Genomic DNA, 72,089 nt, shown 5'->3' with positions numbered 1-72,089 from the left:
TCACAACATTTCAAATGTTTTCATTATCATATTTTTATAGTTATCTGTGATCAGTGATCTTTGATGTTATTATTATTACTCACTGACGGCTCAAATGATGGTTAACAATTTTTAGCAATAAAGAAATCTTAAAGTAAGTTACGCACATTGTTTTTTAGATATAATGCTACTGTACACTTAATAGTCTACAGTATAGTGTAAACATAACTTTTACATGCACTGGGAAACCAAAAAATTCATATTACTTTCTTTATCTTGATATTTGCTTTATTGCAGTGGTATGGAACCAAATTCACAATATCTCCAAAGTATTGCTGTACCTTCTTCTGAAATTTAGTCTAATATTGTTGTAAGAATTACAGTTCTCATATGCTTAGAGTTTGCATGCATTATTTTTTCTATCCTTTCATTTCAATCTCTCTGTGTCCTTACATTTAAAATGGATTTCTCATAGGCAGCATATAGTCAGGTTTTGCATTTTTAGTTCTTATGACAGTCTTTGTATTTTAACTGAGAATGCAGGACATCTATATGTAATAGAATTATTGATATGTTTGTATTTACATTTGTCATGTTGCTAGTTCTTTTCTATTTGTCCCATCCATTTTTTAAATTCCTTTTTCCATTTTCCTGTCTTTTGGATTAGTTAAATATATTTTGCAATTCAGTGTAATTTCCACCATTTACTTCTTAGCTATACCTCTATTTTCTCATTGTTGGTCTCAGGTTTGTAATATTATAATTTAAACTATGCAGTCTATTGTGTCATAATTTCATATAACAATACATCTCAAGCAGAATACTTCCAACATCCCCTCTCATTCTTTCTCCTATCATTGTCATATTATACTTCTATGTATATGTGATAACCTCTAAAGTATATTATTGTTGTTATTTTTGCTTTAAACAACAAATTATCTTTGAGAAAAATTTTAAAATGAGAAAAAATCTTTTCAGTTCTTCCAATACTTACCGTTCTACTGTTCTTCATCCCATTTTGTGTACAAATTTCCACCTTGTGACACTTATCATTCACCCAAAGAACATCTTTATTTTTCATACTGTCAATCTGTTGGTGATTCATTCTCTCAGCTCTTGTTTGTCTGAAAAAGTATCTAATTTGTCTTTGATTGTGAATATTTTCACTTGGTAAATAATCCCAGTTTCATAGTGTTTGTGTTTCATCACTTTGAATATGTCCTAATATTTATTCTAGTTTGCATTGTTTCTGATGAGAAGTTATTTTTATTATTCTTATCTTTTTCTATATGTAGTTACTCATTTCTCCTCATTGTCTTTATGAATTTTTTTCATTATATATTTTGTGTAATTTGATTTTGATGTACTTTAGAGTGTATGTATCTGTATCTCTATGTATCCTGCTTTGGGTTCTTTGAGCTTTGACTTGTGTGTGTGTGTGTGTGTGTGTGTGTGTGTGTGTGTGTGTTTTGAAAATTTTAAAAATGTTTTTTTATTTTTTCAGCTGTATTGGGGTGTTTTGCTATTGTTTATTATTGCCACTATTGTGTTTGGTTTTGCCCTTTTCTTCTTTGTCTCTTCTTTTTTTGTGGAAAGACAAATACATGTATTTTTAGACTACTTGATATTTTTCCATTGGCCTTTTAGGGTTTGTTAATTTTCTTTGTTTATTTGCCTTCCTGTGCTTCATTATTAATCAATTCTATTGCTATGTTTTAATATCAATGAAACCTGCAGTATCTAATCTGCAGGTAATCTCATTCAGTGAAATTTTCAACTCAGATTGTTTACTTCTCACAGCTAGAAGTTCTGTCTGATTCATTTTTATATTTTCCACTTCTATCTTAACTATGTTCATATTTTCCTTTGAATTCTTGAATACAGTTAAAGTAGCTGTTTTAACATTCTTGTTGGCTAATTCCACCACCTCTCTCATTTCTATGATACCACAGTCAGTTACTACCAATTTCTGTGGTGGTAATCTAGAGGTGAAGTAGGCAAATGAAATAAATACCTCTGCTGTGGTTGTTTTAGGGAAAGAAATTCTAAAAAAATAATTGTAACTAAAAGCAAACTTCATTGTTGAATATGGCTATCAGCTTTATTCTACACTTTGATTTTTAACATTAATCAGTCAAATTCTACATTAATAAAAGTTGACTATAGTTATTCCAAACAAAAAGAAACTAACTTTAATAAACCCTGATTGATATTTTTCCTCATCATGGGTAACATTTTCCTTTCCCTTTGAATGTCTACTAATTTTTGGATACTTCTTAGACATTTTGACATTATGTTATTGAGTGTCTGGATTTTGTTTTCTTTCTTTAAAGACCATTGAGGTTTGTTTTGGCACACAGCTGTGTTACTAACAGATGAGTTTAATCTCTTTAAGTGTGTTTGGAATCTTTGCTAAGGCCTAGCTAGAATAGTTTTTTATCCAGAGATAGACCCTTTTAGTTTTTCTGCTCTGGCTTTGAAGACCTCAAATATTTTCCCTTCTGATGTGAATTCAGGGAATTTCTCAGCTTGTGACTTTCTGCTCCTTCTTTGCTTGCCTTTTGAAGTTTTACTTTTCACATGTGTGATCACTTTGTGATGTGCCAAGTTTTCTAGACTAAACAAGACTCCTCTCTAGTGTGTTTCAAGTTAGAATGGGCTACAAGGGAGACAGCAGCCATTTTGTAGTGTGTACACACATCTCCCAGTTTATCAATTAAATATTCATCTGGGTTTTGCTGTGAAGGAAATTTTCAAGTGGACTTAAAATCATAATAATTTAACTTTGAATTAATCAAAAAAGTTATCCTGAGTGGGCTTGATTTAATCAGGTAGAAGCCCTTAAAAGAGAGCATAGGTATTCCTTGAGAAGAGACACTCCAAGCAGCAGTAAGGCCTGATACCTCTTTTCCTTTCCTTTGGGTTTTCCTTTCTAATTGCCTGCCTGTGGATTCAAGCTTCAACTCAAGCTCATAGAGTTTCAGCCTACCCATGATCTTCTTTTCCTAACCAGTTGCCTTGCTTCAGAGATAACTTTATCAGCCCCTACATTTCATAAGCCAATTTCTTGTAATAATTATATATATATATAGTGTTATATATATTTATAGTCTCTACTGATTCTACTTCTTTAGTTTAACCCTGACCTAAATAAGATCTGTGGTGTAAGACTTATCAAATACTAAATGGGATCTCTCTACAAATTTCTTGAGCTCATTTCCTGTGTCGCTTCCTCTTTTTATGGAAATCTGCCACATGATTTTCACCTGCTTTAGCATCCTCAAACTCTAACCTTGGTCTCCTGAACTCAACAGGACTACAGGATTCTGTTTGGATTCCTCCTTTCTGCTAATAATTGCTTCCAGTCAAAACACCAGGACTATTATAGGTTCACCTCATTTTTTCCCTTTTTTGAAGCATCATATTCAATGACGCTTTATTCAATGTACGAAAAACACTCTTGTGTTTTATTCAATGTCTGAAAAGCACTTCTAGCTGTTTAAAGTTGGGAGATAGAGTTATAGATGATTACTCCAACATGGCTGAAAAAAGAAATCTTTGGTCTAGACTTTCAAATTTTTAAAAAAATTTTGGGGAATTCCTTGACAGTCGAGTGGCTAGGACTTGACACTTTCACTGCTGTGGCCTGGTTTCAATCACTGCTTGGGGAACTAAGACCCCACAAGGCACATAGCATGGCCAAAAAAAATTTTTTTTTATTTAAGAACTTTATTTTTAGGGAAATTTTAAGTTTTCAGCAAAACTGAGAGAGATGTACAGAGATTTCCCATATACCCACTGACCTGACACATGCATAGCCTCCTCCATTATCAACTTTCTCTACGAGAGTGGTACGTTTATTAAAGATGATGAATGAATCTCTACATATCATAATCCACCCAAGTTCAAATGTATTTTAGAATGTTTTCTTAGTGTTTTATGTTCTATGGATTTAGATGGTCTAGACTTTCTAACACCTGAAGTTATACTATTCTTAGACCTGAAATTTACCATAATTTTCCCTAGTATAATCCAGTGACAGAGTATGGAAATATTTCAGACTGCACTTGAAGGCACTAATGAGGAAATAAATATATCCTGATTGTGCCCTAACAAGTCCATTTGACTAAACTCTCTAATTGTATATATTACCTGGTACATAATATACTCTGAACAAAATATCATCGGACTATACTGAATTGTGATTCCAGCACCCATCTAACACAGAGCCTGATAACATAATTAATTTAAAGCAGCAGAGTATAATGGTTGAGAAATTTTTGAAAGCTAGATAAAATCATGTTTGAATTCCACTTCCTATCTTACTAATTATATAACAAACAGAAAGGTATTAATTTCTAGTAGTCTAAATTTCTTCATCTGAAATAGGGGATAGTTATAATTCCAACCTCATGGGGTTGCTATGAAATAAAATAAAATAATATTTGTAAAGTTCTTAACACTGTTATCAACACATTGTAAGCACTCGATTTATTTTTGAAATTCTTGGTATTTTTAAAAAAATGATAAATATTTAAATAAAACTAACATGTTAAAACCTTTTTTCTCTACTTTTGAAGGCAGAGAAAAGGGTTCCTAAGTTGTTTGGAAGTTTAGACAAAATATGGTAAGTCATCTAGGTGAGCCCTTTGTCAGATACTTAAAATTAATTCAGCAGATGATTGAACTCAAACTGACTTATGCAATGCAGACAACTTAAAGATTCACGTAACTTAGATGTCCAGAGGTAAGCGGGTCTCAAGTGAGTGATCAGCTCCATTTCTCAAGGATTCTCTAAAACCTACCCTCCTTGTTTAGGTTTCATCCTCAGGCTTACTTCATTCAAGGTAACTAAATAGCTGCAGCCAATCCTAATCTTACAACTATCTAAAGTATGAGAACTTCTTGCCACTCAAATATAAAATAAATGCTTCCTCCTTTCTTCAGATGGTACCACCGGAGATCACATGTCCACCTCTTGTCTTGTGGACAAAGTAATGACATACCCTGATAGACTCAGGATGGGATTAAATGCCCATGATTGAATCAACCAATGGCACAATGGTTAGCACATGGTATATATATTTATTCACTTGTGTTCCTCAGGTCCTACCTTTGAGTTGGGGTTTGAGTTAATGAACATTGTTGCTGTTCAATGGGGAAAGATACAATGTCTTCTGCAAAGACCATGTGTAACATCCATATTCTTTGTGAATATTCAGAGTGCCTTTGAATATTGTTCATCATGGGAAACTTACCACAACCTGCCCAAGTCACATGTTTTCACTGTTGATGAATTTTGATCTCTATGTCTTAGATTTTATGTTTGAGGATTAACTGGAAGAAAAAGATGAACTACCCCCTGGATTGGCCAAGGTAATTCACTTATTTAATAGTCCTTACATATAAATCAGAATTCTAAGTGCATTACATATTTGTAATAATTTAATCTTCACACACTTATGAAGCAGGATCTAGTACCATCTGTGTTTTACAAGTAACTGAGACACTTAATGGTTGAATAACTTGTACAAGGTAATAGTCACAAAGAGGTTGACAGATCTAGGATTTGAATCCAGCTAATCTAGCTCCCAAATCCATGTTCTTAACTGTGATACAATAATACAATATTACTTTATTAATTGAGAACACTTAGTATAGCGGGAGGTGAAATGGATTCTAAAACCTGTTTGACTGATTGGGAAAACTTTCTCTAATTTGCTCTGTCTATCTATCTATCTACCCATTCATCTACCCATCTACCAACTCTACCTATTTTGCTAGGGATGCAATATAGGCAGAAGTATAATAAACACTTCCAAAAGTTTTGGCCTTTTATTTTTAATATGATACATATATACAATATTTATTTATTTATTTAATCATTCACTTCTTTCTATTCACTAAAAGTTTACTACCCCATATTCACCCCTAGACACTGGACTAATTCCTTGAAATACAGAGATTTAAGACAGTGTTTCTGCTCTTAAGGAAGTCACAGAGCTGCCTCTTAGACCAATGTTCTTGAAATTGTGGATCATGACTCATCAATTAAATTTTTAAAAAAGGAATAAAAATGTCGAGTTCTTTATATGTGATACATGTAAGTGTTATGCGTTTTATGTGTTTATGTATGAGTGTGTTCTGTGTGTACTGGTTTATGGTATAAACTGTGTTTCTTATGTTTCTTATTTTGATCGTGTAGGGCATGTTCCAAAATATTCTAGAATGACTATATTAGAATCTAGTCAAACAATCTTAGACTTTTCCCAAACATTTTACTTCCTATTATTATGTTGGGCCTACTTGAGGAAAAGGACTGTATGTTATATTCTATTTTATTTTTCCTGGCACTCATTCTAGTAATTTGCTCAGGGTAGCCGCTTGATGCAACTCATTGTCTTCCTGATTTAATGAAGTGTTTTATTTGGAATTCTTGGTGTCTGTTATTGATTTATATCTTCTTTCCTTAGATTTAGTTTAGAAGTCATTTAAACAATATTTCTGACTTTGTAATAAAACAAAGTTTGGTTGGTTGACCAAAGCTTTGAGTTTTTCAACCAATTTACTTTCTTCTTGAAGACAGAGCCTGAACCTTATGATCAGCTATCACAAGGCATTAACTCTTGTTGTCTAACCTTATTAAAGTAGAATTGTCTTGTCAGTATTGAGGTAAAATGGCTTTAAATAGTATTATTAAACCCTAAGCTAAGCAATAGCTTTACCATTGAACTTTATGCTTTGTGGTTGCTGCACTTTATGGATTTATTCTCCTTGCTCTCAGCATAAAAAGACCAGCTGTAAAAGACTACATGACCTGAAGATCACAAGATTTTGGCCATGCAGATGACCCAATATTAGAGAATCTGGGTTGGAAATTTCATGTGTGGAACAATTTCATTAAATATCTCATGCTTCTTACCACCTTTTTCTCTTCTTGAACTTCTGTAGGCACATAAAGATATGGGATGGTTTCTACCATTTTCTCTGAAGTGAAAGCATTCTCTGGCATCAAACTCCTATGGAAAACATTGGAAGAAGTAACCAAAGCAAACAATTTGTTCTCTATAAGTTTAAGAAAATGGAGTAGAATAGCCTTTATAGGAGGTTCAGGGCTTTTCCACAAAGGATGCCGGTGTAGTTAATGTTCACATACTCATTTTTAATCTAATTTCTTTCTTTCTTAAACTTATTGACAATCATCTGGAAAAGCAATTCTTTAAAGGAGTTATTCATGCTACAGAACACTCCTTAACTTTCACTGTTTTTAAAATGGGACTTTAAAATTTATCTATCTATCTATCTATCCATCCATCTATTTATCATTTATCTCTCTATAATCAATTCATTCATTCATTCATTCATTCATTCACTATTTCAAACACAGCTAAAGGAAAAAGAAAACTCCAGGAGGTTAAAAGATAGTAATAGTGCTCCTATATGTTTAATTAAATATTTCACAAACATTTTCTGAGGAAACGCTTGTTTTCTGAGTAAGCACATTATTTTTTGGTAACATTGCATAAATATAAATTGGTGCAAAAGACACATCCACACAAACATCTTTCAAAAGCAGACTATTGGAAAGCACCTGAAAACATTAAAAGGTAGCTCATAGTGTTGTAATGTCTTATTGCTATATTTTGAAATCACTTTTAATAAAATTAATTAAGTTTTAATATAGGAAGAAGAACTGGAAATTCATTTACTATATCTGAAGAACTGTTTCTAGGGGCTTGGGGAATTAATTTTGGTCATTTTCATTTGTTTTTGAGATATGTGTATTTATAATGAGGCATGTAAATGCAACTGTAAATATTGCTTTAAGTCAGAAGGAATTTTCCTACTGGCTTTGTAGTATTAGGCTTTTGGAGAATGTGTTCCACTTATATTGACATGTTATTCATTGGCAGCCAAGTTAGACTAATGGTGTTTAAAGGTAAGAGCCTTTTTGAGCCGTACCTAGACAAACAGTGGAACAATTAAATATGTTTCAGCTTTTGAAATCTTAAATGTGTTTCAGTCTGTGTCTATATGTAACCCAGACTCTGGGTCAATGCAACATACTTGTGAGTACTTCTCTCACATACAAATTGGGGTGGGGTAGTGATATCAGTTTTGGGGTGTTGAACTGAATCCGTACACTAGTGTTTTAACTCTCAGGGATGCCACCTCTTTTTAAAATGACCCTTTATCTAAATACTATCTTTCTTAACCACAAGATTTTCAGTCTTTTATCAGATTCTCCTCCCCAGGGATTTCTGGGTGATTTGGAATGTTTACGTGTTTCATAAATCCAACCTGGTTGATAATTGTCCCAGTTTCTATGTCTAAAGGCCATGTAATCCCCAAAGTAATTCCAACTGACTATCTGTCTTCTATGTCCTGGCCTTCAGCCAAGATGTTGTGGCGACCACCTTATCTTCCATTAGTGGAAGTGCCTATGATCTTGTCTTTACTACCCTAAATCTATCTATGCCTTCTTAGTCTTCTCTGAAACACAGCAAGAGGAAGGAAAACCAAACCAACCCATTTCTCTCTTGCTCCCAATTATCAGCCCATTTTTCAATCAACATAACAATAATTAGCAGAGATACAGCATGACTCTTCATGAAGATATTTTACATTTTTATTTTTTAAGTTCAGCTCACTATAGTTAGAGTTGTGAGATTCAGCAAATAAAAGTGCTTAAACTTATAGGAAAATAAATTCTTCTTGCCCTGAAATTCAAATTTAACCGGGAATCCTATACTTTATCTGGCAACTCTAACTAATAAGAGAGTCTTTCTGCTAGTACAGGTTAGTAAAAAAACAAAGCACAACAAAACAAAAGAAAAAGCAAACAAAACAAAACCATTTTGCATAAGCAAAAATAACCAAACTGAGAATAAACCTAGCCTAAGGAATCTAATCCTTCACCTAAAGAAATAGAGAAATTGTTTGATCCTTAAAAATAGGTTTCCCATCCTCATTTAGGTATTAATGGTTCAAGGATATTGGAGTTAAGTTTCAGGTCATCCTGCAAATGGCTATTTCCCCTTCCTAACTGGTTGCTGCTGTGCTTGGTGAGAAACTTTCCTTCAAGGTAGTGCTCTTTCAGGATACTTTCTTAGTTTCAAGGTTGGTTAATAGGATGACTTCCTCAGATTCTTCTTTCCAGAAAATATAAAGGAGAAAAGGATAATCCCCTCCCCACACTCCAGTGTTTGTGTTCTCCAATCCAGTGACTGGGAGTATATAAAGCATATAAAAAATTGTGTCTGCAATATCTTCAACACTGTCCAAATGGGAGGAGAATGGTATGGGAAAAGTCAGGTTTGCCCCAGTGTAAAAATGATTTCAGGTCTAATCTAAATGAAGGGACTTTCCAAATACTGAAGCTCTGAGTTATTTTAGAATTCTTTGCATTAATTTCCTGGGGAGGGGAGCGAGGCCACCTTCTGAGGTTTAGCTGTGGTTGCACTTGGCGTATTTGGATTAATTCTGCATTGACACAACAGGGATTCCGCTCTGACACGGACACAAAAATCTGCAAACTCAGTTTGTGTAACTTATTTAGTGTCAGATTTATATCAGTGTTGAAATGCTTTAGCAATCAAATTAATTCAAATCTGCCTTAGCATCTCTTCACCCCAAGATTAAAAATATTCACAATATTGTGTTACAGAATGTTTTTACATGTTTTCCTTACACTTAGCTTACCTAGTTTAGATTTTGCTAATACAACCTTTTGATCAACTAACTACCGAAGCATTAGCTCCATTATCTGTTGCCTCAAAAATTGGTAACAGAATCTGAACCTTTGACCCCATCCTAGCAAAGTAGTAATTAATGTCAGATACATTTTGATAACACTATTAAAATTGTTTTCAACACTTGAGCAGCTAATTAGAGAGAGTAGATTCCTGTATTACTTTACCAAACCTTGTCCCAGGGTGAATATTATCTTTCTGATTAATCACAATGAAATACCTAACACTTTGGGAAAATAATCAAAGAAAGCATATTTTGGTATAGAATGTGTTTATATAGGGAACACACCTAACAAAATGGCAATTCCTTCTTCTCTGTCATTGAGAGAGCAAAATGGTACTTTGACCCAACACATTCTTTACATGATGATGGCACTGTTTGTGTTTTGAAACATTATGAAACTCAGCTAAGGTCATTGTTTGGTCTTGAAATCTAGTACAAGATTAATTTTTCCAATATATTTTGTGGGTGTAGAAAGGATCAGAGGAAGAATGGAGGTCATGTTAGAGTCTGATGAAATTTTCCTTTGACACCTGCTGCCCAGCTCACGTTTTTTATGAGGAAATGTGACTTCAGCTTGATGAGCTAGAAATGTTTTGTCTCTTATTTACTTATGAATAAATAAATCCCAGAAACGTCAGTATTTCCAAGCTTGGTAAATACTAAAGTAAGGCTGGGAAATTAAGACATATTTTGCTCTCAAACATTTTTTCAACATTTCACATTAATTAAAGCCTAAGGTACATTTGGCAAAGCTACCAAAGTATTTTAAATCCAAGACTTTAGACTGTCAACACTTGGTCAAAGTAATCTCTAGTCTTTAATATATCTCATGATGACTTCACACAGTATTATTGGATTTTTTCTCTTTAAAGTGGATGTGGTATGCAGGGTGGTTTTTTTTTTTTTTTTTTTCCTCTTCTAACTGTAAACAATAAATTAATAAATGGATAAGAAAAAACAGATTAATTTCAGTTTGAATACTTCAAATTACCATTTTGAATACTTTGAAAAAATTATCAAAACATCAATGAATAAGTATATTTTTAAATTTTAAATATTACTAAGGAAAAATTTGTAATTTTATGTTAGAAAGAGAATTGGTGATAATTGGCCTCTACTTAAACACCTTGTTGGCTTATCCACATTTCCAAGGTGTATTTACTTCTGTTAGAGTGAATAGATGCTGGCACATACTCTGGTCATTTCCATTTTGTCTTTGAATATGTGATTCACCTCACCTAACGGTTTCTCACATTTCTTATCTAACTCTCCAAAGCCTACCACTTTCAAATAAAAGTCTCTACTATGATCACATTTCTGACCATTCAAACACATATCAATCTCTCATTTATTTTCCACCATTTTCTTCCTAGTCAGTAAAACACTTAGTCATTCATTTTTTCTGATTACTTAATTATATTCCTTGCAAGTGAATGCTACACTTCAGTATGTATGTATATATCACCAGGAACTTACTAGACATGGTTAATACGAACTGATCACTTACAGTGTACCTGGAATGCATTAATTCATTTAATCCTAATAACAATCCAAGAAGATAAGGACTGCCATTTTCTCTCTTTCTTAGCAGGGGAATCTTAGCCTTAGAGATGTTTAAAATTTTCCTAAAGATACCTAGTTGTTCTACACTGAAACCAAGCTCTTTATATTATATCATTTGGCTTCACAGTAAGGGTCCAGTCAATACTCTAAAGTCAATTGTGAGTGTAGATTGAGGTGAAGAAAGAAATGGTCCCAGAAGCCTTCTGATTTACCTAGGGGAAATGGGCTTCAGAAATTAGTATACCCTCACCTTCTGAAACCCACTCACACAGGCTGGTCAGGGTGAAAACTAATGGTATACACATACACACACATACACACATGCATACAGAGGTGCAGAGACCTGTATGTCGGGTGGAGTAGGAAAAGAAGCACATTTAACCAATGACTCATCTGTAATCTGGGTGTAAAGGCAGGAAAGGATCAGTGTATATCTAATGGGGCTTTCTGCTTCAATCTGTAGGCAGATAGGTTCCCTTCTCTTCTCTCTCCTACAGAAGCTTAGCTTCCTATTCACCAATTCATTTCTCTTAAGTTTGTTGTTGGATTTACTTATCATTAACTTATTTATCCTAAAATCTGCTAAAAGTCGAGTTTTTTTTTTTTTTTTTTAATGGGCTGTTGAAAGAGCTTTTTTAAAAAAAAATATGAGATCATATCTTGGTGAGAAATGCAAGAGTTCTCTTCTGCTTTTACTACGTTAGTACTTTCCATTTAAAAAGAGTCATATGTGGTCTCTTCCCACATATATTAAGGAGAGATCGCTACCAAGAAATCTTCACAGCATTCTTCTATTGAGTTATAAATGCAAGGTTTATGATGGCTGCCCGGTGATAAAGGCGATACTATTACTTAAAGTTTTTACCCTGTTCTTAGACTTCATAGTGCACTGGAGAGGATGATGACAAGAAGTCTGAGAAACTGAGTGGCTACAAAATTGTAAGGACCCCAAATCAATTCTGAAAACGGCCCTTAGGATTACCAAACTCTAAGTCTCTTACGAAGACCTCAGTGGCGGTGGATACTAAATCAGCTCAATCTTTTCTCTTCCAATTTTGAAAACTGATGAGAATAGCCACGTTTCTAGAATAGTTAGGATTTCTTTCCTACATTGAATCAGTGAAAGAGTTTAGAAAACATTACTGTTCCCTGCTGGTGTCATGCATTCCTGATTCAAGATGCTATGGATTACACATGGTTCCCTCCTGTGACATTGCTGTAAGGAGACACAAGCTGTTGTCTGCAGAGTTTTAGCTCTGAGATAGTCTTTAGGAAGTCTACCCATGGTTAATATTACTGAGCTATTTGGTACTCAACATGCTGTATTTGTCAAGATTCTCCTGAGAAACATAACCAAGAGGACATATGTATATTTAGAAAGATCTATTTTATGGAATTGGCTTCCACAACGGTGGGAGCTGGCAAGTTCAAAATCTACAGAGAAGGCTGGCAGTCATATATGAGTTGATGTTGCAGTTTTGAGTTTGAAATCTACAGGCTGAAAACTCAAGTAGGTTCCTATGTTGTAATCTTAAGGCAGAATTGCTTTTTACTCAGGAAACCTTGTCTTTGTTCTTAAAGCCTTCAGCTGATTAGATGAGCCTCCCCCCACCCTCTGGGAAGGTAATTTTCTTTACTCAAAGTCTGCTGATTTATCATGTCTAAAAAATATCTTTACAGCAATATTGAGACTGGTGTTTGAGCAAACAAATGGGCAACATAGCCTAAACAAGTTGACAAATAAAATCAACCATCATGTACGATTTGCATGTAGATTTGAATGATACAGAAAGATAAGCGTGAAGGTAGGAAATATAAACTGTTTAGAAACGGGTTTGGATTTTTTTTCCTGAATTTTTAAGATTATCTTTAATCAAGGATACATAAGAAATAAGAAGCTTCCCTCACACCCACACAGTAACAGATAAAATAAAAATGAAAGGATTCGTGACTACTATGCTGCTTCATTTGAGTTATAAGAGCTGGAAATAAAATATAAACTAGAGAGAGTTGTTCTCGATGTTCCTTTGTTTTAAAATCAACTTAAATCAAAATATTTTAGTCTTGCAAACTTATTTTTCAACAATATTTACCAAACATCCTCTATATGCCAGGCACTTTTTAAAACTCTGGTGACATGGCAAAGATCAAAAAAAACTTTAAATGAACTTCACGTTTCAGTAGGGATTGCCTGATAATAAAGAAATAAAGATGGCACATGTTAGAAATTGATAGGATGGTTTTAAAGAAGTTTATTATGTGAGGTGTCTCTGAGGAGGTAATATCTGAGCTGAGATCTGAATGAATAAAGTGAGTTCTATTGGTATCTGAGGAAAGAGGAAACAGCATCTGGAATATTCAAGAAGCAGCTAGAGATGAGTATGACTAGAGTCAGGAGGAGAGCAATAGAAGGATAGAAGATGATCTCAGGAGGAAGAGAGAGAGAGAGAGAGAGAGAGAGATAGGTGGTTAGGCAGTGGTATTTGAAAAGAGTTGATGAAGTAGGGTAGTAGCTGTGGAGACAGTGAGAAGTGGTTGGATTCTGCATATATGAATAATATCTATCCAAATAGTTTGAGTGGTACGATTTGTGTAAGGATAGCTCCTAAAGGGCAAAAGTAAGCATAGAGGCACTCACTGGGAAAGTGCATTTTCTTCAGATAAATGTGTGAAACATCTCGCGGTGTTAGGAGGATATACAGGAGAGGGCTTGAGGTCTGGAGGTGAGGTGAAAGTGTAGTTGTGTCTCTTACCAGACAGATACAATAAGTGAATCTTCTTCCTGCCTCGGCCTCCTTCTTAAGAGAAGAAAGAGAGAGAGATTGAAGGTGAGAGAGAAAGAGAGAGGGAGCAGGAGACCTGGTTCATCTGGCTGTGACTCCATGTCGGTTCACAGGGCAAAACCCTCTCAACTTTTCCAGATGATTTGCTGTTTACAGGTGGGGTTCACATCCTCTCTCCAACACTTTTGCTTGCATGGCTCCTTCTCTGCATCCACTTCCATTATTTTCCAGGAAAGGACAGGAACCACAAAACTACACAGTCTGATTTGCAAGAGGGATGGAAAACCCAAGAGCAACTTATTCTACACAAGGGTGTGCTGGGCAGAGGGGGTAGGACTCTTCAGAGTAAGTCAGGACTGTGGCATCATATCCTGCAGCCCCTTGCATGGTGACCTGGGAGAGGATTTGTAACAATAGGTGGGGAAGAACATTTTGAGTGAGTGAGTGCCTTGTGGAGAAAGTGTTAGGTCCATCACAGGGTTGGTTTGTAGGAACAAGTAATGGAAGATAAGGGCTTTAATAAAAGTTTTTATAAATCAAATTCAAACTACGAACTCTACTACACATCTTGGTGTAAATGTATGAGGCAGATGAGAGTACTATTTAAATGTCCTGTCTGGACTGTAACTTTTTAAAAGACATAGAGTTGATTCTCATTATTCTCAGTACTTATGTTCTATACATTTGCTGTGAACACCAAATCAGCAAATACTGAACCATCCCTTCTAGATGCCTGTAAACCTCTGGTTACAGGATTTTCATAAAACAATCAATGAATGATCTTGTTGTATGTGTGTCTATATTTAAAGATACTTTATTTAATGTACATTGTTGATTCATTAACCATTGAAATAATGGTCAACAGTACTATATTTCAAGTCAGATGGAAGTTTTCTAACACCTGTATTTTTCTATGAGGCTCATCACAGCGTTCTTGCTCTAAGGAACACAAGATAGCTCTTAGGACTATGCTTGGGGATCATTTTAAACAGCAAAATCACCCCCCACACTGAAGCACAGAAATTAAAAAAAAAAAAAACAACATGGCACTAAATAGACCATAAAAAGGATACTTGTTTACAATATGAAAAGTGAAACAAGAAGTCAGAGCATCTGACTTACTTCACTCAGTATGACAATCTTTAGGTCTACCCATGTTGCTGCAAATGACATTATTTTGTTCTTTTTTATGGCTGAACAATATTCCATTGTATATATGTACCACATCTTCTTTATCCATTCCTCTGTCAATGGATATTTAGGTTGCTTCCATGTCCTGGCTATTGTAAATAGAGCTGCAATGAACATTTTGGTACATGACACTTTTTGAATTATGGTTTTCTCTAGATATATGCCCAGGAGTGGGATTGCTATATCATATGGTAGCTCTATTTTTAGTTTTTTAAGGAACCTATCATATGCTATTGCTTATATGTGGAATCTAAGAAAATGGTACAAATGAACTTATTTACAAAACAGAAATAGAGTCACAGATGTAACAACAACAACAACAAAAACTTGTGGTTACCGGGGGGAAAGAGGGGGAGGAATAAATTGGGAGACTGAGATTGACATATACACACTACTATATTATAAAATAGCTAACTAATAAGGACCTACTGTATAGCACAATGAACTCTACTCAATACTCTATAATGACCTATATGGGAAAAGAAATCTATAAAAGAGTGGATATGTGTATATGTATAATTGATTCACTTTGTTGTACAGCAGAAACTAACACACCATTGTAAATCAACTATACTCCAATAAAAATTTTAAAAAAAAAGAAGTCAGAACATCAGCATATTAGAGCTTGTACAGGAAAGTGCATGTCAGGCAATGGTGACTCAATTTTTCATCACTCTGCATGTGTTTGCTAAAAACCATGAAAACACTGAAGAGTATGGACTTTGGGATTACAAGTAGATTTTAACAAGCAGGGAAATTTGCAAATATGAATTTGCAAATAATTAGGATCAAATTTACTCCTCTGGTAATGGACTACAGTGAGTTAAAAAATTATGAGCAACACACATTCTAATTAAATTTCCTCCCTTCTGTAATTTGCACTTGAACAGAAAATCCAGGGTCTATGTAATTGCACTGGAATTATTTTGCAACTAACTAAGCAATGAATTTAAGCAGTTTGGAGTGTGAATCTTTTATCTGTCATTCAGTCTCTGTGTAGCTATTACCACCAATTATATATTTCTAAAATGGGCACAATAACATCTGCTTTATAAAGTTGTTGTGAGAATTGAATGAAGTATGATATATCAATATCTAGCTAAGTTTGGAGCACCTGGTACATTTTTATAATTGCCATTTCTTTTAACTAAGCCTATTTCACACTCAACTCTGTTGTAGCTTCATGGTCCCTCTTGGTTGTTCTTTCCCTCCATTTCTAGGAGACTCCAAGTGAAATAAAGGACTGTTTTTCAGTAATCATTACCCTAAGATTAGGATATGCTAATGGTCTTCTTCTTTTTTTTTTTTTTTTTTGTGGTACGCGGGCCTCTCACCGTTGTGGCCTCTCCCGTTGCGGAGCACAGACTCCGGATGTGCAGGCTCAGTGGCCATGGCTCACGGGCCCAGCCGCTCCGCGGCACGTGGGATCCTCCCAGACCCGGGCACGAACCCTGAATCGGCAGGCGGACTCCCAACCACAGCGCCACCAGGGAAGCCCGGTCTTGTTCTTTTTAATGCGTGTTTTTTCATCTGTTTATCAAATATGTTCTTTTGGAGCATAGTGGAGAATAAATTATAAATTAAAAAACAAGCAAATGGATGTACTAATAATGAAGTCATGTTTACTTCTTTAGGTTTGGGTAGAACTGGCTTTCTCTGGAAGATGTATAAAGTCTAGGATTTCTTTTGTAAATAATTATATATTCCAAGTAAGAGAGAACCTGTGATAGGCCGTGTGCATTTAGGATGGTAGAAGTTAATTATAAATTAAAAAACAAGCAAATGGATGTACTAATAATGAAGTCATGTTTACTTCTTTAGGTTTTGGTAGAACTGGCTTTCTCTGGAAGATGTATAAAGTCTAGGATTTCTTTTGTAAATAATTATATATTCCAAGTAAGAGAGAACCTGTGATAGGCCGTGTGCATTTAGGATGGTAGAAGTTATGGTGATGAACAGAACCACAATTAAGGATCAGAATTCTAAAATAGATGTTTGCCTGTTCTTGTGAAAGTACAGTATATGAAGAAGCATTTAGAGTTTATGAAGAACAGTGGACTTAGTACTGTGGCATGGCAGAAGCCAAGTATTTTTCTGCATTTAAAGTTTCAGTGACATGAGGGAACTAACACTGATCGACAATTTGAATAGTGCAATCATAATAATAACTGAATCATGAGTTTATTTTGAGCATTCATTATTTATTGAACATTCTGCTGCAAGTGTACATTGTGTTACTGATTTCTCATTACTATCTTGTGATGTGGAAGAAATTTCTGTCTCTACTTTAGGTAAGGAAGTAAACCTAGAAAAGTTATGGAAATAATCTATGGTCACAATGCTCATAAATGATGGGGCTGTAATTAGTACTCAGGTCCATCTCCAGGCTTTGATTTATCTACTCTAAACTTTCATTTCTCTTCAATGACTATTTGGATTAGTAATGAATGCTTTGAAATATTCTAATCAAGTTGCTAGGTTTGTATATAGCTTACAAATGATCAGCATCCCAAATCTTCTTCTAAAAAAGAGCTTCAAAGCCTTATTTAAAAATCTTTACTTGACAAATAGATCTACTTCAAATATGTGGCTCTTTCATCTGGGAAAAGCAAAGTAAAAAGGGGTAACCCAAACCATGCAGAGAATAATTGCTATTGCTGGAATGGTCATCAACATAGAGATTTTGTTAGAAAGAACAACATGAAATTTAGAAGATATAACTAGATTCAGATAGGAAAGAATTAAAATTATTAAAACCAGAAAACATGTTTCATTTAAATAGAATAAAGCACTTTTTCTTTCTTCCAGGTTTTCCATCCTGACCTACAAAGTACGGTTTATGTTGGAAAATGTTTTCATCTCAGTTATTTTGGTTTCGGGGATAGGTGTAATATTAAAACTCATCTCTATCCTGAATGATTTCTTTTTCAATCAACCCCAGCTTTCAGTGAGTAAAAGGTAACAGAGTGCCTGTGTGAGAACGCAGAAAACAAGGAGATAAAGCTCTAAGATTTTTTTTTTTTTCCTCTATAAAGGGGCTTATACAATGATTGGAGCAGACATCAGGAAATTAGACCAAATGGTAGTGTTAAATCCATTCGCCAACCTACATTCTCCAGTGAAAAATGACATAACTTTTAACAGTTTGGATGAAAAACTTAAATATGTGGCTAGGTTCCTTAATTCCTTTGTGGGTTACTCCCCTAGTAAGTATTTGCTAAAGTTTCACCATATGTACGTTCCTTGGCTTGCACATCAGATCACGTGTAAAATTTATTTAACAGGCGTATTCTCAAAACAGTTTAAGCCATGAGAGGTCCTTTTCCATTTCCTCGGTAAGTTTCTATTCCTAGTTATTTGTTTAGGGTTTAGAGGAATATGGGAGCGCGCGCGCGTGTGTGTGTGTGTGTGTGTGTGTGTGTAAATGAGTTTTAGGAGATTTTTGGCTTATTTAGAAAACAAAAAACATTCAATGATCTGGTCTTTCATTCCTTGGACTGAAATACTTTCTTAAAGTCAAAATAATACCAAGTAACAAAATCAAAGGAAAACATGTAGAAGAGAAATATTTCCTGTTGTTAACCAAATGGATTCGGACTTTCAGTTTTACTTCTAGTTAAGTAATATTTTGCATATCACCAATAAAAAAGTCATACAAGACCAAACATTAAATATCTTTTTTTTTTTTTTTCAGAAAGTAAAACACTTCAGCAGATTAGATGCTAAGAAGGTGCTTATAACACAAATTGGGAAAACTCTATGCTTTTACTCATACAATGGGTCCTGTTTCTAAGGAGAATACTCATTTCTCTTAACACGGCAGAGGAAGGAGGGCAGGATATGTGGCTCCCCGGGGGATGCAATACAAAGAATATTCAACGACCACACCTGTCCAGATTCTTGCTTGCACAGCCTTCCGTGGTACCTGACCATCATTATAAAAGAGATTCTTCAACATCTAATATAGGTTGGTTTGCTAGCCAGCTGAGAACAAGTCCCTTCCAGAACATGACTTGGTGGGGGAGGGGAAGTCATCCAAAGTGCTCTCTGAGGTAAAGACTGAGGCTGGAAGGAAAATACAAAAGATATTTTGGGCTACCTGGCAATGTGACTCAGGGCAAGCCTTGATTATGATGGTTAGTCATTCCGATGTGGATTCTCAGTGGAATCCGTAACTGACACAGAGAGACAAACGTTGCTCTATCACATCCTAGGCAGAAAGCACACACCTAACTTTGAAGAAAAAGTCTGGCAGGAACAATTCTTTGAAGCCATTCTGTTCAAAGTTTTTGTAATTTCAACACCATATTTCTATGGCATGTCTATCAGCATCTGGAAGAGGGCCAGTGGGCCAGCAGACAGGGATGAGTCAAGTCCAACTCATGAGTGTACAATCGCTCTGCTTTATCTGAGAATGTCTTGTGATAGAAAACCAATTCACATAAATTTCAACTATAGAAGTAAATTGATTCGCTCATGAAATTAGGAAGTCGAAGGAGGTGCAGCTGATTTTAGGCATGTCTAAATCTAAATGTTCAGATAAGGTCATCAGGTTTGATCTGTTGGTTTCTCTCTTTCCTTTTCTTTGATCTAGTTCCTTTTGGTTGGTTGCAGAAATGGCCATCTGAAGCTGGAGTTTGTAGCATCCCTGTGTGTGTGATTCCAGAGAACAAAGAGAAATTGTTTTCTGTTTCAGCGTCCACATCATTCTCCTCCAAAAGGACTTAATATTGACCCTTCTTGTTTGATCTTAATCTCACTTTAAGCTTTTGTCCACACAGTTATGTTGTGCAGGTGTGGAAAAAGCCTCAGTTTACTTCCATACTCAGAAAAAACATGTGGTGAGGAGACATGGCTGAAAATGATTTTTGGCAAATGTTCGGGGCTTTACTTCAATCACAATGAAAAAATGGTTGCATGCTGATAACTGCCATTTTATCAGAGTTTCGCCTGATCTGACAAGTTCTTACTGATAGACACATGCTCTGGAGAATTTCATACCTGTTACTAGGCATAAATTCCTTCTCTGTCAATCTCAGTGGCTAACTGCTATTAAAACAATAATTGTCATTTAAAATTAAGAAGGTTTTTTTTTTTTTTTTTGCGGTACGCGGGCCTCTCACTGTTGTGGCCTCTCCCATTGCGGAGCACAGGCTCCGCAGGCTCAGCGGCCATGGCTCACGGGCCCAGCCGCTTCGCGGCATGTGGGATCTTCGCGGACCGGGGCACGAACCCGTGTCCCTTGCATCGGCAGGCCGACTCTCAACCACTGCGCCACCAGAGAAGCCCCAAAATTAAGAAGGTTTTGAAACTAAAACATGATAAACAGCACAACAGCTGTTTTTTGTTTTTTTTTTTTTCCTGCTAGTCATAAAAGGGGATCTAAACTTTATAAATTCTTGAAGGACTTGAGCTAATTTACTGTTTTTTTTTTTTTGTTTTGACTTTCTGAACTTTTTAGACAAACAAGAAGTCATTGAGAGAGGGAAAGAGATGGTGAAAATTGAATAAAAAAAAAAGTCTGACTAAAGTTTTTGTCAGTACATCTTCACTTTAAGAAAATGCAGGTAAATCAACAGCAAGCATATAAATCAGTAAAGCAGCTATTGTGAAATACTTACTACCAGACTTTTAAAAATAAAATTTTTGGAAAGCAGTTAATCATTTGAACATGAATTAAAAAATAATCTTGATGGCAGGGCAGAAAAAATTTTAATTTGGAATTAGAGTTTACTGAGAAAAAAATAGAATAAAAAAATCTGAAATACAAACCTAGTGTAAGCCAATAGGGGAAATGTAGGATTTCATCCACAAAAAAGCTTACAAACATACTGATACCCACAACTTTCCAGGAGTAAGCCCATCACATAAAGGCAATATCGTGTCTGTGATATGTTTGCTCTAAAATATGGAGACAGAGCAGTAGTTTCCTTAGGCTTCCAATAAAATGCACCTCCTGTGTATGGTGCTATTTTACCATTCATCCTTCAGCTCCATAGAACAGCACTAATTCTGCATGAACGATGCTTCAGAGCTTGTGTGTCACTGGAATTATGTTTTATTTATAATAATTGACTCTATTTGGCTTGTGTTCCAGTTTTTAAGAGACCACAGTAGAGGAATCTTGATACATGTGAACACTGTAGCCCATAATGCATCTAATTATGCTGTATTTTGCCATGGTGAGTCACTTTTAATCTGAAACTATGAACTTTTAAAATGTATAATGTTAGTTAATAGTATAACGAGGCTTTCAAACAACTGAACACACACACACCAGGTGACTTATTCACAGTTGTACAAGGATATAATACACAGTGATTTCTTAAATGTATTTTCTCTATCTCTACAGAGGTGCCAGAGGGAAATTAGCTATGGAAGCATCAATCAATCAATATTTATAAAGGACTTACTGTGCTTACAGAACTGTGATAACTTCTTTTAACAAAACAAGAGAAACATAAACTATGCTACCTTTAAGCATGCTAAATTTTATCACACCATCAGCAAATGCAATGTCTATTCACCACCATTACTGTCCATTAAGGGGTGGAAGAAAGGGAATTTAAGCTGGGCCTTGAGGACCTGTCACATTTAGAGAATCAGAAAGCATGGGTTTCATAGAAGTAAAGGCAAATTATACAAAGATAAAGTGGGAGAAGTGAGAATGCATGTTCGGAGAAGAGGCATGCGATGAGGAGGAACAGACAGAAATGTATTATTTGGATATAGCAAGCTCAACTGGGTAGGAAAGGCATAGGTTATGGGAGGCTTTCAAATTCACTCACCAAATTTGGAATTTAGATTTAATTTAGTAAGTAAAATAAAAGCATTCATCTTTCTGGGTAGGAGAATGATATTTGAACAATCATAATGGACAATGATATTTTTCCAACTTATGCAAAGCATAAAGTATGTATTAGCAGGAAAGTAAAGAGTCTAAAAATAGAAGGAAGTTTAAAGATTACTGTATGAACTATTGGGGATTCGGGTCAGATGGCAGTCAAATTTCAACTGAACACCAATTGAAACCTCCACTCTTAAGCAGTTTAACTTAGTACGATCACCTATCACAGAGACATTTAAAAATGTTTGTTATGAAGGAAATACCTATGGAAAATTATATTTTTGATTAAATTTAATGCAAATATCAGAGATGTTATTTAAAAGAAAAAATATCTTCCCTTGAATTTGTCTGAAATATTGGAGAGAAAGGTGAAGCTGTTTCTTCAAGTTCATCAATGTGAAGTGTTGATTCGACTCATACCGAGTTTAGTCACGTGCTAAATCAAGTCAAGAACTGAGATTTAAATCAGGCATTCACGTCAGATTTTGTTTCTAGGCTCAAACAACTAATTTGTGGGATCTGCTGTATTTTACTCTTTGGGCCACTAACTACTGCTCTTTTGGGGGACTTTCAATTTACAGTTCTAGAAAACAGAAAGATCTATTGTAGTTTTTCCAACCTTATTTATTTTCAACTAATTTTTTTCGTACTAGAATCCCCTGCCTTCAACATTGGAGACAACTTGTTATTTCAATACCTCGACTTTCCTGGTGATTAAATTTAAGCTGTACCCCACAGGTGAACAGAGGACTAACCAGGAATTGTAAAGGACTTTATAAATGTAACACTTGTGAAAGTAAAGATGATAATCAATTTCATGGTGAATCCAAGGACAAACTTCATTTCCCTAATTCCGAGCACATTGCATTAAAACAACAACAACAAAGCCTGAATGAGATTTGCAGGATTTTAAGACTTTAGTAGATCTGGTCTCCTTGGCACCTGCAGATAATTCAGTATTATCTGATTGCATTTGTACAGCCAAACAGAAACAGAAAACAAAATCTTTTGGGCTGTTTTGGGGAGATATACGCAGTTATTATCCCAAATGGTTATTGCCTTGAATCTTCTTGATAAGCTGTGGGAATAACATCAGGTAATTATGTAATAATAAGTGTTTATGAAAGAAATAGTCTCAAGCACTCTACATCTATTTGCATAGAATGCCAATATAAATTTTTAATACTGATGTTCCTTTGGGGTATTTGCTTCTTGAGTAATTAGGAGTCACTAAAGGTATCCAAATTAAATTCATAAATAGAATATTTTCTTGGAGATTTCCAGTACTAGCAAGTGTTGTCATAATGATTTGTAACATTTCCACACAATACTATTATAAACAACCAATTTAGAAAAAAACAGAAAAACAAAGCAAACCAAAGTTCTGGCAAATGTAATTTTTTCTACAACATAGACCCAGTCTTACTCTTCTCCACCATTCCTTCCCATTATTCAACTCTCATCTAATCAGGGTGATACACCAGATGACCTTTGAATTGAGCCCAAGGTTTCAAGCCTTGGACCTTTGCTGTTAGTGTTTGTCCTACCAAGGAAATCTCATTCCCATGTTAGCCTCTCAAATTATATACATTTTAAAATTCTCAGTTAAAATACCATCTTTCCTGGGATGATTTTGTTTTTAAATGCTTCCATTAGAGTTTACCTGGCTTGTCTTGAAATTATTTTGGTGCCTGTCTTATGCTTGCTATAACATTATTAACAATGATGGCAGGGGAGGATTTTGTGTCTTACTCCTTTTTTTCCAATCTCTTACATTTCTGATACCTGAAGAAGTGTTCCTTGGAAATACAGGTGTTAAAAAAGTATCTTCCGACCAGAGGTCAACTTAACTGTAAATTGTTAACAAAAACAAGAGCAGTTCTCGAGTGTTACCTACCCTTTCACATTTCCATGTTCTTTTCTGTTTCTACTTTAGTTAACAAACTAAAAATGGAGCACCTGCCAAATATAGCTATTACTCTGAAAAGGTCATCTCTAGGCCTCCCATGGTTTCTCACCCATGGCATGCTAGTGCAAGGATGGACTTAGGGGTCAAACCAACTTGTTCTGTGTGCCAGCTTCACTGATTGCTAACTGAAATTATTTAACCACTCTAAGATCAGTTTTTCTCGTATGTAAAATGGGACTGGAAAGAGTATTGTGCTGAAGATTAAATGCACAAATGCTGGCAAATGGCTTCACATAGTGCTAGTATATATCAATTGTTCTAGAAGAAGTAGTTGCTTGTAGGCTTTTGAGGGGTAGCTAAATACTCTAATTCTTCTCTGCCTTACCTGTGTTTTTCAACCTTGCCCATTTCTTAATTTTAGGTACATTTTGCCTTGAAATCTCAGCAGGCAACAGATTTCCAAACTATCAAGACTTTTCTACCATGTGAACCTAAGAAGAGGGACATCTTTTATTTCTTTTTCTTTGTGGCCTGTAATTTTTTCAGTTATTTTTCATTTTTTTACAAAATTGAGGTACAGTTGATTTACATTCTTAGATTATTTTCAGGAGTACAACATAGAGATTCAAAATTTTTATAGATTATACTCCATTTATAGTTATTATAAAATACTGCTATATTCCCTTTAATCTACAATACAACCTTGTACCTTCTTTATTTTATACATAGTAGTTTGTACCTCTTAATTCCCTCTCCCCACTAGTAACCACTAGTTTGTACTCTATATCTGTCAGTCTGTTTCTTTTTTGTTATATACACGTTTGTTTTATTCTTTTAGATTACACAGGTGAGTAATAGCATAAGTATTTGTCATTCTCTGTCTAACTTATTTCACTAAGAATAGTACCCTCCAGCTCCATCCATGTTGTTGCAAATGGAAAAATCCCATGCTTCTTTATGACAGAGTAGTATTCCATTGTATTTATATACCACATCTTCTTTATTCATTCATCTGTTGTTGTATACTTAGGTTGCTTCCATATCTTGGCTATGTAAATAATACTTCTATGAACACTGTATCTCTTTGAACTAGTGTTTTAGTTTTCTTCAGATATATACCCAGGAGTGGAATTGTTGGAGCATGTGGTAGTTCAATTTTTAGTTTTTTGAGGAAACTCCATACTGTTTTCCACAGTGGATTTATCAATTTACATTCCAACTAACAGTGTACCAGGATTCCCTTTTCTCCACATCCTCACCAATGTTTGTTAGTGAGGTCTGTGGTGTTTCTGATGATAGCCATTCTGACAGGTTGAGGTAGTACCTTGTTGTGGTTTTCTTTGCATTTTTCTGATGACTAGCAATATTGAGTATCTTTTCATGTACCTGTTGTCCATCTGTATGTCTTTTTTAGAAAAATGTCTGTCTCTTCAGGTCTTCTGCCCATTTTCCAGTTGGGTTGTTTGATTTTTTGATATTGAGTTGCATGAAGTACTTATACATTTTGCATGCTAACCCTTATCAATCATTTGTAGGTATTTTCTCCCAGTCAGTACTTTTTTTTTTTTTTTTTTTCATTTTGTCCATGGTTCCATTTTCTGTGAAAAAGCTTTTAAGTTTAATTAGCCCCCATTCGTTTATGTTTACTCTTGTTTCCTTTGCCTTAGGAAACAGATCCAAAAAAATATTGCTACAATTTATGTCGAAGAGTATTCTGCCTATGTTTTTGTCTAAGAGTTTTATGGTTTCTGGTTTTACATTTAGGTCTTTAATCCATTTTGAGTTTATTTTTGCATATGGTGTGAGAAAATGTTCTAATTTTATTCTTTTACATGTAGCTGTACAATCTCCTAAGACTAACCAGGAAGAAATAGAAGATATAAGCACACTAATTACCAGTGGTGATATTGAATTGGTAATGAAAATAAATAACAACAACTCCCAACAAACAAAAGTCTAGGACCACATGGCTTCACAAGTGAATTCTACCTAACATTTAGAGAAGAGTTAACACCTATGCTTCTCAAACTATTCCAAAAAAATTGTAGAGGAAGGATGGCTTCCAAACTCATTCTGAGGCCAGCATCACCCTGACAGCAAAACTGGACAAAGATATAACAAAAAAAGAAAATTACAGGCCAATATCACTGATGAGCATAGATGCAAAATTCCTCAACAAAATATTAGCAAACTTAATCCAATACATTAAGAGAACAATATACCATCCTTGATTTATCTCAGGGATGCAAGAATAGGGACATCTTGTTAAATTCCATTAATTTCTTATCCTCTCCATAGATCGACTTCTCTATCCCAGATCTAAAGACATTAGGGAAGTGTTGACTGTGTTTGAAGGAAAGGCAGATTAAGAAAACAAGGAGTTGGGGATAGATGATGCATTAGAAATTTACATTGATTCAGGATTAGTTGACCTTTGTTTAAATCTAACAATTTCCTTCTCAAATGATTACATATATTCCTACTTAATAATGACCAGTGCAGAAAGGCTGAGAGACCTTTGAAGTTCAATTGATAAATTATCTCCAGACCTTGTAAAACTATCATCATCCAGCTTGCTTACTGTATATTCAAATTCAATTTGGGACAATAAGAAAATTGTAGCCGGGTGTCAACTTTAGCTGTGTGTGTGTGTGTGTGTGTGTGTGTGTGTGTGTGTGTGTGTGTGTGTGTGAATGTGTGAGCAAGTGGGTGCTCATATGCACACATGGGGTACATATGCATATGTGACTGTTAGTAGTGGGTGTGTATGTGTAACTGATTGTAAATATGGCCAGTTGAAAAACTGAGCATAAATGATGAATTCTCAACAGGAGGTTTCTATGATCCAGGAACCTATCTGACTTGAAGCAGTTAATTTTCTCTGGTATGCTCCAACACACTGCCAGGGACATATAGGGTTTCTCCCTGGTGAATGCTATTATGTTATTTATTTCTTATTCTGCAGCACAAGTGGAGGCAAATACCACAGGATCTTTGAGAATAATTATTTCTTAGTCATATCAGAAAAGAGACTGCATTTTTCTGTATAGGGATGAGTTTTTCTTTCATCCCAGTGGCCTTTTTTCAAAGCCCTGAGAATTTCAGCAAGTGGTCTGTCCAGCTCACCAGCTAGTACACATAGGCACAATGCTGTGTTTTTGTTATTATGGTCCTTTATATTCTTTTTAGCACTTTCTCTCTCTCTCTCTCTCTCTCTCTCTCTCTCTCTCTCTCTCTCTCTCTCTCTCTCTCTCTCTCTCTCTCCCTCTCCCCCCCCCCGCCACACACACAGAGAAATTACTGTCTATCTTTCTGGTAAAATTCAGTTTTTGTTTCACTTTTCAGTTAAAAACATTTATCTTTCTCCCCCTTCCCAAATTCACTCTTCTGGAAATTGAAAATTTACTTCTCTGCTAAACTGCAAGGTATGCCAAACCCCAAATAGTTCAGGAATCATAATTCAGAAGCCACTGGTTTAGTCTCTTGTATGAAAAGTCTGTAGAAGTAACCAGGGCCCTGGGATAAGTTTCTCAGGGCAGCCAGGAAACCCAGCAGGAAGATATTGAACTTGCCTTAAAGAACTTTCCCAAAGAATTGTCAGAGTGACTGCTTCATATTTTAAATGAGGTTGTAATGCAGATTGTGTCTTTTTCAGGTAGGCAAAACCTTCTTTTGCAAGTAGATAAGTGATTCCTTGGGAAATAACACTTGTTCCCACCTTTTTTTAGGATTTAAGAGAACTGGACTGGGACTTAAGAGATTCAAGTTCTAGTCCCTGGTGAAAAGTTAACTAATTGTGACCTTGGGAAAGTGGCACACTCCGTAGTCTGTTTCCCCATTTGTAATTTGTAAAGAATGATCTCTATGGCCTCATCCAGCTCTAAAACCCTGTGACTCTAAGCTATGACTCCTTTCTGAAACACCTTCTCTCCAAACAAAATTGTCAGAAGGTGTTTGTGTTTGTTTTGCTTTGTTTGTGACTGGGTGTGTCCTTCATTTGATTACTTCCCCCCCTTTATAAAACAAAAAAGGAATCCCCCTGTGGTCTATAAAAAGGTTTCATATTGAGTGCTGTGTTTAACAGCCAGTTTTCCATTTTAATCCTCTAAAAATACCTACTATAATAAAACAAGTGTAGATTGTTACAAAGCCTCTTGCTGACTTGCTACATTGTGAGTGGGCTGCCCTCTACCCACAAAATTTTCAATTGCTAGAAGAGATGAAGTTTAAATATAGCCTGACAACCAGGGTCTGGAGTTGTAACGGCATTTTGTGACCTCTTGATATGTTATCCTACGATGCCTAGAGTTGAAGTGGGAAGAAGCTGTGATGAATAACTTTATCTCCAATTCTATGTCAATTGCCCTCCTCTCAATAATTTCTTTTTGTGAGATAAAATTAGCTCATGCATTTTAAGTACATAAATGTGGATACTCCTACAAGTAAATCTGTAATAGGTAAAAGATTGACTGGTGAGATATGAAACAATGGAAAGGCAAGTGTGTTGGGAAGAGCAAAAGGAAAGTAAAATCAGCACAAAAATGGTGATTAAAGGGCTTATTGGTAAGAAGAAATATTAGAACTTGGCAAATGATGGGGCATGAGACAAGAGGAAGTGGAAGGCCTGGTTGCATCAGCATTTTTGAACCTGAATAATTGGGAGGAGGGAATGTCATTAGCAGAGATTGGTGGGAAGATCTGTTAAAAGGAGAGTTCAAATCAGGGCACGGGGAGTCTGAGAACTTGTGATGATGCCCAAAGGGAGATGTTCAGCAAACAATTAAACATGAGGGATTTGAGGCCTCTGTCTTATGTAATATACTTTAATTCACAAGAATAAAAAAAAAAAAATAGAAAATGTGGTTAATTCAGTATTAGGATATTATAAGTGTTTATTTTAAAAGCATATAGGTCTTACTCTGTGTTTTCAATGACGCTAGCTGGTTCTATTAAAATTGAAGCTCTTCTAAACTCAGGACAGCTTATATTGGTAACTGATCTTTATTTTATAAATTATTTTTCTTTTTTGTATTTCAATTGACTAACAGCCTAATAAGCATTTTCCTACTCAAAACTAGTTCCTACTGTACAAAATGCAATTTAGTTTACCCAGCTATTTATTATATGAACCTACATAGCTAACACTATGCTCAGGGTACTGTGCGATAAGAAGGAAAGATATGATTTTATCTTAGGTATTGGGCAATTTAAGTCTAGTTGGAGGAATCAGATATGCTGGGGAAAACAGCAGCATACAGCATACACTCAATCAACGTTTATTTACTGAAAACTTAAATATATTTCTTTTCTTTTTTTTTTTCTTGGTTCTCAGTTTTTGTTTCTTTTCTTTTTTATTTTAGAATTTTATTTACTTTTTTATACAGCAGGCTCTTATTAGTTATCCATTTTACACATATTAGTGTATATATGTCAATTCCAATCTCACAATTCATCACACCACCACCGTCCACTGCCACTTTCCCCCCTTGGTGTCCATACATTTGTTCTCTACATCTGTGTCTCAATATTAAAAAAACAAACAATCCAATCAAAAAATGGACAGAAGACCTAAATAGACATTTCTCCAAAGAAGACATACAGATGGCCAAGAAGCACATGAAAGCTTCTCAACATTACTAATTAATAGAGAAATGCAAATCAAAACTACAATGAGGTATCACCTCACACCAGTTAGAATGGGCATCATCAGAAAATCTACAAACAACAAATGCTGGAGAAGGTGTGGAGAAAAGGGAACCCTCTTGCACTGTTTGTGGGAATGTAAATTGATACAGCCACTATGGAGAACAGTATGGAGGTTCCCTAAAAAACTAAAAATAGAATTACCATATGACCCAGCAATCCCACTACTGGGCATATACCCAAAGAAGACCATAATTCAAAAAGACACATGCACCACAATGTTCATTGCAGCACTGTTTACAATAGCCAGGTCATGCAAGCAACCTAAATGCCCATCAACAGACAATGAATAAAGAATATGTGGTACCTATATACAATGAAATATTAGTCAGCCATAAAAAGGAAAAAAATTGGGTCATTTGTAGAGATGTGGATGGATCTAGAGACTGTCATACAGAGTGAAGTAAGTCAGAAAGAGAAAAAATAAATATCGTATATTGATGCATATATGTGGAACCTAGAAAAATGGTACAGATGAACCCGTTTGCAGGGCATAAATAGAGACACTTATGTGAATATATTTATTTTCAACAGTCATCATCCAGTGGTCTTCAACATATTGGAAGAATTTATCTGGAGGTTGGAGGTGGATTTCAAACTCAGAACAAAACCAAACTCATCATACACCTCCTGTCCTCTGCCCCTTCTTTTGTAATTTCTCTTTCTACAAATATCCCCATAACTCTCCACATCACCAAGTCAGAAGTCTAGAATGACTCGTTTCTGTCTACCTATCCTTCTCCTACTCACCCCTGCCACCTCTACTCCCACGTCAGTTTGATTACATTCCTTTGCTTTATATTTCTAAATTGCTACCACTGTTTTTAATAAACTCCAAATGGAAAGCTCTTTTAGTTCTCGTCTCCCATCTCACCACTCCCTTGATCTCAGTGTTAGGCTCCTTTCCATATGAGGTCCTTGGAATTTCAGTAATACCTTTCTTCAAGTCTACTTCATTTTGCATTTGCTGGGACCAACCTTTCAATCCTACTGTAACAGACAAAAGCTTAGTTTTCCTTTACAGTCCCAGTTAAAAGTTACCTCCTCAGCAAAACCCCCTCTGAATCTCTCTAACCTAACTCTCCAACTCTTGAGCTCCAATAGTCCCCATGCTTGCCCTTAACAGGGAGCTTATAGGGTGGTTTTACTAGACTCTAATCTCTTGCAGGCAAGTAGTATCTCATCTCATTATTGTGATTATTACTATGATTATTCAAATGTAGTATCTTATTCAGCATCTATTACACTCTAGGCAATTGCAGATGGCATTGAATTGAAAAGATTCACATTCTATGAACATGTTTCTCTTTGTTGTTTTCCTTGCATCATTGTTTTTCACACTGGGTATAGGTTTTTCTCTCAGCACTTTTTCCTTTTTTATCTGTACTTTCCCCCTTCCTGTTTTCACTCTCCATACTGCCCCCCCCCCCCCATCTCTCATAATATTTATTTGTTGAACCAACTGAAAAACTTCCCTTCTTCCTTGTCCTTTTCCAGCCAGGTAAAATTTTCAGAACTTCAACTACATATCAGACACAGAGCTAGGAGTTTTCATTGATTATCTCTTAAATTTCATAGCAACTCTATGAAGTTCTGTCCTTGGTTTCATATTACAGATGAGGAAAGTAAGGCCCAGAGAAGTTAAATAATTTGTGCAAGGTCATGTTACTGAGTTCAAGCTGTACTGCTGGCTGCAAGGTATGTCAATAAATCAAGAGATGAGGTATTAGGGCAACGAATAGTGTCTTTATTCAGAAAGCCAGCAGACAGAAGATGGAGGACTAGTGTCCCAAGGAACCATCTTACCCGAGTTAGAATTCAGGCTTCTTTTATACTAAAAGGAGAAGGTGTGTGACTAGTTGTTGCAAACTTCTTGGGGCAGGAATCCTTTGCTATTGCAGCTGTCCATGTAGGTCTAGTCACAATGTTCCTATAAACCTCCAATAAGACAAATATTATTCTCTGTTCTGTAACTTTTTCTCTCTACCTGAATGGAAAAGTGTTATACCTTTAAAGTTCAGAGCCTTGAGAATGGGCAATTCTGTATATTTCAGGCTGTGGGCAACATTCTTTTACAGAAGATGCAGAGCCAACATGACTAAGCACAGGCAACAGATTACCAAGGTTAGAGTAAAGGGATAGATCCAATATGGAGTCAGGTTTGTTCTTCTCTATTAAGTCACACAGCAAGTAAGTGATAAAAGGCAAGGCAATCTGAGTCCAGAATTAGTCTTAACTACTGTGCTTTGTTACATTAAATAGAATTATGCTACTTAATTTTGTTTAAAGTGATTTATTCTCTCTACCAAACCATAAGGGAATAATGCGGTGGGTAGGTCCCAAAAGGAAATGGAAAAATAATACGGAGAGGAAAAATGGGTGAAATTTGAGGAGATTCTGTAAAAGCAATTTGTATCTATCTTAGTTCTGGTCTAGTTACCAAGGAAATCTAAATCAAGTACTTCTGACTTAGGTGTTGTTTCACCACATTAACCTGCAGGCAGTTTGTGCTCTGTGACTTGAAATTCTGCAATAAACATTCGTCATCCTAAGGCTTCTCATGTGTTCAGTGTGACCTCTCCTGTGGTTAGGTTTCCACACAAACAACACAAGCAGCAGGCAGACATGAAATATCGCACACACAAGGACCACATGCTTACACAGACCATACTACCCTCTCATACTGCTGGAGCTTGTTGAGCAACTCACTCAACATTACACTATGCTGGATTTCTTCCGCATCCGACTGAGCTGCATCAAAGCACAATACAGCATCTCACTCCAGACCATGTTTTAAACATTCCAGCATTGTATCTTTACTGTGTCAGCCGCAAGTGATTCAAGTTAAATCTACTCAAGGATTTCATATTGGATTTTTGCTGGGAAGCTGACATCCCAGATATGTAAGTGCATTATTAAACATAAAATTCACATATTGTTGTATGGAATTTGCAGGAAGAACTCTTGACTGGAAGGAACCTCATTTTGACATCAAAAATCAAGGTCAAGGCTAAGCTGCAAATATAGGTTCTATGAGTGGGTTTCTACGAGTAAAGAAAAAATGGAGTTGCAGTACTTTTGAGTCTTGTTACACTATGATTGATGAAGGTCTTAAGCATTGGGATGTTCGTCTTCACATCCAAATCTTTGTGTCATATCATTACAAATAGAAAGTAGAATACTTAAACTTAAGGAATTAAGCCAGAGAAAAGTTGTTTCTCTTATATGTTTCAAATACCAGGCAAAATTGTGCTCTGTGGCAGTGGTGACACATTTAAATGTAGTTAACCCTGTGCCCCAAATACATACACTTTTAAGTAGAAAATGTTCATTTTGGTCCAATCTGGTTACAGCTTAAGAAAATGGGATGGCTTTGATGTTTTCTATGTCTCCAATAATGTAAATGTCATAACATAGAAGGTTGGGGCCTGATCTAACTTTTTAGTCTTCTAGTTTCAACTTATAAATAAATAATTAAGGTGATAGGATTTAGCAGATGAATGAAGCTTCATAAATTAAAAAACAAAACAAAACAATAAAGTTGGTGCTGTGGTCTTAAATATTGGACAGGGATTGCTACCATGAATTGCCATAAATATTTTAATATGGAACATTACAAACCTACAAAAAAAGAGAAAAGAATATAACAAATCTTAATGTTTTCACCAACACCCAGCTTTGACCATTATCAACTCAGGGACATGCTTGTTGCCTTTATATTTCTATCCACTCCCCTCAGCCCCATTGCATTATGGTGAAATTTGTTTCCCAGACTATTTCATCTGTAAATATTGCAATTTGTATCACAAAAAGTACAATTCTAAAACTGGAAGCAATAACAGTATTTCTATAGTTTCAAATACACAGTCAGGTTTCAAATATCCTTTATTATCACCTAAAATTTTTGCAGTTAGTTTGCTCTAATCAGGAACAGTGAAACTTATTTCATGTGTATTTTAAGACACTCTTTTATTTCTACATTGCTTCTTCATACTTTATTTGTTGAAGAAATTGCATCATTTGTAATGCAGAATTCCCCACAGTCTGGATTTTGCCAAGAATGTTTTGAACAATATTTTTGACTTCATTATTTTTATTAAAAAAAAAAAACCAACAGCACTTTAGGGTAAAATTCTTTCCTTTCATAAGATTCATCATTTTAGATAACACAAATTAGAAGAGTATTTACCTCAGACTAGGTTTATGTCCTATTTTTGTCTACTGTAAAACATTTTCCTTTATGTCTGTATCTTACGACAAAAGAATATTATGAAAACAAAATGATTTATCAAGTTGTATGAGGCCTTTATAAATAAGTCTTGGTTCCACTGATTGCTATAGCTGTGAAAGAATTTAGGGAGCAGCCTGTTCAGTTGCTTTTTACTGGTGGAAAAACTGGAGCTCACAGAACTCAGGCTAGAATACTTATTTTCAAAATAAATGACCTCTTGCTTTATGGAGGCCAAGAGTTCCTCAGAGATGATCAAGTTCCTCAAAGATGCTCCACTTCATAGGATCAGAGGTTGAGATGTGGGGAGTGTGAGTGGCATATGGAGCATAAGCAGGATCTTCCTTTGGATCTTCACCGGCATGGCTGACCTCTATGCAGGGATATCCATGGTGCTGCTGCTGAATTTTTAAACAGTGCAGTTCAATGTAGAATAATGAACTTGGGACTTGAATAATGACTTTGAGCTGACTTCTATACTCTGGCCAATTAACCACCTATACTTTCTGAATTCTACTTTCCTCATTTATATAATGTAGTTTGTGTAGTAGACTGTATTCTATCTTAAATATAATCCCTAAGGGAGAATTGTACTTCCCCACTGATATTGACCTTGGGCTTGGCCTTGGGACTTTGCTCTGCCCATTCTTGGGAAGGTGAATACATCTCACTCAGGAGTCAAGAATTTGACCAATAGAATATGAGCAGAATTGAGCTGTGTCATTTCTAGGATGTAGTGGTTTATCATATCTCTCTTTTCTCTTTTCCTGAAAAGTATAGTATCCCAAATAGAGGCTACAGAGCCACAGTTGATTTGCAGGACATGCAGAATGAGCAAGAAATCAATGCTGATTGTGGAAAGTCACTGGGATTTGAGGATTCTTTGTTACTGCAGCATAACTCTACATCCTGCCTGATAAAGATGGTAAGGCATGCTCTATTACCCTTATAGGGTTGTAGTGAAAATCAAATACAGACATGCAATTGGAAGCTTTTAGTCGATGTGAAACATCTACCTTCTTTGTACCTTATTTCTTGAACATGTATTTCATATCTTTAACCAGAGTGTAAGTACCTCAAGAAAACTTCAAATTATGCTGCATTTTGATAGTTCAGAATTCATGGCCTGAACAACATTTTGTATGCCTAGCATTTAAAGTTAGAATTGTATTAAAGGTGTGACTCTGACAAGTGTAAGCTCCATGAAATTAAGCAAATCACGTAATTTCTCTGGGCCTCAGTAAAATTGCTATCCTGTCCTGCTTTTGGCAACAAAGGCTATAACTATGTATAAGTATTTGTTAACATCTTAGAACCATATCAGTTTTTTTTTTCTTTTTAGTTACAGAGGTTTTATTGCATTTTTTTCATGCCTGGTAGGCTTCTTTTTCTTTTTTTTTTATATCAAAAGAGTTTATTTTTTATACCCTTGTTAATTTTTATGTTTAAAAATTCTCAAGAAAAGGTGCCAAGAAAGTTAAACACTTAAAAATTCAAGGTGAAGAGCAGGTAAATTAAAAAGAAAATTTTGAAAATGCATATTAATATGCATATATATAGCTTATAAAGAAATATTTAATACTGTAATTCTTTTTTTTTTTTTTTTTTTTTTTGCGGTATGCGGGCCTCTCACTGCTGTGGCCTCTCCCGTTGCGGAGCACAGGCTCCAGACGCGCAGGCCCAGCGGCCATGGCTCACGGGCTTAGTTGCTCCACGGCATGTGGGATCTTCCCGGACCGGGGCACGAACCCGCGTTCCCTGCATCGGCAGGCGGACTCTCAACCACTGCGCCACCAGGGAAGCCCTAAATACTTTTATAATGCTAAAATATACATCTTCTAGAAGCAGAGTTCCTATTCCTACTATCTATTTCACATTCCCTGTTGGTACTTCTGACATTTGGATAAATATCTTCTCAAAAAAGTGCTGTTAAAAGGTACAAAAAAGTTGAAAGAAAGACCTAGTTTACACTTAAGCAAAGAAAAGGAAAAGGAAAAAAAGGGAAAATGTGATGTTTGTTAATTTCATTTCATGTGGCAGCATCAGTATAATGTGTATTTTGAGAATGGTGTTTGAAACTGAGTTTATCTCTAGAATCAGAGTAAAGCCAGTTTGCAGTGCTGGCCACTATTATTGATGTTGGAAGCCACAGTGAATAAGACAAATCCTCCATTGCCATGGAGCTTACTATTGTGAGGTCAGGGATGGGGAAGGGGAGGAGGAGTTGAAAATAAACAAAAACATATGGGATATATGCTGGATTCAGAATATAGGTAATAGAGGACATGCAAAGAGAGTCTGGGGCGCCTGCTCCAGGAAGGTAACATTGGATCAGAGATATGAGGCAGTGAAGAACATAGAGAATGAGCCCTTTAGATACATGAGGAAGAGCATTCCATACAAAGGGAATAGCATGTAACATATGGGACAATACTGCTCATATCTGAAGAGTTACAATGAGACCAGATGGCCGGAGCTGTTGAGCAAAAGAAAACAGTGATGGGACCCAAGTTCAAAGAGGTAGCAAGAGATGAGTTTACCTGAGATGAGCTCCAGTTGATTGTGTGGATGTGGGATCTTAATCTGATGAACTGGGAAGCTATTGCAGAATTTTGAGCAGAGAAGTGGCATGTTTTGACTTAACTTTTGAAGCAATCACTCTGGCTACTCTGTTGAGAATCCATTCCTGGGGGTCATGGGTGGAAGCAGAGAAGTGAGTGAGGTGGCTTGTGCAGTAATTCAGGTGAGAAATCCTTGGACAGGAATGGTTGTGTAGAGGTTCAGAAAATTGTCAGATTCTGGATATATTTTGAAGGCATAGGAAACAGGATAAGTTGATGAGGTTAGACATGGGGTTTAAGAGAATAAGAGGATGATGGCTACAAGGTTTCACGCCTGAGCAGCTAGAAGAAAGGAGTTGCCACCTATAAGGGAAAGGCTGCAGGTGGGCAGGTTGGGGGAATGTCCATTGTGTACCTCTAGGGGCTAGAATTTTTAAGTGATGTCCCCCAGGCACTGCATAATGTGTGGTGTGAAGATTCAATGGCCCTCTTGCTCCATGCAAAATCTTTTACTCTTAGTTACTCTGAGCTCTCACTTTTGAGTGACTTTTTCATATGTGACCTTATATACACCTGCTGCATCCCTCCATACAACAAAAGATCATTGTTCACAGTGCTAAGCTAAACTGTACATTTCTAATTATTAAGCATGCATATTATTTCCTCAATCAGACTGTAAATATCTCAAAATATGAATTCAAGACTTATAACTCTATCTCTAATTATACATAGAATATTTTTGACCATCTAGTCTTGGCAAATACGTGCTTGTGCCAGTTTGGTTTAAATTTGTTTACCTCTGGACAATATCACAGAAGCACAATATGACAGAGTATCCTTCTGATATAAGCTATAGGCAAATTATAGTTTGCTTATAGTTTGCCTAACCAACTGTAGGGGATGTGGTTCAGGATAATGTTGGTTAATGAGTATTTCAAGCTCTGACACTGCCTTCCCTTTATGCTTCCCTTTTGTCTACTTTCCTACAAGATCCAGTTTGAGGTTAGTACTGGTCTGTAGTTAATAATGATAATGATCATCATCATTATTATAATACAGTATAACAGACCAAAGAGTGTGTTATAGGATGGTAACAGTATCTGTATCCCAGAGGTGCCTGCAAATTCTGAATTTTGCAGAGAAGGTCCTTTTATTTAGGGAAAAACATATTTAAAGGACTTTTTAGATATGAAAGGGTCAGCACTCCATCATGCTCCAGGCCCAGGCCCTTAGTGACTGTTTTTCTATTTCCTTAGTGCACCAATCCTCCAGAAATAGGTATATGTTTCTGGTCACTTCTCAAGTGACTCCTTCCTAGAGAGTCCTTTTTTTTTTGCGGTACGCGGGCCTCCCACTGTTGTGGCCTCTCCTGTTGCAGAGCACAGGCTCCGGACGCACAGGCTCAGCGGCCATGGCTCACGGGCCCAGCAGCTCCGCAGCACGTGGGATCTTCCTGGACCGGGGCACGAACCCGCGTCACCTGCATTGGCAGGCGGACTCTCAGCCACTGCACCACCAGGGAAGCCCCTGGAGAGTCCTTTCTTGACAAAATAGTAACCAATGCTGCTCCCCTAATCCCGTGTCCCCTATATTATTATTCTCGATAGTGATTATAAAGCCCTGTTGTTATACATTAGTTATTAGTGCTTTGTCTTTTCCCTCTCTAGTATCAAGTCCTTGAGGGCTGGGATTTCATCTGGTTTATGTATTGCTGTATGCCCAGACACCAGAAAAGTGTTGATGTTAACTAAATATTTATGGAATGAAGAGCTGAATGAAAGGCAAGTTTCAGGCTGTGAAAAGTTGACTAAAAAACTGTAAATTGCTTTCAAGAAAAGTCGGGTCCATGGCTTTTTTGTTTTTGTTTTCATTTGTTTGTTTGTTGTTTTTAATTGAGGGATGAGCAGGGTGTCTGGAAGTGATTTGAATGTAACTGACCAATTGCCTTCCTGGGAGCAGGCTAGACACTTGGGTTCAACTGTCTTTGGGACTGGTGGCAGCAAGAAGGGTTTCCTTCCTTATAGTGCTGGCTTCTAAAACAGGTAAGGAACTATGCATCCAAGAGATATTTGGTTCATCCCTTACACTGACTGCCACTAAAGTCAGTTGAAATTTCAGTGGTTCTCTGGTAGCCAAGAAGCTCTTGAACCTGAAGTCCTCATCCTCACCCAGATTTCTTTCTTTCATGATATCATTGTTCCCTTTGCTAAGTCTTGGCAAAATTTCCTGAAGATTTTCCCCTAAGGTGGAGCTGAATGGTCATGTATATCTCCATCTTGAATTCATGGATTAGCTCATAGTACAGGGCAACGGAGGGCTGTACATAATCAGTTTCCTTTGGGTATGGCCTGAGCCACGCTCTTGGTTCATCACACTTTAGTTTGGCAAGACTGCAGTCTTCTTTTCCATATCCTTTCTTACTTTCTGTGAATTCTTGGTGAACATCACTATTCTCCTGTCTTATGATTTTACACATTCTATTCCATGAGTCCTGACACATTTCTCTTCTCCAATTAAGTTCTGTTAAGCTAATGCCCTTTAACAAGAGTGTTAAGCAACAGGGAGCCGAGCTCGGGAATCAGGAACCCTGTTAGTAGATATAGCTATAGACAACTATTGTTTTTCATGAAATTCCATATGTCAAGTGTAATATTTGTTGACAACTACTGGTCTGTTTACCAGTAAATGAAAGGAGAGCTCGTGGTCCCATGTTTTGGACCAAATTAGATTAGTGAGAGCAGTAGCTACATGAAGAATAGTGACAAATTAGACAGGGGTGATGTCAGAGATGCATAGAAAATTATATGTCAGAGAAGGGTGTGGAGTGAAAATCATGATAATGTATGCATTGGCTAAGGGTCCTCAGATGTATTTACTGGAGGGCTCTAAACTCTTGATCCACAGAAATTAAGGGACTGAGTCATGGAGAATGGGAAAACTAAGGGACAATCAGGTTGTAATAATAATAAGAAAAGTTACTACTCCATTTATTACTCTATGACAGACACTGCACTGAATACATTTCGTGAATTCTTTACTTTTCATGATAACACTATGGAATAAATACCCTACTCAATGTTGCCATCTCCATGTTAACTATGGCAGGCTTGACAGAAACCTGAAGGTTTTTCTCAGTTCAGGTGTTTGGTTATCATTTCCTTGAACTGTACAAAAATGGACATGGTCTTCAGGAATAAGGAAATATCCTTATCAGCTTGCCCAATAGTCAGAACAAAGTCACCTTCCCAGTGAGAAAACATTATTACCTTGGCACAAGACAAAGGCTAATACATCCCTCTTTGATCATGTGGAGTCTCATCTGTGCATCTTATTTTTTCATATATGCACACAATTTCATTGAAGTGAAAGTTGGAAGCAGATCATCCTGGAATTTCTGGTATATTTTTAACAATTAAGGATATTTAAAGTGTCTGGCAAAAAAAAAGTTTTTACTATTTAGATATACTTTCAGATTTTTCACAATGGATGTTGTATACAATCCAAAAACACATTTAAACCAATGAATATTCAAGTGCATTATCTTGATTGGACAGAAAACCAATACAAATTAAATAGAACTAAGGCATGTGGGTCTAGAATTTGATCTCTTCTCCCATTTATTTACATTATTTGGCCCATTTCCTTTACCTTCTTCTCAGCCATCCCTCAACTTTTATTTTTCCATTTTAGTATGTTTTCGTACACTTAGTACTGGTTGTTCTCCTTTGATCTTACACCCTTGATTTATTTTACCTCAATTAAACATGTTACCCTAAATCATTTCAGGCCATGTGGGTGATTGAGGAGCTTAGAAATAAAACTCTTCTTCATTTGTTAGTCTATGCCCCTATTCAATCAGAAGAAAAGTAGCCTTTCCTTTCACTCTCTTTAGTCCATATTTCTTTCTCTAGTTCAGATCCAAGTCTATGAGAGTCTACGAAATCAGCTGGCTAAGTGGAGAAAAGGTCAGTGAATTTACCAGAGTTGGTATGTCAGCTTTGGAAAGATATATTTCTTAGTTACATTCTCTTTTCCCCAAACCCAAATAGGTCCCCTAATTGAGTAATATCTTGAATCATGCTTGTGTGTGGGTAGATTAAATGACTTCTACATTTATTTTAACATTAACTCTCTAGATTTTAAGATTCTATGATGTTCGGTAATTACTTGCTGTATAGCTAAGCAAAATAAGGTGATTTTTCACTTACAAAAGAGCTCCATAACAGTATTCAGCAATCAATCTTTGATGTGCTGATAGAAGGTACTAGATTCCTTCCATCTTGTCACTCCAACATCCTTTAGGATATTCAACTACTAGTCACCTAGGTAGAAAGTAGGGGAGAGGTATAGAGATGGTATACATTATTTCCATCCAAAATCTACTATCAAGAACTAATCACATGATGCACTTTGATGGATTTCTGGGAAACACAGTCCCTGGATAGGTAGCTGCTTTCTATCAACAATTTTAAACTATAGAAAGGGGATCAAAATATTTGGACAGTTTCTTTCTGTGCCACATATGAATTATTATTTAATTCATAATTATGAATTATGACTTGATAAAATCAGTTTATCAAAATTGATTTTTCATAGGGTATAAAGGTAATTACGGATCAGTGGAAAATTAAAATCAACTCAAATTTTAGTAACCTAAATTCATAACAAAACTGCCGCCAGCCGCGGCGGGCCCTCAAAGTGTAGCAACAATCGACGAGAGGGGGTAGGGAACTGAACGCACCAAGGTATGGGATCAGAAGGGCACAGACAACTGATGGTTGCAAGGCAAGTTTAACAACAAAGCATAGCCATCTATATCCCCCTAAAGCAGGGAATTTGCTTAGTCATGCCTTATCGGCATCAGCTGGTTGATTGGCTTCTCGGCTTAGTCATGCCTTATCGGCATCAGCTGGTTGATTGGCTTCTCGGCTTCTCCCTCAAAAGCACCAATTTCCCCTCCAGGGTTGCTTTTCCTAGCTTTAGGCAACAACCAGGGACTCCCAGTAACTGAGCAGGTCCCTGGAGCGATTTGGCCAAAGGCCATCTCCTTTTTTACGTTCATACCATAAAGTCCAGGATGCATACCAAGGAGAGTACAATCGGGCCCTGAGGCTTATGAGGGTCTTAATGGCGCCTTTCTCAGAGGGCAATGCTCGCCACATTTCCCCCTATTTTATTTTTTAAAGCTTGATAATGCAATTTCAACCCATACACCTCCTGACGAAGAGCAGCGAGACGGCCAACAATAAAGCGTAACAAACAAGGTAAGGCGATTAACATCAACAATACACATGACCCCACGGTAATCAATCCTGTGAGTCCATTTTGAAACCAATGCATTGGGTTTAACCATTGAAGCTGATCCAAGAGTCCTTGAATTAATTGTTGGGGCCCGTCTTCTTGTAGATGAGCTTCTTGAATTGCTTGTATTTCCGCATTAAGTTTTTGTATGTCCAAACTAATGTGTCCATCAGTCCATACACTTAAAAAGTGCATTTTTACTTCATTCCAATCCCAGTCAGTTTCTTTATAAGCGTGTTGAGTCACACAAATCCAAGTATATTTAGCATGGCAAATCAAACGCATTTTCAATTTTAAAGCCATAATTTGGTCTCCTAAACCTATGAGAGCATTTGTTAACTCATCAACCTCGGTTTTTAGTTGAGTATCAATATGACTTTGTCATGCTAATGCAATACTGGTATTTTTAGACAATTGATTAACATAATGTGCTTGTTGTACAGTTTTACTTAATGCTAAACCGGCGGTAGCGGCTGTGGCTATTAAAGTGGCTAAGGCTAATATGCTACATATTAATATTCCAATGAATCATTTAGGTCTTTTTAAAACTTCAGATAATTCTAGCCTAGCTTGCATGCTAGTACTATGATACCATGGTTCAGAAATATTTACAGGCAGCATTACATAGGAAGGTTGTTTTAACATCATAACGGAAAAAGTTCCTTTCATAGGCAGAATGCAAGTACTAAAAATACAATTCTGACAAGTTATGTTATATCCTAAGGAACCAGAAGTAAACTCAATCTGTAAATCTCCTATTAGCAAGGCATATGAGGGTGTAACACAAGTAATAACCGGTTGATAAGAATAAGACAATGCAAACTTCCCCAAATCCCAATGCTTATAAAAAACCAAACTATTACTAGTAACAGAAACTGAAGAAATTAAAATGGTACCATTATTATAATTTAAGGTGCACCAGATTTGAGAATTCAAAATCAGATTGGGGAAAATCAGAAGGAAAAAAGGAGGGAAACTTCAAACTTGTAACAGCTTTAACTACCCTTAAACTATGGCCGGCCAGTAAAGTCCCTTGTCCTCCTACATATACTTCAACACAAAGATAGTATCTTTGACTTTGCAGCTTCTATTAGAGCTCCACTTTCAGCTTTATGATTAGACCCATCTTTGTTGCTGTAATTACCAGTCTCATTCTTTCCATTTTTGTTATTGTTGCCCTGTGAAATCATTTTTTCTAGAACAGCAAGAAGATGTAAAGCTTTCTCAGCTTGGTAGGTTAATATATACAGGTCTACGATCAAAAAACACACTGCTTGGGCAAATTTTTCTTCAAAAGGTTCTATGAACTGATAAAGTTTTTCACCAACGGATATGGCTTCTGTATACTGTCGGACATGATACAGGATGACTGCTTGATTGTAATACAACATACTGTTTTCAACATCATCTAATCCATCCATTTCTTCCTGATTCTTCAACTGGTTAAGTGTCTGTCTTAAACTATCTGTTGTTGTCTGGTTACTTTTGAAAAACTCAGCTACTGCCGTATTCAAAATTATATTATAATCGTCTTTGTTTATATCTTGTAGGCAGGCAAGATGTTGCAGACAGACATCATAATTTCTAGCTGTGAAAGCCTGGAAAACACTGGTGGACAACTCCTTCTCTTGATCAGTGATCTCAGGTCGCTCCTTGGATACTTTTTGTCCCATATTTTTTTACTTCTCACTATTGCCCCGAGTTACTATCAACTTTACTATGTGGCCACACTTTCACTCGTAACTCCGGGGATTCACCTACCGAGATTCAGATGTCCCTCTCGTCCGGTCCCTGTTCGGGCGCCACTTGCCGCCAGCCGCGGTGGGTCCTCAAAGTGTAGCAACAATCGACGAGAGGGGGTAGAGAACTGAACGCACCAAGGTATGGGATCAGAAGGGCACAAGCAACTGATGGTTGCAAGGCAAATTTAATAACAAAGCATAGCCATCTATATCCCCCTAAAGCAGGGAATTTGCTTAGTCATGCCTTATAGGCATCAGCTGGTTGATTGGCTTCTCGGCTTCTCCCTCAAAAGCACCAATTTCCCCTCCAGGGTTGCTTTTCCTAGCTTTAGGCAACAACCAGGGACTCCCAGTAACTGAGCAGGTCCCTGGAGCGATTTGGCCAAAGGCCATCTCCTTTTTTACGTTCATACCATAAAGTCCAGGGTGCATACCAAGGAGAGTACAATCGGGCCCTGAGGCTTATGAGGGTCTTAATGGCGCCTTCCTCAGAGGGCAATGCTCGCCACACAAAACCATTCCTTAGGAAAAAATAAGGAAAAGATAAAAGATTAACATACAATATTTTCAGCACGATGGAGAAATAAATTTAAATCAGGGAACCATCCTCAAAATTTGTCACAGACTTTTATTGTAAATTAGGTTGACTATATGCTTTGACATCTGTAATAATTTAGAGAATGTTTATACTAAGGAAAGAATGTATTTAAAATTTTATATATCAGGACCTCCAGACTGACCAATGTGGACATATCTCATAGGATAATTTTCAAAAAGACATCAGGGTAGAGCCCTCAGGATGGGCCTCAGCAAAATAAAGAGGAAGAAAAGATCCATCAGTGTTTGAAATGTCAGTGGTAAAGACCTTAAGAGCAGCAATTCATAATTATAGGCATACCTTGTTTTATTGCACAAATATTTGCAATAGAGCAAATGTTGTGCTTCACAGATATTTCGTTTTTAAAAAATTAAAGTTTTATGGCAATTCTGCTTTGACCAAGTATATTGGCACCACTTTTTCCAACAGCATTTGCTCATTTTGTGTCTCTGTGTCACATCTTGGTAATTCCTGCAATATTTCAAACTTTTAAATTATTATTATATTGGCTATGGTGGTGTGTGATTAGTGATCTTTGATGTTACTATTGTAATATTTTGGGATGCCACAAACTGTGCACATTTAAGATGGCAAATAAATGTTTATGTATGTTCTGACTGCTCCACTGAGTGGCCACTCCCCATCTCTCTCCCTGTCCTCAGGCCTCCCTATTTTCTGAGACACAACAATATTGAAATTGGGCCAGTTGATAACCCTACAGTGGCTTCCAGGAGTTCAAGTGAAAGTAAGAGTAGCATATCCCTTACTATAAATCAAAAGCTAGAAATTATTAAGCTTAGTGAGGAAGGCATGTTAAAAGCTGATATAAGCAGAAAGCTAGGCCTCTTGTGCCAAACAGTAGAGTTGTGAATGCAAAGGAAAAGTTCTTGAAAGAAGTTAAAAGTGCCCCTCCAGTGAACACGTGATTGATAAGAAAGTGAAACAGTCCTATTGCTGATCTGGAGAAAGTTTTAATAGTCTGGATAGATCAAAGCAGCAACAACATTTCCTTAAGTCAAAACCTAATCCAGAGCAAGTCTCTAATTCTGTTCAATTTTGTGAAGGCTGAGAGAGGTGAGGAAGCTGCAGAAGAAAAGTTTGAAATCTAGTAGAGTTACGTTCATGAGGTTTAAGGAGAGAAGCTGTCTCCATAACGTAAAGGTGCAAGATGAAGCAGCAAATGATGAGGGAGAAGTTGCAGCAAGTTATCCAGAAGATCCAGCTAAGATAGTCAATGAAGGTGGGTACACTAAACAACAACTTGTCAATGTAAATGAAACTGCCTTCTCTTGGAGGAAGATGCCATCTAGGACCTCCATAGTTAGAGAGGAGAAGTCAATGCCTGACTTCAAAGCTTCAAAGAACAGGCAGACTCTTGTTAGGGGCTAATGCAGCTGGTGACTTTAAGCTGAAGTCAATGCTCATTTAGCATTCTGAAAATCCTTGGTCCCTTAAGAATTATGCTAAAACTACTCTATAAATGGAACAACAAAGCCTAGATGATAACACATCTGTTTACAGCTTAAGTTTACTGAATATTTTAAGCCCACTGTTGAGAACTACTGCTCAGAAAAAAAGATTCCTTTCCAAATATTACTGCTCATTGACAATGCACCTGATCACTCAAGAACTCTGATGAAGATGTACAATGAGATGAATGTTGTTTTCATGCCTACTGCCACAACACCCATTCTGCAACCCATGGGTCAAGGAGTAATTTCTACATTCAAGTCTTATTATTTAAGACATACATTTCATAAGGCAATAGCTCCCACAAATGTGATTCCTCCGATGGATCTAGGCAAAGTAAATTGAAAATGTTTCTGAAAGGATTCAACATTCTAGATGTCATTAAGTATATTCGTGATTCATAGGAGGAAGTCAAAATATCAACATTAACAGGAGCTTGGAAGAGGCTGATTCCAACTGTCATTGATGTCTTTGAGAAGAAGACTCCCATGGAGGAAGTAGCTGCAGATGTGATGAAAATTGCAAAAGAACTAAACTTATAAATGGAGTCTGAAGATATGACTGAATTGCTGCCATCTCATGACAAAACTTGAATAGATGAGTTGCTTCGTATGAATGGACAGAGAAAAACAATTTTTTTGAAATTGTATCTACTCCTGGAGAAGATGCTATGAAGATTGTTGAAATGATGACAGAGGATTTAGAGAATTACATAGTCTTAGTTGATAAGGCAATGGCAGGGTTTGAGAGGATTGACTCCAATTTTAAAAGAAGTTCTACTGTGGGTAAAATGCTATCGAACAGCATTGCATGCTAGAGAGAAATTGTCCGTGAAAGGAAGAGTCAACCAATGCGGCATATTCCATTGTTGTCTTATTTTAAGAAATTGCCACAGCCATGACAACACCACCTGGTCAGCCATCAGCCATTAACATTGAGGCAAGACTCTCCACCAGCAAAAAATGTATGACTCCCTTAAGACCTGAGAGTGGTTTGTATTTTTTTTGCAATAAACTATTTTTTAACTAAGGTATGTGTGTTTTTTAGTCATAATGCTATCGTACACTTACTAGACTAGAGTATGGTGTGCACATAAGTTTTATATGCACTGAAAAACCAAAAAAATTTATGTGACTTGATTTTTTTTTTTTTTTTTTTTTTTTGTGGTACGCGGGCCTCTCACTGTTGTGGCCTGCTCCCGTTGCGGGGCACAGGGTCCAGACGCGCAGGCTCAGCGGCCATGGCTCAAGGGCCCAGTCGCTCCGAGGCATGTGGGATCTTCCTGGACCGGGGCACGAACCCGTATCCCCTGCATCGGCAGGCGGATTCCCAACCACTGCGCCACCAGGGAAGCCCTGTGACTTGATTTTAATATTCAATTTACTGTATGGTCTAGAACTGAACCTGCAATACCTCCAAGGTATTCTTGAGGAACCTGCTAATCTTAGCACTGATCATCAGTTATAATAGTGGAAAAGTGTTTTTATTTTGTTTGTTTTCTTAACTGTGTTTGCTTTTAAAGATACTACTGAGGCTTCTCTAAAAATATTTTTAAAAGGACAATATGTTCTTTGAAAGTTAAACTTTGAGACAATACAATGTTTATATTAAAAAAACAATTTAAAGAGATGGTGTAGTTTTCAGCTCTTTAAGACTTACCCGTAACTCAGTCAAATGTATTACGTTACCTAAAAAAAGAATGTATTCATCAAAAATGGAGTCGGACAGCCACGGAAGCACAGACAAGGGAATCAAAGAAGCATTGCGTAGCAGGTTCTAGCACAGTAGTGATAATAGGGAAGGTGTTGTACTCAGTGGGTCTATTGGGCAACGTTCTGTTTCCAGTAGATACATTTCAATTAAGCCCTTCTAGCCAGGCCAGCTGGAAACTCTAGATCTGACTTCATGCTCAACAAGAAGTGATCTAAGTAAGATTTTCTTTCTGAGTATTTATGAGGACTAGATACACTGATCAGCTCATGTGCTTCTTCCAGGCTTTGAGACAGTCATGTTTCTCATTATACAATAATATTTGTTTTCAGCCTTGTAGATCAGTCTTTATTAATGAATCCATTCTTGGTATGCTGAACAAATAAAATTTATAACCTATAAGTTTGAGGGCCAGATTCTGGCCTGAGATGAACTGATTAAGGTAATGAATGACCTTTACATGTAGGCTTTCTAGGAGATAGCTTACTTGCTTCCCTCAAGCTTTTTTTTTTTTTTTTTTTCAGTACGCGGGCCTCTCACTGTTGTGGCCTCTCCCGTTGCGGAGCACAGGCTCTGGACGCGCAGGCTCAGCGGCCATGGCTCACGGGCCCAGCCGCTGCGCGGCATGTGGGATCTTCCCGGACCGGGGCACGAACCCTTGTCCCCTGCATCGGCAGGTGGACTCTCAAACACTGTGCCACCAGGGAAGCCCCCTCAAGCTTATTAAAATCTTCTCTGTATCACTGCAATGACTAAAACATTCATTTTTTAATTTTTAAATTTTAGAAGAATCTTAACTATCACTTAATACCAAAATCACTTTACCCAAATGAAAAAAAAAATGAAGAAAATTTTAAAATTTCAATTAGATCAAGAATGCTAATAACTCACATTCTAAACTTTATTCTCTATTCCATTTAAGCCTTTAGAAAAACAAAAATTACCTCTAGGCATTATTTACCATCAAATATGTTCAAGAATATATGTTGTAGATTATGTAAAAGTAGATAGAGGCAAAAACTATAAATTTTGCCATCTTTGGTTCATAAAGACATGGTTCTTTTATTGCCAGTTACCTTGATGTTTCAAATAGACTAAATGTTTTAAGCAAAGTTGCTTATTTTTGGCAAAATTATTATTTTAGCAAACACATTCTTGTAGAGGCCCTTGCTGCATAATAATAGAAGTGTCCCTTCTGAGTTGTAACAGGATTTGCTTACAGACATCTCTAGTTGTCAGGGACCTCATATGATTTAGGGACTACTCTGGATTCTGAAGCCCGAGTTCATGTCATGGAGGAGGGAGAAAGCCTGAGCAACCACCGTGTATATTACAAAGTGCTTGTTCTGAGTTGAGAGCTCTCATGTCACTGGAGAGTGTGTGCCCCAGACAGAGCACAGACCTGTGCCCCCAATCCAATTATCCTTATCATTAGTGGGAATCCAACTCCCTCTAACTTTTCATCACTCTTAGTCATCTAGGAGACCCATACAGGTTCCCTTGCCAAGAATGTCAAAGTTTTTATTTTCACACTGATGGAAATCAAACACAGTCGCTCTCCATTCCATCAAAAACATTGGCGAGGCCAATATGAGAACACTGGTGGTTAAGATAACTCATGGCTCTAATTTCCATGACCTGCATTTTAAAACTCCACTCAATGTAGGGAATGCACATGCAGTCTGATTATATGGTAAACATAGTGATACAGCCTTTGGTTGGGTGCAAAGAGTCCTGACACTGCCTTTCTTGTATTGTCTATAAAATTAGCTGCAAGTTGATTTTGGTTCCCAAAATTTATATCATCAAGAATCCATGATATTTCTTTTCCTTCACAGTTTGAATGAGCTTGTCTACCAGAATTTACTAAGAGGAAGCTTCAGGAGTTGAGGGTTGAGGGAATCATACTTATCTTCTGCTGTACTAGACACAATACATATCTACAGCAGTTTTTATTTCCATGGCTACCCAATTAAGTAGGTGGACTAATCCCCATTTATGGAAAAGAAAATAGTTTCATAGTGGTCTAAGTGGAAAAAGCTAATCAGTAGTCCCAAGGCTTTGTAACTCTGAACCCATATTCTTTCCACATTACAAATTTGAAAATGAACTATTAAGTAATTGTCATAATAATTTTATAGTTCATGATCAAAGATAAGAATTACCATGATTTAGAATTTCTGATCAGCACGTGATAATGAATTCCAGGGTGAGAAGGAAGCCTAAATAATTGTGCATGTTATAAACCCACCTCGGTAGGTCTAGAATTACTGGAGAAGGTGAAGATAAATGATCTAAGTGAAGGAGGGTGTTGACACGGATGCGGCTGGTCGAGGGTATGTCCTATCTCAAATGGAGGCATGTTAAGTTTCCATTGTGAAGAAGATCAATAACATAATCTGATTTGTGTTTTAGAGAAGATGCTGGAAGCCAGCAGACCAATAATTAGCCTACCAAAAGTCAAAGCAAGAAAAAAAATAGGATTCTCAATGAATTACTTATGTGGGGGAAAATGTACTCATTTCGTTAGGTATTTGAAACACTAAAGTAGCTTTCAGTTGCAGCAGTTGGCTAACACTCCCTTTAAAAAAAACTTTTTTAGTTTTAGATAATTATAGTTTCATTAGGTAGCTGTAAAGAAATATACAGAGGTACTGTGAACCCTTCACCCAGCTGCTCCTAAGGTTAACACATTGTAAAACTATTAGTAATACACTTCTGAAAGAAAACTATGTTTATCCATGCTTTACCCAGTATACCAATTTTTTTTTGCCTTTTTTTTTTCTTGGCTGTGCCACACAGCTTGTGGGATCTTAGCTCCCTGACCAGGCATCAAACCCAGGCTCTCCGCAGATAAAAGGCAGAGTCTTAACCACTGGACCACCGGGAAATTCCCTGTATACCGAATTGATCATAATTCCAAAATGATTATAATTTTAAAATAAGGAACAATGTTGTAAAACTACTAAGAGAAAATAAGTATGTAGTTATAGCCTCCTTAATAAAATTTTGAATGCTACACAAAAAGCAAATACCCTAAAGGAAAAAAAAATAGGTTATAATACATATACTTTTGAAAAGTTATTTATGTTAAAACACAAACAACTAGCGAGCCAAAAACCTATGTGTGATATTTCAGTACTGATCACAGGCAATTCCAAAGGCTTTACCCAACAGGTCTCATGGGGGAAAGTGGCCCTTCACACACTGGACTTGTTGTACAGACAATGTATTCAGTCTCTGAAGGGAGTTGCAATTAAGGACTTAGGTCCCCCTGGCTGGTGAAGTTTCTCCTGCACTTTACATTCTGGAAGTAACAAGTCAATCATCATGCAAAACAAAAACTGCAAATGATGTAGATGTTATGGAGGGGAGTTTCTTCAAGTTTTGAGTAGATGTTTCCAAGACAAGGAGGTCAGGGAATTCCTTTTTAAAGGAATTCTAAAAAAAAAAAAAAATTCATAGTAAACTAGTGGAGGACAGGAGGGAGGTACATGCTAGGCATAGGGACAGCATGTGCAAAGTCCTGGTGGTGAGAGGAAGCATATGGGGGAGGCCAGTGGAGGCCAGTTGATGTTCTGGAGCACAGAAAAGGATGGGGAGTAGATTCCAGCAAGTACAAGGTGGTACTCAGGAGGTAGACCATAGCCACGTCTTATAGCTGAAGGGGAAGCAATAGCGCATGTTCAGAAAGGATAGATAATAAAAGTCCCAGCCTTTTCCAACAGGTAAAAAATTAGGAATAGTTTGGAGTGACCGTTTGAGATCCTGTATTCCAAAGATCATTAAAGGGTAAAGCAATCAGATCCTTGTGCATTGTCCACAGTGTGTTACAATTCCTTTGTTCTGGATTCCAAATCTGAATGACCAGATCTGGCTAATTTTCTGTATAGTCAAGTTTTGAGATGTAGCTTGTTATACAAAAGCAGATCAGTTTATGTCACTTCCCTACAGAGAATCAATGATTGACTCCCCAGTAATCTCAGAGTAAAGCTTCTTTTTTTGGCTTTGCACATGTGACCCTAAAGATCTGACCTCTGCTTATTTCTCTTGAATCATCTGCTACCCTCTCTTGACTCCACGTATACCAAGAATTTGATGTTTTCCCAGTGTGCCAGCCTTTCTTTTAGACGGGGCACTGAGATTTTTTTCAGGTGCCTTTCATCCATCCCCTCCCCCTTCTCCTCCTAAGAAATACTTGGCCATCCTTCAGCTTAAGTAAATCTACTCTTAGAGTCCCTCCTATAATCCCCTTTCACCTTGACACCAAAGCTATATTTCTATTTCCTTTCTTCACACATTGCATCTTTTTTTTTAAGAAAATAATTGTTTATTACACAATATTTGTCTGTAACAGAATCTCTATTATAATAACAATTGGATAAGTGGAATCATTCAGTGGGCAGATCAGAGAAAGGCATAATAATGCTATTTGACTTTTACATAATACAATAACTAAATTCTTTTTTTTTTTTTTTTGTGGTACGTGGGCCTCTCACTGCTGTGGCCTCTCCCGTTGTGGAGCACAGGCTCCGGACGCGCAGGCTCAGCGGCCATAGCTCACGGGCCCAGCCGCTCCGCGGCATGTGGGATCTTCCCGGACCGGGACACGAACCCGTGTCCCTAGCATCGGCAGGCGGACTCTCAACCACTGCGCCACCAGGGAAGACCCAATAACTAAATTCTAAATATACCTTTTGAATATTTAGAATTTTGTAGTAAACCACTGATGCGTGCAGATCAACATGGATTTTAAAAGGAAGATTAAACAGGAGAGTTGCTATAACTGTGTTTGGTCCCAAAATGATTGGAAACTCTGCCACGTTGTATAAATAATTCTACAGTTGGGGCCTCAGCTTCTACATTTCTAAAATGAGGGAAATGGGTGATGTACTCTTCAAGAACTCAGCTCTCCATTCTGCCATACTATGTGATATTGGCTACTATTTCTATCTATAAAATTATGGAACTGAATATCATGAGTTCTAAAGTCTTACTAGAGATTTAACTTGTTTGTTTCAATTATTTCTGAGAATTATCCTCTAATTGATGTTGCTTTTGATATTTCCTTCCCAGATATATTCTACTCAATAATTGGATTCATATTTCTAAAATATTATTAACCAGTTTAATTTAAAATTCCTGATATTTACACAATAAAATAATCTATCTAACATGGTATATTTCGCTGTATTTTATCATATATCTTTGTTATATCCTTTGCTGGCTCTTTGAACGCATCCCGATTTCTCTTATCCACAGTCCTGCAAATCATTATGGCTTAAATATGGTTTTCAGTTGTTGCTCACTCATAAAAAAAACCATTGAAGGCAGGCTTATCTTCCCTTTTATTACCTCCAGTGCTTAACACGGTGATGAGCACATAGCTAGTATGTAGTAGGTTTGCTATGCGTAAATATTCTTCCTCACAGCACTAGAATCTGGGTTTTGAGACTTCCAGGGATGAATGAATTTTGCTGATTCCAATATGTATCCTCTTCTCTGAGCCTCTTTGAACCAAAGACAGTGAATTTTCAAGATGGATTCAATATTTTTCAATTTAGAAATAACTTCAGCTGAAAATTGTACTGATTTATCTGTGTAAAGGACACAGACACTCTTGAGTCAGAATTTTTGACTTTGTGAGGCTCAGTCTCCTCACCAGTTTAAAGGGAATAAAAATGTCTTCTCAATTGATGTTACTGGCTTTCCAAGGGAATTAGGTAAGGAGGGAGCTAGATGAGAAAGCATTCAAATATTGCAGTGTTGTGAGATAAAAAAGACTAATTTTATTGGCAGTAATATAAGTAGTAGTAACAGTAATAGTAGTAGTAATTATACTATCATTAATTAAGAATCTGGCCCACATAAGGGTGGAGGATATTCTCAGCACTACCTCACATAGCCAGAAATTTCAGAATTAAGCAAATTTATATCTGTGTGTGTCCATATATATTTGTGTGTGTGTTTGCATACACATATATGTATTTTATATTAAGGGTGTATTTCTATCCATCAGTCATTGCTCCTGTTCTTCATGACTCAAAGTTTGCACTTTTTTTTTTCATTACATATAAGTTGAGTACTCAAGGCTGAACAGAAGCATGGTGTCTTGCTGTTTTCAGCTGCAAGAAACTAAACACATTCAAAAAGCCTCAAGTGGAAAGTTGCTTATTTAAAGACATCAGCAAATATCCTGTGGATAATCAAGTGTCACAAAGTATTTGGAAATGGTAGGTAGAAACAAAAGTCATTGCTTCAGTCTCTCATTGAAGTACGTTTACACTTCTGCTCATTTTCTCATTTCCTTTCTCACAGCCTCTCTTTTTATTAACATCTTTATTGGAGTATAATTGCTTTACAATGGTGTGTTAGTTTCTGCTGTATAACAAAGTGAATCATCTATACATATACATATATCCGCATATCTCCTCCCTCTGGAGTCTTCCTCCCACCCTCCCTAACCCACACCTCTAGGTGAACACAAAGCACCAAGCTGATCTCCCTGTGCTATGCAGCTGCTTCCCACTAGCTAGCTATTTTACCTTTGGTAGGGTATATATGTGCATGCCACTCTCTCCCTTCGTCCCAGCTTACCCTTCCCCATCTCCATGTTCTCAAGTCCATTCTCTAGGTCTGCGTCTTTATTCCTGTCCTGTCCCCAGGTTCTTCAGAACCTTTTTTTTTTTTTAGATAACATATATATGTGTTAGCATACAGTATTTGTATTTCTCTCTCTGACTTACTTCACTTACTTACTTACTTCACCTAACTACAAATAACTCAATTTCATTTCCTTTTATGGCTGAGTAATATTCAGTTGTATATATGTGCCACATCTTCTTTATCCATTCATCTGTTGATGGACACTTAGGTTGCTTCCATGTCCTGGCTATTGTAAATAGAGCTGCAATGAACATTGTGGTACATGACTGTTTTTGAATTATGGTTTTCTCAGGGTATATGCCCAGTAGTGGGATTGCTGGGTCCGATGGTAGTTCTATTTTTAGTTTTTTAAGAAACCTCCATACTGTTCTCAAAAGTGGATGTAACAATTTATATTCCCACCAACAGTGCAAGAGGGTTCCTTTTTCTCCACACCCTCTCCATCATTTACTGTTTGTAGATTTTTTTTTTTTTTTTTTTTTTTTTTTTTTTTTTTGCGGTACGCGGGCCTCTCACTATTGTGGCCTCTCCTTTTGCGGAGCACAGGCTCTGGATGCGCAGGCTCAGTGGCCATGGCTCACGGGCCCAGCTGCTACACGGCATGTGGGATCTTCCCGGACCAGTGCACGAACCCATGTCCCCTGCATCGGCAGGCGGACTCTCAACCACTGCGCCACCAGGGAAGCCCTGTTTGTAGATTTTTTGATGATGGCCATTCTGACCACAGTGAGGAGTTACCTCATTGTAGTTTTGACTTGCATTTCTCTAATGATTAGTGATGTTGAGCATCCTTTCATGTGTTTGTTGGCAATCTGTATATCTTCTTTGGAGAAATATCTATTTAGGTCTTCTGCTCATTTTTGAATTGGGTTGTTTGTTTTTTTGATATTGAGCTGCATGAGCTGCTTGTATATTTTGGAGATTAATCCTTTGTCACTTGCTTTTTTGAAAATATTTTTTCCCATTTTGAAGGTTGTCTTTTCATCTTGTTTATGGTTTCCATTGCAGGACAAAAGCTTTTAAGCTTCATTAGGTCCCATTTGTTTATTTTTGTTTTTATTTCCCTTCCTCTATGAGGTGGGTCAAAAAGGATCTTGCTGTGATTTATGTCATAGAATGTTCTGCCTATGTTTTCCTCTAAGTTTTATAGTGTCTGGGCTTACATTTAGGCATTTAATCCATTTTGAGTTTACTTTTGTGTATGGTGTTAAGAAGTGTGCTAATTTTATTCTTTTACATGTACCTGTCCAGTTTTACCAGCATCACTTATTGAAGTGGCTGTTTTTCACAATTGTATATTCTTGCCTCCTTTATCAAAGATAAGGTGACCATGCAGGCTTGGCTTTATCTCTGGGCTTTCTATCCTTTTCCATTGATCTATACTTCTTTTTTTTGTGCAAGTACCATACTATCTTGATTACAGTAGCTTTGTAGTATAGTCCGAAGTTTTGGAGCCTGATTCCTCCAGGTCACTTTTTCTCTCTCAAGATTGCTTTGGCTATTCAGGGTCTTTTGTGTCTCCATACAAATTGTGCAGCTTTTTGTTCTAATTCTGTGAAAAATGCCATTGACAGTTGGATAGGAATTACATTGAATCTGTAGATTGCTTTGGGTAGTATAGTCATTTTCACAATGTTGATTCTTCCAATCCAAGAACATGGTATATCTCTCCATCTGTTTGTATCATCTTTAATTTCTTTCATCAGTGTCTTATAGTTTTCTGCATGCAGGTCTTTTGTCTCCTTAGGTAGGTTTATTCCTAGGTATTTTATTCTTTTTGTTGCAATGGTAAATGAGAGTGTTTCCTTAATTTTTCATCATTAGTGTATAGGAATGCAAGAGATTTCTGTGCATAAATTTTGTATCCTGCTACTTTACTAAATTCGTTGATTAGCTCTACTAGTTTTCTGGTAGCTTCTTTAGGATTTTCTATGTATAGTATCATGCCATCTGCCAACAGTGACAGTTTTACTTCTTTTCTGATTTGGATTCCTTTTATTTCTTTTTCTACTCTGATTGCTGTGGCTAAAACTTCCAAAACCATGTGGAATAATAGTGGTGAGAGTGGGCAAGCTTGTCTTGTTCCTGATCTTAGTGGAAATGGTATTAGTTTTTCACCATTGAGAATGATGTTGGCAGTGGGTTTGTCATATATGGCGTTTTTTTATGTTGAGGTAAGTTCCCTCTATGCCTACTTTCTGCAGGGTTTTTATCATAAATGGGTGTTGAATTTGATGGAACAAATGCTTTATGCCTGAGGTGATCAGGGGAGACCTGAGAAGGGGCTCTGTCCTCACACTGTAATATATAAAAGTGGTCTGTCTCCCTCATCCCAGCTGAGGCTCCTGGACTTAGGGGAATTAAGCAGTCCCTTCGGTTTCAGAATTATCTTGGTTTGGTTGTTCCAAGCATGAAGAACGAAGTTGTCCTCTTAGTTACTTTTCCTGGCAGTGCACAGAAAGTCAAAAGAGGTCACACAGTAGGGTTAGTCTGAGATAAGAACAGCATCCAAGGAGCACAGTGTTTTACAACTGGAAAGCCCACAGCAAGCCAGAAAGCCATAAATGGGGTGCATTTTTTCTGCATCTACTGAGATGATCATATGGTTTTTCTCCTTCAATTTGTTAATATGTTTGATCACATTGGTTGATTTGCATATTTTGAAGGATCCTTGCATACCTGGAACAAAACCCACTTAATCATGGTGTATGATCCTTTTAATGTGTTGTTGGATTCTGTTTGCTAGTATTTTGTTGAGGATTTTTGCATCTATGTTCATCAGATATATTGGCCTATACTTTTCCTTTTTTGTGACATCTTTGTCTGGTTTTGTTATCAGGGTGATGGTGGCCTCGTACAATAAGTTTGGTAGTGTTCCTCCCTCTGCTATATTTTGGAAGAGTTTGAGAAGGATAGATGTTAGCTCTTCTCTAAATGTTTGATATAATTCACCTGTGAAGCCATCTGGTCCTGGGCTTTTGTTTGTTGAAAGTTTTTTAATAACAGTTTCAATTTCAGTGCTTGTGATTGGTCTTTTTATATGTTCTGTTTCTTTCTGATTCAGTCATGGAAGGTTGTACTTTTCTAAGAATTTGTCCATTTCTTCCAGGTTGTCCATTTTACTGGCATATAGTTACATGTAATCTCTCATGATCCTTTGTATTTCTGTGGTGTCAGTTGTTACTTCTCCTTTCTCATTTCTAATTCTATTGATTTGAGTCTCCTCCCTTTTTTTTATGACTCTGGCTAATGGTTTATCAATTTTATTTGTCTTCTCAAAGAACCAGCTTTTAGTTTTATTGATATTTGCTATTATTTCCTTCATTTCTTTTCCATGTATTTCTGATCTAATCTTTTTGATTTCTTTCCTTCTGCTAACTTTGGGGATTTTTTGTTGTTCTTTCTCTAATTGCTTTAGGTGCAAGGTTAGGTTGTTTATTTGAGATATTTCTTGTTTCTTGAGGTAGGATTGTATTGCTATAAGCTTCCCTCTTAGAACTGCTTTTGCTGTATCCCATAGGTTAGGGGTCATTGTGTTTTCATTGTCATTTGTTTCTATGAATTTTTTTATTTCATCTTTGATTTCTTCAGTGATCTCTTGCTTATTTAGTAGTGTATTGTTTAGCCTCCATGTGTTTGTATTTTTTACAGGTATTTTCCTGTAATTGATATCTCATTTCATAGCATTGTGGTCAGAAAAGATACGTGATATGATTTCAATTTTCTTAAATTTCCCAAGCCTTGATTTGTGACCCAAGGTATGGTCTATCCTGGGGAATGTTCCATTGGCACTTGAGAAGAAAGTGCATTCTGGTTTTTTTGGATGGAATGTCCTATAAATATCAATTAAGTCCATCTTGTTCATTGTATCATTTAAAGCTTGTGTTTCCTTATTTTCATTTTGGACGATCTGTCCATTGGTGAAAGTGGGGTGTTAAAGTCCCCTACTATGTTTGTGTTACTGTCATTTCCCTTTTTATGGCTGTTAGCATTTACCTTATACATTGAGGTGCTTCTATGTTGGGTGTGTAAATATTTACAATTGTTATATCTTCTTGGATTGATCCCTTGATCATTGTGTATTGTTCTTCTTTGTCTCTTGTAATAGTCTTTATTTTAAAGTCTATTTTGTCTGATATGAGAATTGCTACTCCAGCATTCTTTTGATTTCCATTTGCATGGAATATCTTTTTCCACGCCCTCACTTTCAGTCTCTCTGTGTCCCTAAGTCTGAAGTGGGTCTCTTGTAGACAGCATATATATGAGTCTTCTTTTTATATCTATTCAGCCAGTCTATGTCTTTTCTTTGGAGCATTTAATCCATATACTTTTAAGGTAGTTATCGATATGTATGTTCCTATTACCATTTTCTGAATTGTTTTGTGTTTGTTTTTGTAGGTGTTTTCCTTCTCTTGTGTTTCCTGCCTAGAGAAGTTCTTTTAGCATTTGTTGTAAAGCTTGTTTGGTGGTGCTGAATTCTCTTAGCTTTTCCATGTCTGGAAAGGTTTTAATTTCTCTGTCAAATCTGAATGAGATCTTTGCTGGGTAGAGAAATCTTGGTTTTAGGTTTTTCCCTTTCATCACTTTAAATATATCCTGCCACTCCCTTCTGGCATTCAGAGTTTCTGCAGAAAGTTCAGCTGTTAACCATATGGGGATTCCATTTTATGTTATTTGTTGCTTTTCCCTTGTTGTTTTTGATATTTTTTCTTTGTATTTAATTTTTAATAGTTTGATTAATATGTGTCTTGGCATGTTTCTCCTTGGATTTATCCTGTATGGAACTATCTGTTCTTCCTGGAGTTGATTGACTATTTCCTTTCCCATACTAGGGAAGTTTTCAACTGTAATCTCTTCAAATATTTTCTCAATCCCTTTTGTTTCTCTTCTGCTTCTGGGACCCCTATAATCTGTTATAGTTATTTCCACTATTTTATCTTCCAGGTCACTTATCCATTCTTCTGCCTCAGTTATTCTTCTATTGATTCCTGTAGAGAACTTTTAATTTCCTTTATTGTGTTGTTCATCATTGTTTGTTTGCTCTTTAGTTCTTCTAGGCCCTTGTTAAATATTTCTTTTATTTTTTCCATTTTATTTGCAAGATTTTGGATCCTGTTTACTATCATTATTCTGAATTCTTTTTCAGGTAGACTGCCTCTTTCCTCTTCATTTGTTTGGTCTGTTGGGTTTTTACCTTGCTCCTTCACCTGCTGTGTATTTCTCTGTCTCCTCATTTTGCTTCACTTACTGTGCTTGGGTTCTCCTTTTCACAGGCTGCACTTTCATAGTTTCTGTTGTTTTTGGCATCTGCCCCCAGTGTGTAAGTTTAGTTCAGTGGGTTGTGTAGGCTTCTGGGTGGAGGCGATTGGTGCCTGTGTTCTGGTGGTTGAGGCTGGATCTTGTCTTTCTGGTAGGCAGGACTGCACCCCCTAGTGTGTTTTGGGTTGTCTGTGAACTTATTATGATTCTAGGCAGCCTCTCTGCTAATGGGTAGGGTTGTGTTCCTGTCATGCTAGTTGTTTGGCATAGTGTGTCCAACATTGTTGCTTGCTGGTCGTTGAGTGGAGCTGAGTCTTAGCATTGAGATGGAGATCTCTGGGAGAGCTTTTGCTGTTTGATATTATGTGGGACCAGGAAGTCTCTGGTGGACCTATGTCCTGAACTTGGCACTCCCACCTCAGAGGCTCAGGTCTGACACCCAGCTGGAGCACCAAGACCCTTTCAACCACACAGCCAAGAAATAAAGATAGAAAAGAAAGAAAGAATGAAAGAAAGAAAGAATGAATGAATGAAAAAATAGTCATTAAACTAAATTTTTTAAAAAAATATTATTAAAAATAAAAAAGTAATAAAACAAAAGAAAAGAAAGAAAGAAAGAAGAGAACAGCCAAACGAAACAACAAATCCACCAATGATAACAAGCACTAAAACAAAAACAAAAACAAAAAATTGACAGACAGACCCTAGGACAAATGGTAAAAGCAGAGCTATATAGACAAAGTCACACAAAGAAGCATACACATACACACTCCCAAAAAGAGAAAAAGGAAAAAAAATTATATATATATAGTAAAAAAAAAAAAAAGAAAAGAAAAAAGAAGAGAGCAACCAAATCAATAAACAAAACTACCAATGATAATAAGCTCTAAATACTAAACTAAGATAACCATAAAACCAGAAACAAATCAGATGCAGAAAGCAAACCGCAAGTCTACAGTTGCTCCCAAAGTCCACCGCCTGAATTTTGGGATGATTCGTTGTCTCTTTAAGTGTTCCACAGATGCAGGGTACGTCAAGTTGATTACGGAGTTTTAATCTGCTGCTCCTGAGCTTGCTGGGAGAGATTTCCCTTTCTCTTCTTTGTTCACACAGCTCCTCTGGTTCAGCTTTGGATTTGGCCCCAACTCTGCATGTAGGTCACTGGAGGGCATCTGTTCCCCACCCAGACAGGACGGGGTTAAAGTAGCAGCTGAATAGGGGGCTCTGGCTTACTCAGGCCACAGGGAGGGAGGGGTACAAATGTGGGGTGAGCCTGCAGCTGCAGAGGGCAGCATGACTTTGCAACAGTCTGAGGCATGCTGTGTGTTCTCCTGGAGACGTTGTCCCTGGATCACAGGACCCTGGAAGTGGAGGGCTGCACAGGGTCCTGGGAGGGGTGGTGTGGAGAGTGACCTATGCTTGAACACAGGCTTCTTGGTAGCTGCAGCAGCAGCCTTAGCATTTCCTGCCTACCTCTGGTGTCCATGCTGAAAGCCGTGGCTCGCACCCATCTCTGGAGTTCATTTAGGCGGTGCTCTGAATACCCTCTCCTCTTGCATCCCAAAGCAATGGTCTCTTGACTCTTAGGCAGTTCCAGACTTTTTCCTGTACTCCCTCCTAGCTAGCTGTGATGCCCTAGCCCCCTTCAGGCTGTGTTCATGCAACCAACCCCAGTCCTCTCCCTGGGGTCTGACCTCCGAAGCCAGAGCCTCAGCTCCCAGCCCCCACCCACCCCAGTGGGTGAGCAGACAAGCCTCTCGGGATGGTCAGTGTTGGTCGGCACCAATCTTTTGTGTGGGAATCTCTTTGCTTTGCCCTCTGCACCCCTGTTGCTGCGCTCTACTCCATGCCTCTGAAGCTCCCCTTCCCCCATCTCTGCCAGTGAAGGGGCTTCCTAGTGTGTGGAAACCATTCATCCTTTACAGCTCCCTCCCCAAAGTGCAGGTCCCATCCCTATTCTTTTGTCTCATTTTTTTTTTTCTTTTTTCTTTTGCCCTACCCAGGTATGTGGGAAGTTTCTTGCCTTTTGGGAAGTCTGAGGTTTTCTGCCAATGTTTAGTAGGTGTTTGTAGGAGTTGTTCCACATGTAGATGCATTTTTGTTGTATTTTTGGGGAGGAAGGTGATCTCCACGTCTTACTCTTCCACCATCTTGAAGGTCCTCCTCATACATTGCATCTTAATCATTAAAAAAAATTATTTCTCCCCAAATCTATGATGGCATTAGGAAAAGTATATTTTTTAATGTTTATTTCAGTATCCATGCTTAACATGATGGCTGCTACATATTTTGAAGGAATAAAGGCATCTGTGCATATATTAAACATTTGTTCCTTGTAATGATCCATTCAATAAATTCCTGTTTTGGTACAGGAAGTAGAGAAGTTCTGATTAATGTACTATCGATTGCGTTTGAATGACTACATCTGTGTCTATTTTAATCATTTTATTCTTCAACTATTTGTATGGACTTCGCGCTTGTATGTACATGGTCAGATTTAACCTTCTGGAGAAAAAGATAGTGTTTGTCTGGTATTCGTATTCCCAGGTAGCACAAACCACAGATTATCACATATTGTTGATGCTCTTCAATTTTTTATATCTTTTGAAACACACAAAGACAGAAATGTTAGTGTGAATTTTTTACATCTGATCTTTTACCAAATTCTTCTCATATCTCTTGCTCATGGGGTTGTCTCCACACCACAAGAGCATTTTCTCCTATTCCCACAGCCAAACCAAAATGGAAATTTAACTCAGATTGCATTCTTGACATCCCTACTTAGGCTGTTCTTAATCAATGCAGTTGTTATTTCTAAGCCAGTTGTTGTAATTATATTTTTGTTGGCTTTCTTCATTATATTTCTTCTCCAGATGGTCCACAATTTAGGTTTTTGGCTTCCTTCCTAATATCAAACTCTAAGAATATTACACCATCTTCTTTTAAAAACAAATCTCAAATGGTTTCTTACTTGCCAATGGCTAGAGCTTTGAAAGTCCTCCTCCTGGGACCCTTCATATCTCAGTGATTTCATTATGGAAGAGAATCCCCTGGGGAGATCCTGTTTTTCATTTCAGCCTGAACAACATTCTGGCAAAACTCTGATACTGCGGATTAGATTTTGACATCCTTACTTTTATATAAAACATTATAAAAGCATTCTCCTCTGAAAATTCTGCTGAATTGAAACTCATGAACTACCTGACTCATGACAAAATTAACTGGAAAACGAGACCATTTTTTATAAAACAAGCAAGAATAGTCATCTGCAGTGAGAGGCTTTGAAGAGTTTGTAACTCAAATACAAAGGCATTTTGAGTATGTATCTAAATTTTAAAGAAGGTCAAGTCCCTGTTCATTTCTTTAACACAAGGAAGCCCAACACCAGTGTATCAATTCTCTGTGCTTAGTTTTCCTTTTATCTTAAAATAGTACATGTAGTCTCATTTTTTTCCACTGCAGATGAAATAAGTTAAATCATGTAAAGTGCTTAGAAAAATGTTTGATTAAACAAAAAAGCCTCAATAAATGTTAATTATTATTAGTAGTAGTAGTACGCATTGATATACTGTGCTAGCATTAAATGTTTGTCATGAACACAAAATTATTGTGCTTATATATAATTAGTAGGATTTGCCTTTGGTGATATCTTCCTGACTCTCTTTTAAAGAAAATGAATAGTAAGAACCAAAATCACATGTAGTTTATTATATGATCAGCTAATTTAACTTAGTCTGTGGACAGAAATACTTGAAGTGCTATTTAACCCTAACATTTCAAATTTTAACATTTTAACAGTGAGAGAATAATTGGTAAATAAATGGAAGTTTCTGGCAGGAGAAAGAGATAAGGAATTGAGAGGGGGAAAATAAGAAAAGTCACTTGGCTTTTAGAAAGAAGGCACATGAAAAGTCTGGGAGAGGGACTCCTTGTCATTGTTAATGACACGCTGACACCCATGATTTCACTTCAGAAGCAGCTGTCTTGATGGCTGGAGGTGACTTCCAGTCATTCAAAGGGATGATTCTGTCTCAGTTGTCATACAGGTAGATGATGGTGTCATTTTGTGTAAGAGAATCTACCATAAGTATTATAATGGTGAATATGGTGGGTCCACACCCATCCTATTTACCAGCATATACCCTGCCACTGTCATGGTGCCCTACCCCTTTATTGAGCTTGTTCTCAATCAATACTTGTGGAATGAAAGAGTAAAAGAATAAATGTAAAAAAAAATAAATATCACATGATTGAAACATTTATACATTTCACAAATTAAAAATAGTAAATATATAGATAGTGGTTCTGAAATTTAACTAAATTACCTGGGAATTAAAAAAAAAATCCTGATTCTCAAACTGTGTCCCAGACCACTTCAATCAGAATCTCTGGCAGTGGGATCCAGGCTTCAACATTATTTTAATAACATTTTCAGGTGTTTCCACCAGGCAGCCCACATTGACAATGAGTGGTCTAGAACAAAACCAATGGGACACAGTAAATGGGATCCAAAAGAAAGCCTGATGCAAAGGAATCAAAATAGCCTCGTGGATCATCACTATTGAAGATGAATTTGGTTTCAAGTTACTTCACCAAATGCTTTTATATCTGAATGTCCAAATTCTCCACCTCCATATTTTAAGATGGATAGTGATTACTTAAAGCCATATATTGAAACTTAACTCACTCTAGCAGTTCTACTTAACACACTTTACTCACACCATTAAAGTGATAATTTGCTATTAGCAGAGATGCACTGCCCTTGCTTTGTGCTACCCTGTATAATCAGAAGCAGCCTAGCTGATATCCTTCAATGACTACTAGAATAATGGGTCATGCTTTGCTTTTTGCGGTATATTTTCTATTATAATGAAAGGGGGGTGGATTTTATTTTATTTTTAATTTTTAAAAACTTTTTATTTTATATTGGAGTATAGCTGATTAACAATGTTGTGATAGTTTATTATAACAAAGTTAACAATAACAATAAAGCAAACACACATGTATAACTTCTGAACAGAAGTCAATCTGCCTTTACTCACTGCCCCTTTCCAGACAAATACAATCACCCACATCTTATCCTCTATACCCCTCTCTTATCCATATCTCCTAATTCCTACTCTGAGAAAAGAAATGCAGAAATTGCTGCATTGGCTTTAATAAACCTTCAAGATTTAGGTCATGTTTCTGTTTTTTTTTTTTTTTTTTTTTCATTCATTCAAGAAATATTGACTGAGCTGTATTATGTTACATACTCCTGGTAGGCCCTGGAAATAAAACAATAAATAAAATAGGCAAAACAAAGAAACAAGCAAAATCCCTGCCCTGTGGAGTTTATATTCTAGTGAGAGAGAAAGAAAATAAACAAGGGGAAGTAGTACAATATATAGTAGTTGAGATGTTAAAAGTATTAAGAAAGCAGGGCAAGAAGATGAAAAGTATTAGAGGGTTGACATCACCAAGATGGCAGCATAGGAGAATCCAGCCTCTGTTCTCCAACAAAGATCAACAATTAGACAGCTATCTATGAATAAAAACAGCTCTTGCATAGCTCTGGAGTCTACGTGAGAAATTTCAGCAACACAGTGAAACAAAAAACATGAGACTAACCACAGAAAAAGAGAAGGAAGACAGATTTATTTTGCCTGCATCATCCCCTCCTCCAAACTGATGTTGCTCAGTTCCAGGAGGGAACCCCCCAGCTAGAAAGAGTTCCCCTTGATGGGAAAGAAAGAGCAGGGTGAGCAATCAGCTCACCCAGACTTTTGGGGGAACTGCACAAAGGTCTCATTTAATTTCACCCCACTCAGACCGTCAAAGCTGAGACAAATAGAGACATCGAGGAACAAGGAAGAAAAGCAGGGGTCACCGATAAATGCCACACAACAGGAGCAATCTCAGTTCAGTGTGACCTCCTTGACAGACAAACTCAGCAGCTTTACCACTGAAGAAGAAACCAATGGCCAGCACAGCTACAGCAGACCCCATGCAGGTTTCACCACATTTTACCCCACAGGTATTCATGTTCACTAATGCCAGGCACCCAACTCCCTTCTCCTCACCATCCCCATCTAAGCCCAGGAATCCTGCACCAGAAGCCAGCCCAGACATCTGTGGCTGCATGAAAGCAAGGCGCTAGTCCAGACCCTTCTGGTTGACCTCCACTGTCATGCACCTGCTCTGGGCTAGCACCTCCAGCTGTGCACTTGCATGTCGCTGGCCTGACTCCTCTCACCAGTCTCCACTATGCATACACACCTGGGGGGAGAGTGCACAAACACAGAACAGCAGGCCTGATAGCTGGGGTCCCCATAGCTGCTTATAGGCTTGGATCAGGCCCTGTCTACTCTCATTGGCCTGCATCTCTGTGCTCACCTGCAGCTGCTTCTCCATTTGAGCACCTGAAGTCCCCCAGCACAACCCCTATCACTGGCTTCCACTGCAATATGCCAAAGTTGATACCTACTAGACACAGTAATATACACTGACAACCAGGGCTACTGTACCCACAGTTTGCTCCAGCTCTTGCTTTCTGCCCTGGTCCCCACCATTTTGTATGTACCTACAACTGGCCTCTTCTATTACACAGGTGCTTGCAGCTGGCTCCCAGTCAAGGGTGTGTACACCACAGACTTTGGGCACTACTGCTGCCTGCCTTGGTCTCTAGCAGCTATTCCTGAAGGCACAGCTGAAGACCCTAATAGTCCTTGCTCAAAAGCCCTTGCAGACACTGTGGACCCCCTACAAGTATTGCCAAGGACCATACTGTTGTCAATGCTGTGGACAGCAAAAGCCTGAGCCAAAGAGACACCATGCTTCCCAGGATCTGGTGCCGCTACACACCACACTTGGTGCCATGCACCACTAGACCTGGAGTCACAGCATGCTCCAGCAGTCCCTCTCCTACAAGTGAATGTCTTCCTTCACCAAATCAGTCCATAAAGTCTGAAAGAGGTGACTGCTTCTCGAAATGTGCAAACACCAATGCAAAGATACAGGGATCACAAAGAACCAGGGAAAAGTGACTCCACCAAAGGAATCAATGAACCTCCAGTACCTGGCCCCAAAGAAATAGAGATCCAGGTATTAACTGACAAATAATTCAAAATAATTGTTCCAAAGGAGCTCAGCCAGCTAGAAGAGAACACAGATAAATAATTTAATGATATCAGAAAAATAATACAAGTACAAAAACATCAGCAGAAAGATAGAAAACATAAAAAAGAATCAAACAGAAATTTTGGAGCTGAAGAATACAATGACTAAACTGAAGAATTCAATAGAGAGATTCAACAGTAGTCTTGACCAAGTAGAAGAAAGACTGAAACACAATGAAGAAAACCTATATGATCTATGGGGTACCATCAAACTAACCAATTTGAAAATTATTGAATTCCCAGAAAGAGAAGAGGAGGAGGAGGTAGAAAGTTTATTTTAAAAAAATATGGCTGAGATTTTCCCAAATCTGGGGAAAGTTTTGGATATCCAAGTTCATGAAGCTCATAGGTCAGTAAACAAAATCAACTTAAACAGATCCTCTCCAAGGCACATTATAATAAAACTGTCAAAAATTAAAGACAAAGAGAGAATCTTAAAAGCACTAACAATGAAATAGCTGAAAAATAATATTATTTAGCCTTGAAAAAGAAGGGAATCCTGCCATTTTCATCAACATGAATGGACCTTGAGAGCATTACACTAAATAAAATAAGTCAGACTGACTTATTTTATGTCAGTGTATAGCATTATAGTGTATAGCATAGCATTATAGTGTATAGTATAGTGTATAGTATATAGCATTTTTTATATGTGTATCTGAGAAAGCTGAACTCATGGAAATAGAGAGTAGAGAAAGGGTGTCACCAGGCGCTGGGGGTTTGGGAAATGGGAAGATGTTATTCAAATGGTATGAACTTCCAGTTTTAAGGTGAATAAGTTCTGTGGATCTGATATACAGCATGGTGATTATAGTTAATAATACTGTGTTATATACTTGAAAGTTACTGAAAGAGTAGATTTTAATGTTCTCACCATATAAAAGAAAGGGTAATTATGTGACATGATGAAGGTGTTAGCCAATGCTACAGTAGTAATCATTTTGAAATCTATAAGTATATCAAATCAACATGTTGTACACCTTACATTACACAATATTGAAAATCAATTATATCACAATAAAGCTGGAAAAAAGTATTGGGGGGCACATGGAAACAGTCATTTCAAAATAAGCTAAAGAAAGTTTCATGGGGAAAATAATATTGTGGTAAAAATTTGAATAAGATTAGATTATGAAAAATGTAGATATTTGAAGAATGAGCATTTTGAGAGAGGAGTTTTTTTAAAACAGGAAATAAAAGAAATCAATGTTGCTGGAGCAGTCAGTAAGGAAAGGGCTAGTAGAATATATGTCAGAGAGATAGAAGTGAGAGGGCAGATCATGTAAAATGTATAGACCATTGTAAAGGACTGTGGTTTCTACTCTGGGGAAGGGGAGATGCCTCTGGAGGTTTGGATGTGTGTTTATTTTTTTCTCCCCTAGGAACATCACTATTGTATCACTAACATTTTACTTTAATTTTGCTGATGTTTACAATGTATCTGATTGGAATTGTCTAAGATGTACTCTTTTGTTTCTGACTCCTTTTGCTCTTTATTATGCCTGTTGAATCCCTCCATGAGATTGTGTGCACTTGCATTTCATTCATTCACATTACCTTATAGTATTCCATTGAATGGATATGCCCCAATTTTTGTATTCATCCAGCCATATGTGGTTGAGTAGATTGCAGTTTGGGAACATTGTGAATGTGTGTTGTTTTGAGCATTCTTTTGGTCAATGCATTTCTGTGCAGAATATCTACTAGAAGTGGAATTTCTGGTTCAGGGGTTCTGTACATATTTAGCTTTCATAATGCATGCAGTTCAGTGGTGTCAAAATAAGGACTGCAAAGTCCAAAATTTGTGAGATGAACCTGGGCAGGTTGGCAGGGCAGAAAGATGGAGCCAGTGACTATCATAGTAAGGAGTCATGTTGGACTGATTTACTAAATAATGGATGGTCAAAGAAGGGCTTTAAGAAGTGAATGACATAATCAGGATTACACTGTAATAGATGATCTTGTCTGTGATGTAAAAGAAGATTTGACAGGAACAACCAATTAGGACACACAGGTATTTGCCTAGAGAAGAAAGATAGTAAAGACACAGAGGAGGTAACAGCTTTGAGAAAAACTTAGGAGATGAAATAAGGGCCTCGTCAACTGATGTTGGGAGTGGTGAGTCATGGAGAGAGAGTAGCATAGACTCCCTACACCGTAGCTTGGACAACTGCATAGGTTCATGGGTCTAAATCAGAAGTAGATTATAGAAGAAAGTATAATTTCAGGAGGAAATTAATAATGTAGTGTTGGACATGTTGAATTCAAGAGGTTAGATGAAGATCACTGAAGTCTAGCAGGTATTCACATAAGAAAGTTTGAAGCCAAAGCTCATGGTCTGACTAGAGAGAGAGATTTAGGAATCATCAGTGCAGTTTTGTTTCAGAAACCATCAGAGTTCTGGGTGACTTGAAAGAGTCTGCAGAATCAGAAGAATAATGGGCTAAAGACAGAAATGTAAGGAACCACAATGTTGGCTGGGAGGGCAGGGGAGGAAGCATCTACAAAGATAGACAGCTGTGGGGTGGAGGTGAGAGGTAAGCTGTGCATTTAAAAGAATTGAAGGTACTGACAAACGAAGCAGAGAATGGATTTGCAGCCCCTAAGGACTGCAAACTAGCTGTTGGATTTGACAGCTGGGAAGTTACTGCTGACTCTAGTGATAGCAATTTTGCTTGGGTAATGGGGGCAGAAACCAACTTCAGGATTGAAAGTGAGAACATGATTCCGTGGAATATAGTCACGTCTGTCCTCAAGGAGTTTGCCTGAGAGAGTCAGGAGAGCAGGAGTGAAATTAGAAGGAGCTATGGGATCAAGAAGAGTTGTTTGGTTATTCTTCATCTTTTTATTTAGACTTAGGATGGGGCACATGAGGGTGCTTAAAAAATGAGAAGAAGGTGTGAACCAGAATTGTGTGAGAAACTAAAAGTACAGAAAAGATAGTTGGAAGGGTTGAAGAAACAGTCATCAGAAAGGATCTGGGACAGTGTTGCTATCACTATCCAGCTCTATCCTTTTATGATGGTCTCCATCAATCTCATTTTTAGGAAACCAACTTCACTCATTTCACTCATGTACATTACCTGTCCTGGCCCACATTACATCATATAATGATAATAATATTGACAACAAATAAAATGTGTTGAGTATACCCTGTGATCTAGGCACTGCGTTACACATTTTACACATTATCTATAACTGAGAAACAACCACTAAACTCAAAAGTATTTACCCACCTTATAGATGGAAAACTGAGCCTCAGAGTACTATGAACAAATTTCCTACGGCAACGGTTAGTGAAAAGCTACCAGGATTTAAATCCAGCTCTGCCTGGATCCAAAGTCTATACTCTTTCCACTAAATCTGGCTGACTTGACTCCTGTAATATTTGTATTTAAGTATGTGTATCATCTTGATAAGAATCTGGCAGGGACCAGTCCTTTTCTTAGCTGTTCAAGGAGGTAAAGTTTGTATCCAGTTCCTCTGATCTTATGCCCTGAGTAAAGAGTGAGCGATCTGTAATGCTAATTGTCTCTTGCTGCACTAAAGCAGATTCAACTTCAATAAATCAAAGAAGAGTTCCTCTGGCCCTTCCAAGCATCCATAGCAGAATATTTGATGAGTGTCTTTTCTAAGCATTCCTTATTACTAGTTACTAAAGAGAAAGGCAGGAAGACTGGCTATTTGGTGTGACTTTCTAATAAAGGACCCTACAAGCCTTAAGACATAATAAAGCACTGTATTACTTTTATGGCCTTAGTTTATTAGAGTTTGGCTTGGCTGAATTTTAGCTAATACAATTTGCAAACAATCTGTACTTTAAGTAAGTACCTTTTAAATTTCACTGATGCTTCCTTATAGAGGCGTTTGGAAGAGCAAAAGGAGGACTGTCTATATATGAATCATGCCATTAGAGAGATTGTTCTCTGACATGGGCAAATCATACATATTGCAAGGAATGGCCTTCTTTTGAAGGCTACAGACATGTTTTACCAAAGATGCTCCTGGGGAAATTCATGGGGCCAGAGTTATTCTCTCTGGGATATGAAATAATGTTTGGGAGATCCAAGCTAGAAATAAACATTGACTTTTCTCTTTGAGCAGCAGGTACAGCAACCCTCCTAACCCCAAGGCGTGACAGGGTGTGTGGATGAACATACATGGCCCTTATGTCTTAATGGCACCTTGATGGCATCCATTTCAGCTACAACTTTTCTAATTCACTTTTGGAGCATGTTTATTGATTTTAAAAGAATGAAGACTGCCGAGTGAGATATTTTCCAGCTGTGGTTATGACGTTCCTTAAAAAACAAAATCATAACGCTTTATCACACCTTGACACTTTAGGTGAAAAATTCACTAAGAATTCTTGCTTGCTCTTATCCTTATCTGACACTTGGATTGTATTAACATTTCTATTTTATTTTAACTTATCCATTTAACAAATATTTGGTGCATATTCTAGGCCCTGGATATACAGTATTGAATCATATTGATTGAGATTCTTTTCTTCTGACTTTGGCATGCTTGTTGGAAAAAAATTTTAAGCAAATAATTATAAGGTTATATATGACATTAAAAATTTTAATCAATGTGGTGAAACACAAGAGGTCAGGAGAAAGTATGATGGGGGAGATATAATTTTTATTAATAAAGACCTCCTTGAGGAAGCTGGCATTTAGAATGACACCTGAGGTAGGAGGCTAACCAGGTTCACAGTAACAGTGAGAACCCCCTGTGCCATATGACATATGACTTAGGAGAACCACTTTTTTAGTGAATGGAGTCTCCTTGTTTGAGATAGTCTATTCTGGAAGGAGACTGATGCAAAATGGAAATCAACCTGCATTGAAGATACTATTATGTGCTGAAGATTTTCCACACACTATCTCATTTACTTCTTACCATAAGCCACTAATGTTGGTGTGATCATCCCCATTTTAAACACAAGAACAAAAAAACAATAAAAGCTGAGGTTCAGATTATCTGAGTTAGTATCTTCAGAACTGATTGTTTGGGGATGTCAACATTTTTTTTTTTTTTTTCTATCACCAGCATGATCTAAAATGTATTCTGATAAGACTTGTTGTATAAGAGTTAGTATTAGACATAGATACATAGGCACACACAAAAACACACAAAGATACAGTCATACTCACACATACATGAACACCTGGGTTTTCTTGGTTAAACACATTGGGCAATTTGAAGGTAAGCAATGCTACCACAGCTTGTAGCACAAACAGATATGCACCAAGAATCTCCAAGAAGTGTGCTGGGCCTTTAGAGGGTCAATCAATAGCACCCTACTTCCCAATCCAAATTCAAAATGAATTAAAAGGTAGACATAAGCGTCAGACAATTGGTAATCAAAATATCAGCTTTCCTACCTAAAAAGCTGAATTGGAGACGCTGGCTTTAGATTTCTAGCCCTAATGGGCTTGCTAATACCTAACCTGAGAATTAGATTTACCCAGCCGGTCTAAGGCAAGGCTGGATAACTAGTAGACCATACCTATAGGGCCCGGTCCATGTAGAGACCAAGACCAGAATGGATCCTTCCTGCAAAGATGGATACATGAAAATAGGAGAGTCAAAGTGGTTAATTTTAGCATCATCAGCTCCTTCTCACATATACATTCATCAGACAAGTAATTTTCCTCCAG

General features: G+C 37.1%; 1 pseudogene; it reads left to right on the top strand.

The window, feature by feature from the left end:
- Positions 1–36,244: 36,244 nt before the first annotated feature.
- LOC131752323 (tigger transposable element-derived protein 1-like) lies at positions 36,245–46,532 on the top strand (annotated as a pseudogene).
- Positions 46,533–72,089: the final 25,557 nt, after the last annotated feature.

The sequence above is a fragment of the Kogia breviceps genome, chromosome 3, assembly GCF_026419965.1.
Source record: "Kogia breviceps isolate mKogBre1 chromosome 3, mKogBre1 haplotype 1, whole genome shotgun sequence".
Classification (NCBI taxonomy): Eukaryota; Metazoa; Chordata; class Mammalia; order Artiodactyla; family Physeteridae; genus Kogia; species Kogia breviceps.
The sequence above is the reverse complement of the archived record's forward strand: the minus strand, read 5'-3'. Positions and strand labels throughout refer to the sequence as shown.